The 60948-nt window shown below is 37.9% G+C and overlaps 2 protein-coding genes across 2 annotated transcripts in view; one reads left to right on the top strand and one right to left on the bottom strand.

Annotated features, from left to right (window-relative positions):
- The first annotated feature begins 6046 nt into the window (after positions 1–6046).
- Positions 6047–31234, top strand: LOC127449257 (cytochrome b-c1 complex subunit 1, mitochondrial). The gene is made up of 13 exons (XM_051712578.1): positions 6047–6205; positions 9211–9351; positions 11408–11494; positions 14014–14143; positions 17513–17711; positions 19845–19924; positions 20007–20122; positions 20203–20346; positions 22435–22595; positions 24446–24531; positions 26534–26622; positions 28249–28324; positions 30883–31234. The coding sequence occupies exons 1-13, from the start codon at positions 6155–6157 to the stop codon at positions 30945–30947; spliced, it is 1425 nt and encodes a 474-aa protein (XP_051568538.1). The 5' UTR covers positions 6047–6154; the 3' UTR covers positions 30948–31234.
- Positions 31235–57243: 26009 nt separating this feature from the next.
- Positions 57244–60948, bottom strand: part of LOC127449252 (axin-2-like) — a 28169-nt gene continuing 24464 nt past the window's right edge. The window contains exon 10 of the mRNA XM_051712574.1: positions 57244–58648. Coding sequence (XP_051568534.1) covers positions 58522–58648 — 127 coding nt within the window. The 3' untranslated portion in view covers positions 57244–58521. The remainder of the gene's footprint in view (positions 58649–60948) is intronic.

Here is a 60948-nt window from a genome sequence, read left to right as displayed (position 1 = left end):
AAACGTTATTTATAAATTCATGAAATGTAAAAAAAAAAATTACATTGCCAGGTTCAGATCACCTCTGTGGAGGATGCCACGAAGTTTCAGGATGAAAAATTATAGTTGATGTAAATCAGTGTTAAAAGTTCAAACTGAACTTTTACGTCAGTCCATTAAAGGGTTGAAGTGGTGACTCTTTGCTGACTGGTTTACCTCCCATGGTGAGGACCCAGGGCGTTGCCCTGAGCAGACAGTACTTTGATTTTTGCAAGAGCTTTTGGATGCAGGACTTACTCCACCCATGCTTAAATTGTACGTCGCTGCCATAGTGACCCGCCATGACCCTTTAGTTGGTTTGTTTGTCTGCAAACACCCTCTTGTCATTGAGTTTCTGCATGGTGCGAGACCCTCTGTGGGACCTTCAGCCCTTGTCGGTCAATGACTCTTGTTAGAGTTCGGACTGGGCTTGTCAAAAGCCATTCTCAAGCACAGGGAGGTTATGTTACCCTGCAAGCTTTCTTTACTTCTCCCTTTGAGTCGGATGAGGCTAAGTGGTTGCACATGCTATACCCTGTATTATGCATGTACATTGACCAAACGAGTCCAAAATGAGTCAATTCAGGCTGTCTTAACAGCTCTTTATCTGCTTTGGAGGCGGTTCAAAAGGTTTGTCCATCTCCATGCAGAGACTTTCTTACTGGGTTGTGGATGCCATTGTGCTCACTTATGATTCACAAGGCTTACAGTGTCTCATGGGTGTTAAGACTCATTCCACAAGGAGCGTGGCCTTCTCCTGAGCATACGTGAAGGGCATGTCCTCAGAGGACATCTGTCTGACTGCAGGCTGGGCTTCCCCTAACACCTTTTCCAAGTTCTATAACTTGGATGTTTTCTCCCTGTCTTATCAGACTTTGGCTGCGAAGGAGGGTTGATTTTATCAATTTTCACTACCCTCCATGGCTAGTGTCATTGCTTATGTTGCCAGACTGGTCTTGACCATGTCGTCATCTTTCTTCTGCACTATGTTGTGAAGAGTTATTTTCATTAGTCTACTACCCTGTTGGTTTGTGCCATTGTATTACGTTTCCAGTTGGATCGTTCTGTCTCTTCCCTTCCTACTATGTGCAAAGCAGAGCTTTTTGTACAATGTTTTACTACACATAATGGCTGCTGGGGTTATCAGTATACTATTAACAATAAATAGAACAAAAAATTTGTTCTCCAGCTTCCTTCCTATTTTTCAAGATGAAGGACAGGTTATATCAATGATTTCCACTACCCTGCTGCCTTTTTGCATGTGAATCAGTTGCACGGCATTGTTATAGGATTATAGCATCAGCTACTGATGCTGTGACCATCTTGAAAGGGAATATCCCGGTTACGACTGTAACCTTGGTTTCTTGAAAGGAGGCTTAGCTTGGCTGCACTTGGTAACTCTGCACGCTGGTGTGTTCATGTTGACTGACATTCAAGGTGCTTAAAATGATTTTAGCAGTTGTGAAACTTCCACCAACCTTCAGCCATTGAATTAACCACACCTCCACAAGACGTGCACACACACACACTTGGAGTTTTTGTAATGAGAGATGGCGCAGATGGAGGGCGGAGGGGTCCCCTTGCACGTTTAGCCTTCTGACTCTTGAGCATTTGTTTTTGCACAGTGGTTAACATGCAGAAAGTCTTTTGACTGACTAAACAAACAATATGACCCGCTGTTTACCGAGCCTACCGCTGTTACAGAGACAGGTGTGAAATTTCATGCCACCAGTTTGAGTGATGTCTGACAGGTAATGGCGAAATTTTCTGTAAATAAAAATCCCTTGTAGCACCTTTAACTGACTGAAGAATGTAACTGAAACTAGCTGTTGCCTCAGTGTAGGTAGGGCACTGGGTCACACCCACCGATGCCATGGACAAATGGCAGTATGAAAGTGTTTAGCAGCCAGTACGAAGTTGTCCTGAGAGTTTGTGCTGGTGAGCTGTTTCAAACCACCCAAAAACAAACTCAAAAACACCAGATTTTCACTCTTTGATTTCACTTGAAGTACATCAGGGCCTTAAAGCTATTGATAGTATTCCGATGACATCACGACTGCACCATTGTCATATTATCTGGAGACTCGGGCATACAGTGTGGCTGTCTTCAGCGATGTGTGAGACGTATGTTCTTATTTCTATACATTAGACTGTCTTAAGCACCTGTATGCAACCATCCAGGTGTCCGAGTCATGTTTATTTGTTTTCTAAACATTTAAAAAGATATTGGATTTTGTGGATGTTGTTATATGTGTGCTTTGTATTTCAGGAGTTCATGATTAAATCTTGTATCAGTGCGGCTTGAAATTATTTAATAAAAACATATTCAAGAGTCCATTTAAAGTGTTCCTTGACCCTAATTACCTAAATCACCAGCACTATTAGGCAAGAACAAAGGAGAACAAGAGGCATACAGATATACATTCCATACATATTTAGTAATTGTGTTGCTGTTTTTGTCACACCAACCAGTGGTGAATGTTATATAACACTTTATATACTGAATATATTAAAATATACATCAGTGGCATAGTCTGAACTTGCATTTTACTATATGATTATAATGGGTAACTTCCACTGAATCACTTTCATTGACTTCATTCGGAAAGTAGGGATGTGGACTCCTGAACATGATATGAACTCTGAGGCAACGTTCAGCTGAATGTGACCCAAATCAGATTTTTTTCACACACGTGACACAGATCTGTTAATTAGATGACCGTGTGAACAGCCAAAAGTACTTTAAATCCAATCTTGGTCACTTTCATATGTGAAAATAAATTGGATATGGATCAAATGTTTCCAGTGTGCTTTCAGTGTGATCAGCCAGGTCAGATTTAAGGTGATTTTTACATGAACTCAACATTTGTCATTTGTGCACTTGATTTCCAGCATATATAGATGTATTATTGTTTAAAACTTCTCTGGTTCTCTGGAATACTCGATTGTGATTGGTCAATGGCGCCATCTAGTGGTCTGATATCTCTCAGTAACAACCGCACATCCACGGATCAGACTGCTCATCCGGGTATTTGCAAGCCGTCTCTCCTGCTTCTCGGATCACTGTGTGATCTCTAATGGTAAGCGAATTAAATATTTTCAACGCAATACATTTTTTCATGTGCATTTATTTATTTATTTGGCAAGTAGTCTTGTAATAAGATGCACAATGAGCTGTCAGATGGTCATTAATTACAAAATAAACACCAGCTGAACCCTTGTAATGAGCAGGATAATGTACAGTCAGCTGTTTATTATTGCAATATAAACCCCTTAAGGGTGAAACAAGAGTCCTCTGCTTCAGGTCAGGGTTTATTGTGTGACGGACTGACTATTATCACTTAGTAATTGCGAGTCATATATTTTCTAGTTAATACATTCTGTTCCTTTTAAGGAAAGAAAACAAAGTTATAGGCTCAACAGCTGGGTTCAGCGATTCGTTTGGACTTTCCATACTAAAAAATGTGCATTAAAAGATGCAGTGATGGATTAATGTACTGTAAACGCTCTGCTCGAGCAGAAAACAGTTCCCATACTCTTGAGCTTTGATAATAATTTAATTGCACCATGCGAAGGCAAATAAGTTTATTTAAAAATACTTTATCAAGACCATCATTCTCCATCACATTGCATGTGCATTAGGAAAATTGTGTTTTAGCGTAATATGAGGTAAAGAAGCACGATTTATGAAACCAGTATTATCAGATTTTATTGCTGATTTGAAATATGTTCTTTGATCTTAATCTTGACCGACTGTTTTTGAGATTTTGGTCTTTCTCCATTCAAGTGCATAGGAGCTGCACTGGCATGACTGGAATAACCTCCCGAGAGCGTCCCAAAGATGACCGACAGTGGACTGACTTGCTAGAAAGACTTTGGTGCGGGTCCGTTTAGGAGCGTCGGCTCCGGGCTACATTTTAAAATATCATGTAAACAACCTTAAAAAAAAAAAAAATCCAATATGAGCAGAAAATCATTTTTGGGTCACATTCAGCTGTGGTGTGAATATAGCTTGTGATATACTTGAAGACTGCTCAGAAGCGGTATTTGGGCTAGTGTGGGTCAAGTACACTGAGCTTTAACAATTTTCAATCATGGCACAGTCTTGCAGACTTGTAGTGCAGACGCACTTCAGTGGGAAAGACTGCAAGTGTGGGTATAGACCTAATTCTTTGATTTTCAGTGACACAAACGGTATAAAGCTGTAAAAAACTCCTTGATCACATCTGATCTTCCACAACTCATGTTGTCTGGAGTTCTTTGTCTACTGAATGTTGTTGGGCAGATATTTTATCAATGTTTTGTCTGATCCAAAAACACTTCAAACTGCAGTACAGCCCACTGAAGAGACTGCACGTCTTTCCCTCACAGCCTCATTGTTATTCCCATTAAAAATCAAAGATGGCGCTAGATTGTGATTGTCTAATGGTTTCTTGCATCCTGCTGCTGCTGGTCCTTGCAGTAGGTGGCAGTAATGTGCCGGTAATAAAGAAGATGAAGAAGAAGCACATGACTAGGATATCTGGGGGTATGGCTAGACACAAAACTGACATTTGCAATTCACATACAAAAAAAAAAGTTTTAAATATCTTAAGATGTTTAGCTGGGGTGGATTGGGGTGCCAGGTGTCACTCACTGAAGAGAATATATTGTGCATTAATTAGGTCAACTATAGATTATGGATGTATAGCATATGGGTCTGCCTCTAAAACTTTGCTGCAGAAAGTAGAAATAATTAAGTCACAGGCATTACGTGTATGTTGTGGTGCTCTCAGATCTTCTCCTGTTCCTGCCTTACAGGTAGAAATGAGTGAACTGCCTCTTGATACTAGAAGACTAAAGATAATGTTGACTTACTGGATATCAGTAAAGGGACACTATGAAACTCATCCAATTAAAAAAGTATTGGTAAAATGCTGGGAATATGAGTCAGCCAAGCTAAGAAGTTTTGGATGGATTGCAGAAGAAGAAGTCCAATCATGTGGAATTATAAATGTAGAAGTGAGCCCCACAGTAGTAGTGTCACCTATTTCAGCTTGGCTATTCCCTTTACCATTAGTAGATCTTAATCTGCAAGAAATGATTAATGATAATAGCAAAGGATGCAGTGGTTAAACACTATCTAGAGCAGAATTACTCAATGCTTACAAGTTTCACTGATGGGTCTAAAGATCCTGAAACAGGTTGAGCTTCAGGCAGCTGTATATGTCCCACATTTTCAAGGTAAAGATGGTTAGAGTATCTGACCAAGTATGAGTTTATCCAGCAGAGATGGTAGCAATATTATTAGCTATCAGGTGGATGAGGACACTCGGCCAATGAATGCGGTGATATGCTCAGATTCATTCTCTGCTTTATCAAGCCTTTAGTGGGAGATCCTCAAGACAAGACATTTTATATGAAATTCTTTTAAGCATGTATAGAGTAATTAAGTTAGGAATTAAGATGTGTTTCCTGTGGGTTCCAGCACACGTGGGAGTGGATGGAAATGAGGAAGTTGATCATTTAGCAAAGCAGGTGCTGAAATGATCACATATAGAAATGAATATCCCACTAAGTAAAGAAGTTAAGGCCAAAATCAGAACAGCTATAAAAGAGAAATGACAAGAACTTTGGAATGAGGAGGGAAGAGGAAGACATCTTTATCATATTCAAAATCAAGTAGGAGGTGAAAGAGGGAATTTTGGTAGTAGAAAAGAAGACTTCATTACCAGACTTCGCCTTGGGCACACAGCTCTAAATGATTCCCTATAGAATGAACAAACATGAGTCGAGGAATTGTAGATTATGTGTATCAGTAGAAACTGTAGAGCATGTGCTAATATATTGTACTGCTTATGAAAATGAAAGAGTATTTCTGTTGGAAGAAATCAGAGAAATGGGGATAGGAAATCATCATAAAATATATAATGCATTAATGAGATACTTAAGAAAGGTAGAACTGTTTAATAGGATTTAGAAGGTAATATAATTGTATTTATTTATTTTTATTTTTGTCCCGTTCCATCAATGGGCCACACTCCAGCCCAGTAGGTGGCGGGAATGCACCTATCGTGTGTTTGCCAACCGCCATAAAACGCCGAAGAAGAAGAAGAAGCAGCAGCAGCACGTGACCAGAGATCTTTGTGCATTGAAGATGTCGGCGTCCATGTGCTGGATCGGTCGAGCTTTTGCAAAAGCTCGCAACGTAAGTAAATAAACTACCCATGACATTAAATAACCTTCGGGCTTTTTTCTTTTCTTTTTACAAATGCAGAAGTTGATATTTAAGGACACCGATCATTACTTTAGTTGTCAGTATCTGCAGTGACTGTCATTGACATTGTGAATGCTCAGATAAAGGTCACAGTTCTGTGTGTGTGAGATGTTTAATTAACAGACACATTTAATCAGTTCAGTAAGGTCATTTAATAACTCTTATTGAAGTACAGCTGTTTCGTGTGTGTTAATCCGGTATTTACACTGACAAGGTCATCCTGTCATATGTTGCTTGTGTGTTCGTTTCATGTTCTCTGTGTCTGTTTATCACTGTAGACATGAAGAACATATTTTTGTTGTTTTTATTCTGTTTTATGACTTATTTGTTTTCGTAGTATAATCAAAGTACAGATGAAGTAGGCTTAAAACAAAGTCCTGTGCCCTATCAAAGAATCTGTGGCATGTGGGCATCAATTATTTGCAAATTGCATCATGAGTTATAATCAGAACTTTTCTTGATCCTGATCAATGAATCCTGATCAGTGTTTAAGTGTTTCAAGTCTGTCTCTTTCACAGTGACCGGCCTCAGCAAAGGTCATGTAATGAAACGTGTGTTTATGGGAACATCCCCGGAATGGCTGTTCTAACATTCTTTTGTAGTTAGCCAGAAAAGTTGTTGTTATTATTTATTTTTGGTTTGGAGAACGTTCACCTTAGTTTTTGCTTCCCAGAATGTTTTGTAGGTTTGGAGAACGTTCTCGTAACGTTCCCATTAGATCCTTAGCCTAAATCAATCAGCAGTCCATTAAAAAATGTAAAACATCATCACAAATAATATGGACATATTTAATATGTTCCTCAGTGCTGGATATTAATATGCAGACAGATATTAAACATTTATAACTGATATATTACTTTGAGGAAGATGAACAACACTCTTAATTACATATTTGAATATGATTATTCAAGTGTTTTATCCACTACACATTAATGTTTGTATTGTACTACACATATCATTTTAAGAGGTGAAACTTGTGAAATGGCTGATCTGAGTTCAGTTGAAGACACTATATATATTTAGGGGGCTTTCACACTGGGCACGTTTGCTGCGGTCCGGTTCCGAGTGTGATTGTTCCCCCCGCAGCATTGGGCTGGTTTCACACTCACTTGATTCTGTCGAACCCCGGTCCATTTGTGTTCATCTTACATCATCACAAACACGCATGGAGAACACAACGTGATATAATAAATTATTCCAAATAACCAATGACTTCAAAGCTTCTCCATTTGTAGTAAATAAAAAGTGAAACCTATAAGTGAAACCTTTTCAAATCAATAACACACACATATATATATAAAGTAATGATTAAGGAAATTGATAAATGTGTGTTGAGTCGGTCCACCAGAATGACTGTTTTAAATTAGGCATGCACAAATGCGGATCAGATGTGCGTCCATATATCAGACACAGCGAATACAGTAAAATACAAGGCACATATTATACAATGTATGCTTTTGACATCTGTTAATTCTAATGCGTTAAATCCCATACACAGTGATCTTCTGCACTTTAACACTTTAATTTAACGCTGTGCTGCATTAATGTGAGTCGTTGTCTATCAACCTCTCCACAACGTTTAGATATGAACAATAATCAAATAATGAAAAATGTCAACCAAAAATAAAACCTAAAAATGACCATTATGGAACGTTCTGCTTCTATTTGACATCTTTCTAATTTAACGCAGTTCTTTTTTCATTACACATCACAGTATATTTCATAACAGTGAGACAATGAACATGAATTCCAGAGTTTCTTGATGAGTTTAATGACAGCATGCGCTCCAGCTAACATGAACAAAAACATGATCGGTAGCATGATTTCACAATGTTCCAGCTATAATCATTGCTTCTTTGGAATCAAGAAAATCTGACATTCTGTATGAAATTGACATTCCCATCTCCTGTTTTAATTGTGCTGTTCTGATTCTCCGTGGGTTCCCCCAAAATGTCCTAATGGGTTTTTATAATATACTTTTTTAATATATAATATTTAAAATGAGGTCTGTGGGAAACATTATTTGACGATACAAAACTGCCATTTTAAAAACCCAAAGGAAAATCCAGAGGGTACTGGCTCGAAAATGCTAGTTTGCTTCTGGGTTTTTGGACATGATCCTGAATGGCTCCAATGAGACTTTTGAACCCCACTATGTGTGTTGTTGTGTGTTTGCTCTTTTCCCTTAATTCTGTATTGTCAGTGTGGTTCAAGGAGCGGCTATGCTTAGATAAACATCTCAAACGTTGATAAGTGTCTTCTTATTTACATCATGTGTTGCAAAAGTGTCCGGCGGCTCCTTCACTTGCAAACTGATGATTCTTGGCACCCTCGCAGCTTGAGAAACTAATCGACGAAACAGGAACATTTATCAACCGATGCCGATAATTGAAAAATACAAAATATCAGCCGATTTGTCGGCCTTTGCGATATATCGGTCGACCACTACATAAGACTAGTTTTATTAAAAAGCCTCATTCTGGTTACTGTGTTCCTGTTTTTGTCTACATTGTTCAGTCAGTTTGAGAATGCACATTAGCTGGAACAGCCTGAAAGATTTGATTTTTAGCATGATCTGAAGTGAAGAAACTACTTTTGATACCATTGTTGTCAGATATTACTGCCAATTAAAAATATGATCTTTGATTGTAATCTTGACCAACCATTTTGGAGATTTTGGTCTTTCCCCATCCAAGTAGAGAGAGGAGCTTTAAGCCGTTAGTGTGTTCAGTATAAGGTTAGAAGACAAAAAAACCTCTTTCATATTCTGTATTGTATAGCTGCATTTTTGAGTTGATTGTGGTTTTCTGAGCCAAATGTGTGTTTGACCGTGTATTTGAAAGAACAGAATCATTGCCATTATTTCTGGCCTGCTTTCTTAAATTGACACCTAAAATGTGCAACGTATATTTATGTCTATCTCTCTCAATTTACAGCCTCTTCTGTTGTCTTTGAGGCGAGGGCATGCCTCTGTGTCTTATGCTCAGAGCCTGCTGGGTGCTCCAGAAACTCAACTCACCACCCTAAACAATGGCTTTAGGATTGCTTCTGAAGAGACCAACCAGGCCACATGCACTGTACGTACTTGGTTTACAGGATTTACAATTTTAAATCATTGTCTTTTTAATTCTGATTTTGTATGCATCTATTTGCTAATATGTGGTTTTACAAAGTTTCTGACTTTGGGATGTCCAAAACTACATTTTCAACTAGTTGGTGGGTGTCCTGCTCGACTAGATGACCAGTTGGTCTAAAGAAGTCCTGTATTTTTAGACTGGTTTTGGAAAACTACTGCATATGGTCTAAAAAAAAAAAAAAATATATATATATATATATATATTTTGTTTTTGCATGTTTCTTATGGGCTAATAGTTACAAATCAAGAAGGTGAATGGAAAATGCTCACAGCGGTCGCGCTCGGGTCTCAGGAGGTTAAAGAAATCATTCACCCTAAAATTATAATTCTCTCATTTTACACAACATTGTGCCTTCAGAAACTCTTATGACTTTCTTTGTTCTGCAGAACACACAGATATTTTAATGACTGATATTTTGATGTAATTAGGGTCCAATACTTCCACGCTCCAAGAAGCACATAAGACAGCATGAAGGTAATAATATGGTTTATTCTGTCTTTTGAAGCGATATGATCAGTTTTGGGTGAGAACAGACCAAAGCGTAACTCATTTTTACTGTAAATCTTGCCATCTGCAATCTCCTAGGTGTGATCATGATTTGAAGCTTGGAAGTGTTGGTCCCCATTGACTTGTATTGTATGTATACAGTATATTCACATCACATTTTCATCAAAACATCTTTGTGTCAAACATAAAAAAGATTGTCATAAGTTTGAGACGGCATAGGGGTGAGTATATTATGAGAGAAGTGTCATTTTTGAGTGAACTGTTCCTATAAAAAAACACTTATTGCGGAACCGTCAAAAACGGCACCAGATGTGTCGGAGTGGCCAGTAACATCTATGCTAATTTGTGTGCTTACCTGTGTCATTTTTAAGTGGGACAGTTGTGACCAGTCTGAGGCGTATCTAATACAGAGGAAACATCTCCAGTTCTTTATCAAGAGTTTCTATTTTATTCGTGTATGTGATGATGAGTGGCGATCCAGCGCAGGAATTTTATTTTGACTGTTAGGGATAATGTCTGACTGATCATTATGTATCTTATTACAAGACTACTTGCCATATAAATATATAAATAAATAAATGCACATGAAACAATGATTTGTTTATTTTATTAACTTGCTTTTAGAGATCGCACAGTGATCCGAGAAGCAGGAATGATGATTTGCAAATACCAGGATGTGTATTCTGATGCATGAATGTGCAGTTGTTACTGAGAAATATCAGACTGCTAGATGGCGCTATTGACCAATCAGAATGGAGTATTACAGAGACCGTGTTAAAAGAGCTGTTATTAATAGCGTTGAGTGACCATGGCAGTGTGAACACGCACGCATGCTTCACTCACTCTCTGGTCTGATGAAATCACAAAGCTCATACATCCACTGACATACACATGCAGTCTTGATTTATTAAGATGTATATTAAATGTGGACATTTTTGTTGGACATGTAGGGGTGAAGTTTGCACATTAAATATGTGAAGTATTTGAGTGCATTAATTGGTCAAGTGAAGCTTATGTTTGTATGGCTGTAGCAGTGCTGCTTCAAAAGGGATCAATTTAAAGACAGGTTTTCTTTTTTCTCTTTACACTTCAAACCGTATCAGCTAAAATATAAGAAAAATCTAGATTAACTAGTCAACCTCACTAATCGACTCAGCAGTTGATTGACACTTCAAAAATTGTCTACATATCACCTGGGCTTCGTTGTAACCATACCCCTCCCTTGTTGTCATTGAATTTGTAATGTTTAAAGCAAAAGTCCCTACACTTTACAGTGTGCTGATATTATACAAAGTGCAGTGATATATCAGACATGTGAAATAAGAAATAATTGAACTAACAGAAAAATGCGAGACAGACTCAGAATAACAAAACGGAAATGTTTCTTATAAGAATATCAGTCCTTTAATTTTTACAATTGCGGTCAACCACAAAGACTGAATAATGTTGACATTATGATTTTTACATTGCTTTTGTCTGTCTTTTGCAGGTCGGCCTTTGGATAAGCTGTGGGAGTCGTTATGAGTCTGAGAAGAATAACGGTGTTGGATTTTTCCTGGAGCACCTGGCTTTCAAAGTATACAATATAACTTTCCTTGTAGTCCCATTCTCTAAATTAGGTCCCCCCCAGTTGCTGAGACACATTTCCTGAAACTTATTACAAACTTCAAGCTATTGAGACCAATCAAACACAGTATTCATAACTTTAATTCAAAGTAGGGATGCACCGATCTGAAATTTGATCGATGATACAGAAAACGCTGGAACTACAAGCACCGTATAGTAGCGCTGCACAATTAGTAATAATAAAAAAGATTACAATTACGGCTGCTGCGGTTAACGTCTGTTGCTTGTGGCACACGAACATGAGTGTTAAAGAAATATCACACTCAAATGCACACGTGAACGTACTGGTTCACATTAAGAACATAGAGGATTTTATTTATTTATTTTTTTTTTTTCAAAGCTTAAATTTTTATTTATCATCAATTTCAATTAAAAAAAATGTATATAAAATTAAATAAAGTGCAAGCCATTTCACTGTGTGATTGCCAGTATAATTTTATATTATGGGTTCAGCTGAACACAGACCGTAAGCCTCACACAATAAGTGTCTGAAGTATCACCTGATGAACAGTTCTGCAAACAGTATTTTCTGAAGTCCTCAGCATCACGTACTGCATTCAGACACTGGGCTATGGAAAAAATAAAAATGAAAGAAACTCCATTATACATCTTGAATGTACTGCTCAAAAGAAATGAGTCCCTCAAAAATCTGAATCTGTTGAATGAATAATCTTTATATGAATCTAAATCTATTGCATATATACTGTACTGTATATATTTCCCTGTGAAGCGTTCTGTATTTCGGAGCAAGTGATGCATGACGGAGTGACTTTATTGCATCATAGATGTCAGTTTGCTCACAGGTAAATGGTTAGGTGTTTGTGATCAGTTATCTACCCTGGAGCAGGTTAGTCTTGTAGTGTAAGTTACCATGATGCACCGCTCAAAACTAAACAACATCAAACATTTTTTGCTTAACCCTCTTATACTGAAACAGAATCTTTACTGTTCGTGATAAAAATTGACCAACCATAGGATTTTAAAGGGGGAAGACTAAAAAACAGAGCAATTTTTTTTTTTTATGGTAAAATGTAGAATAGACCTTTTTCACACTCCGGGTTTTGGAATGCGGAAGTAAAAGTTTGCAGGGTAAACTTCAACAGTGGTGAATGGGAGATCACAACAAATATTATTCTCATTTACCCATTTGCTCCCAAACCAAAAGAAAAAATCCACTATTATATTTGAATGACTTTCCAGAAGAGTTAATAAATAGAGAGCGGTGGATTAAGACAGTCAGATGAGAGAAGATGCCAGATTTACTGTCACTCAGCAGCTGTAATAGAAACCCCCTCACAGCTGTGAAAATTCAGTTTTTAAAACTAATTACAGGTAATATAACAATAAGCATAATGTTATACATTTATATTCAATATTTAAAACATTTATAATATAGAAAGTTTGCTAGATTAACTGTGATAAGGCAGAAACGTGTGGTCACAGTCTGGTCTATTACTACAAAGCCTGCGGCTGCAGAAAACACTGCTGCCACCTACTGGCTATTATTGTCATTACATGTTCAAGTCATGTTATTTTTCTCTTTTCACCGGATGGCAGCAATCTGCCCCAATACATGATACAATCTCATTTTACTGTTTTGAAGTTACATAAATTGGTTTATTTGCATATGCAAATTATTGGTGAAATCAATACATTGATATGTAAGATCTAAAAAAAAAAAAGTGCTAAATTTATTTTTTTCTTCAGGGAAGAAGAAATGTTGTAATTGAAAAAAATAAAGTTACACCTGTACTTTTTCCGATCAAAAATGACCTCAAGCAGTAATGTAGGCGGTCCTTCTTTAACAGAAGAGTTTTAACAGGTAAATGGGGACCGACTCGTTTGTGTCATGCACGGTGTGTCATGGGGGTGGGCATTCACTTCCGGGCTTGTTTGGTGGTCTTGGCCGCGGTTCTGTGATTGGTGGATCTTTCTCTACTGCACCATGGGTTGTGTAGATGTTCACAAGGAACTCTGCTATCAAACACAATTTTTAAATGATGAAGTTGATATAATGCCAATTAATGGCTTCAACATAAGTATATACCATCGATTAGCAACCTCGGAGCTCACGATAGGTCTGTCTTTAAATGTTTAAAAGTTATCTGTAAAAATCAATTCGTCTATGGAAAAAAATAATGGGATTTTTACTTCCAGAACTACACTGTTTTGCTCTATTAGCTACACAGGAAAGATTAAGAAATTGACATTACTATTGTATAATAAATTCAGATATTCAATAATAAAAATATGTATTACAACAATATAACATTACAGTTTGTTTACATCATCAGATATAAGTGTTCATTCATGTAAAATGCCATGTGGTGACATCAGTATAAATTAATGTGTAATATGTATGTGGATTAATGTTTATTTGTATGTATTTATATGAATAGTAACAGTTGTGAAGAACTTTGACTAATTTGCATGTTTTCCTCCCCATTTCCAAACTTTCTCACATTTAAGGGTACAAAGAAGCACCCACAGTCTGCTCTGGAACAGGCAGTGGAGTCAATAGGAGCGCACTTGAGTGCATACACCTCCCGTGAACACACTGCATACTACATGAAGACCCTTGCCAAGGACTTGCCCAAAGGTAAGAGAGCAAACAGCTAAACTGTTAAAATAAATCCTTTTCTCTGTTTCTTTATACTGATGTGTAATACTGTAGGGTGTAAATTGTTTGATCCACCATTGGCATTTGTAATAATCACTCACTTGAACGCGACATGTTGAAGTCCTTCGCAGTTGCACGGCAAATCTATTAAAGTGTGACTAAACAGCACTAGTCAGTAGAAGCGTGCAGCCCAGACAAACCCTTCACACGACCACTGCTCATCACGAGCCGCTCAGTGCGCAACGCACATCAGGTTTAGCAGCGCTGCAGTGGAGGGTCGTGTGAGTAAACGCGTCTGCTTTGCGTTGGTCAGGTTGTGCGGTTGAGCAGATGACAGCCTGCTTTCAGAACATTTGCATACTTGCCTGGTGTAAATAGTTACCGCTGAGATTATCAAACTGGCATATACGGTCTTTAACCTTCCACACAAGACGGTGACTCAAATCAACATAATTCAAGGTGCACTCTGTCATTGTTTTCCTCATTACAAATTTGAACTCAATGAAATGAACAGTAATTTTGAAATATATGCATAAAATCGATCACTCCATTTTAGTAACATTATAAAAGTTGTTTTACTCTGCATGGAAAGGTTCTTTCTGTTTGTCTGTCTGTATTTCTTTTTGGAGGAGGTTTGGCACAGGGATTAACAAGGAAAATTAAAAATGTCACTATGTCAAAAATGTTGCAGACCCCTGCTGTATGTACATACAATAATATGGTAGCCTATCATGCACATTTTTATAGACATAAAACACAACACTCAGTTTTATACAATATGTAACGGGGGTCCCAACTCTCTACCCACCAAGGGGTCCTTGGCCTGAAAATGGTTGAAGACCCCTGATTTAAAATAAAAATGATAATGCAGATAATACAAATACATTACATCATACATACAGTATATAGGCAGCGGACAAGTAAAGCGACTAGACAATACAGAAAGTGTCTTTAAAAGTCAAAATAATGTTTGTTTTATTTCCATATCATTGAAAATCTGTCGTGCTATTTGTAATTTTTGGTCTGTGTGCATGCGTCAGCCAGACGTTTTCAGAGTGTCTCACATTGGTTGTGTTGCATCTCACTACTTTTCAGCATCTCTAGTCATAAGTGCTCTGTTTTTCAGACACTGCATCAAGTCAAATATAGTTTGAGAACATGTCTCGAGATGGCTGTTGTGCCCGGTCTTTGAGCGCAACAGCGCCTCGTCTGTGCTTCTCTCGTTGGTTTGAGGCGTGTTGCCTGTACAGCTGAAGCACTGAATGCATCCTACTCCACATATTCACAAAAACACCAAGGTTGTACAAGCCTGAATCACTCCAATGGAGGGAACATTCCATATAACAAAATTTACGTTTAATTGTGTTAGTTTTGTACGCGTTATTCTTAATTAATTGCATTAAATTAATGCATAAAACTGACAGCCCTTATTTATGCAATTTCATGACATTTGATAGGATTTCGAATTTAAGATTTTAAAAAGCTAATGTGATTAAAATGCTGAAATACAAAAAATAAATAAAATAAGATACACTTTCACATATGTAGCACGTGAAGACGTATATGATTATTAGGTATATACTGTAGCTGAAGACACTCCCATCCTGGTTTGCTTAAAGGGATAGTTCACTTAAAACTGAAATTCTCTCATCATTTACTCACCCTCATGTCATCCCAGATGTGTATGACTTTCTTTCTTCTGCAGAACACAAATGAAGATTTTTAGAAGAATATTTCAGCTCTGTTGGTCCATACAATGCAAGTGAATGGTGACCAGAATTTTGAAGCTCCAAAAATCACAAAGGAAACATAAAAGTGATCCAGAAGACTCCAGTGATATAAGTGTGGGTGAGAAACAGGTCAATATTTAAGTCCTTTATACTATAAAATTCCACCTTTGACCAGCCCTGACCAGTAGGTGGCGATACTCATGAAGAATGTGAATCACCAAAAAACAAAAAGTGGAGATTTATAGTAAAAACAAAACAAAAACGACTTAAATTTTGTCTTGGCAACGTTATAAAATGTTGTTTTTTTACATTTTGATCTGTTTCTCACCCACACCTATCATATCACTTCTGAAGACATGGATTAAACCACTGGAGTCTTATGGATCACTTTTATGCTGCCCTTATGTGCTTTTTGGAGCGTCAAAGTTTTGGTCACCATTCACTTGCATTGTATGGACCTACAGAGCTGAAATATTCTTCTAAAAATCTTAATTTGTGTTCTGCAGAAGAAAGAAAGTCATACACATCTGGGATGACATGAGGGTGAGTAAATGATGAGAGAATTTTCATTTTTGGGTGAACTATCCCTTTAAGATTTGTTTCGGTTGCATTACACTTACATGTGAGGTCAAATGCCAGGCACTAAACATTACTAGCCAATGGCGATTCTTTCTCCAGTGTGTCTGTGGATGTTTGATGTAGAATTTGTTTAAAGGGGTCATGAGGAATAAAATGTTCCTTGATATTTTGACATATAAGGTCATTCTACTATAAAAACATACGGTAAATTCCAGAACTCAACTTAATCCCCAATGCAATAAAAGTATTTATTGAAACCAAGCTGCCAAAACGCCCTGTTCTCTACTTCCGCGACAACCCTACGTCACTTGGGGTACTCATTAATTCAAGACAGCCTCTACAGCAACAACATCAACGCTTATTTAAAATCATCGCACCCATGGCCCCGCCCACTGGTGCTCACTCGGCTCATAAACAGAGAGAAGGACAAAAGGCCTACAGTCTGTGGCCTCACTACACCTGAACAGGAAAGGGGACCCATCTGGACTATTTTGAATTATTTTTGTATACAGTCATATACTACACAGACATGTCTGACTGTTGTCATCTCTCTGGCACGCTTTTAAAAGACACGGTGTCAAGTTTCATCTCTGAAGAGAAGATGCGTTTCATCAGCTGCTGTGGCTCCAGTTATTTTATTATTTAAACTGCTCAACAAACTGTTCTTTCACCTATCAGTACTATTTTTAACTGTTGGTGTATGTAAACACGCACTAGATTGACGTCTTTGACTGTTTTGATTCATTTTGCTGGTGTTCTGCACTTTCTGTCCAGGCAGCTTAAGTGTGGAAATCCCCAACATACTATGAGTGGAATATATGAATTAATTCTGTCTAGATTGTTCTAAACTGTGTATTGTTAACATCTTGCAGTATTTTTTTCTCGCCATATTTTTGTCAACGCTGTTTTTTTTTATTATAATCGTATGATTATCGTCATGATGCATCTTGCGTCTTTATCTTTGAAATAAAACCTTTTTCAGCAAACATTCTTGTCAGTGATTTTGCTCTCTCACATTAACTCTGTTGTATTCCTTTAGCGGTGGAGCTGTTGTCAGAGGTGGTGCAGAGTTCATCTTTGAGTGAGGCTGAGATGGAGCAGCAGAGGGGTGTGGTGCTAAGAGAGCTGGAGGAGGTGGAAGGAAGCCTGCAAGATGTTTGTCTGGATCTGCTCCATGCCACCGCCTTCCAGGGTACTCCCCTGGCCCATAGTGTTCTAGGTCCCTCTGTCAATGCCAGGTATGCACACAGACACCAGGACTGGCTGCTAGATAATACATCGTCAATATCTGGAGTTTCTTCATATTAAACCGGGTAGAAGTGTCTCCTAAAGTTTTTAAGCAGTTTTCAACCTTTCAGTACACATGCTCCCCTCTGTGTGTCTAATATACGCTTGCGCCCTACCTCAATGCATAATTCATTGACACCCATGACATACTGTTTGACATTCTATTTAAATAATGTAACGTACTCGTATAAGGTTATGTACACTATATGCATATGATACATAAAATACTTAGACATTACTGTTTTCAGTGTAATGTTTGAGCCTGTTTATGAGAGCACATCATGCCAATCTGTAGTTCAGTGCCCGACACAGCTTGTCATAAATTATCTGCTTACTTTACTTTGTTACTTTACATTGGTTGTTTGGTTTAAAACTGTCTTTAGTTTAAAAGGTTTTAAATTGTCATTTGTAAGCCCCTCAGAACAGACTACACATTTTGGACGTGATTCATTATAGGGTTGTCACGATATCATAATCATATCTTATGATACTGTACCAGCTAACGATAGTGTGTTAATTCTTAACGCAATTTGTCAGTGGTTTTTAGAAACTAGCCATTCCACTTGTCACTCTGGAAGTGGTGAAAATAACTGATGGATGAACTGAGAGAAGGCTCAAATGGACTAACATGTTACCTGAGTTTGGTAAACCCTTGCCGCATCAAAACAGCCAGTTCAAACGACAACGGCTTTAAACTTTTGTTTAAACGTTGTAACATTGAAAAGAGTGTTTTGAGCAGCTGTTTCATGATTACAACTGCTTCAGCCCCTCCCTCCTGGTAAACAGCAGCGCGAGTGCAGATTACACACACACACCGGTTTGATCGCACGGCTCAGGGACGTGATCAAACCAATCTGAGCATAAATCCGAAAAAAATAAAATGAGTGCAACATTCGATTTTTCAAAGAAAGGATAATTCTGTAAATGTCTTTTTTTATTATTATTTTTATCCCCTTTTCTCCCAATTTGGAATGCCCAATTCCCACTACTTAGTAGGTCCTCATGGTGGCGCGGTTACTCACCTCAATCCGGGTGGCGGAGGACAAGTCTCAGTTGCCTCCGCTTCTGAGACCGTCAATCCATGCATCTTATCACGTGACTTGTTGTGCATGACACCACGGAGACTCACAGCATGTGGAGGCTCATGCTACTCTCCACGATCCACACACAACTTACCACACGCTCCATTGAGAGCGAGAACCACTAATCATGACCACGAGGAGGTTACCCCATGTGACTCTACCCTCCCTAGCAACCGGGCCAATTTGGTTGCTTAGGAGACCTGGCTGGAGTCACTCAGCACGCCCTGGATTCAAACTTGCAACTCCAGGTGTGATAGTCAGCGTCAATACTCGCTGAGATACCCAGACCCCCACTCTCCAAAGGTTTAGCTCAGTGGTAAAATACGCTGGCTACCACTTCTGGAGTTCGCTAGTTCGAATCCCAGGGTGTGCTGAGTGACTCCAGCCAGGTCTCCTAAGCAACCAAATTGGCCCGGTTGCTAGGAAGGGGAGAGTCTCATGGGGTAAACTCATTATAATGTGGTTCGTTATTGTGGGGCGCGTGGTGAGTTGAGCGTGGTTGCCGCGGTGGGTGGCGTGAAGCCTCCACACGTGCTATGTCTCCGTGGCAACGTGTTCAAGCCACGTGATAAGATGCACGGGTTGATGGTCTCGGACGCAGAGGCAACTGAGGTTCTGAGCAACTGAGGCGAATCACTACGCCACCACGAGGACTTAAAAGCACATTGGGAATTGAGCATTCCAAATTGAAAAAAACCCTGTCACAGGTTGAAAACCCCTGTGTTAAATTGTATTACATCATAAGCCCTCCTGCGTGACATCAAATCCTAGTTTGTTACGTGCTCAAAGCCTCGTGTGACCGCCCTTTACCTGTCAGTTAATGCCTGTACTGTGTTCTGTTCAGATTTGACATGTTGGTGGTGTTTTTTCTTGCTATAATAAAGTAGACAAAATATTGGATGTATAGCAGAATTAAAATCCAAAACATTACCTGCATTATGTATTTTAATGAAATGTGTACCTAAAACCATTTAAATATGTTTGGCTCTCTGTAATCTGCAGAACTCTGACTCGTCAGGATTTGGTGGAATACATCAATAGTCATTATAAAGCTCCTCGCATGGTCTTGGCTGCAGCTGGAGGTATTGCAGTTATAATTTCAACAGTTATCAAACATGTCAAGCAAAAGTGTTGTAATGAATGACACTCTCTGTTCTGCTGCAGGGGTGAACCATGATGAACTCGTGACTCTGGCTGAGCAACACTTCAGTGGTGTTTCTTGTGAATATGAGAGTGACGCTGTCCCTATTCTGTCCCCATGCCGTTTCACTGGGAGTGAGGTCTGAGTTATGTCAGTGAGGGTTGTGTTTGTGGTTTTACTTGTGTTGATTGACCTGCTGTCTTTCTGATCCTGTTTCAGATTCGCATGCGTGATGATGCAATTCCCTTAGCGCACGTTGCTATTGCTGTCGAGGGAGCTGGAGCTACAAGTCCTGATATTGTGCCACTCATGGTTGCCAATTCCATCATTGGTAGCTATGACATCACATTTGGGGGTGGCAAGGTGAGCCTATAATTTTAGTGAAACTACCGTCTCCTGCGGTAGGGCTGGGTATTGATGCAGATTTCCCGATTCGATTACGATTCACAAGCTCTCGATTTGTTTGGATATTGATTCACATGGTTGTATTTCAGTTATAATGTCAATTTTGCTAACGTATAAAAGAAATTCTCTCCCATTTAATGCTGTTAATTGTACAGGGAATCTTTTCATTAGGTACATTACGAAAATGATGTAATTTTACATAATTTTACTTAAAATTATATTGTATTATGTTGGTCAAATTTGAGGGTTAATGATGTGACGCTCTTTTTTTTTTTTTTTTTTTTTTTTTTTTTTTTTTTATTACATTACAAATGCAATTCACACAAAACATTTACTTGAATACTCCTCTTCTATGATGAACATGTTATTGAGTTCAAAGTCATTTTGATTTTTTTTCTGGGGTTTAAAGTCAAAAATGTCATGAGGTGCAAGCGTCCGGAGACAGTAAATAAAAATCCACAGTCTCATTCAAATCTGAAATTCTTGAAAAAACAAATGTTGGCATGAGTTGTGCTGAATAATTATTATTATTTTAAAACGCAGTGCAACCATTTTAATTTAAAATGTTTAATATTTTACAGACTTTTGTCCACCATATCAAAGTCATGTGGTGCAACCAACATGTAGATATTTTGTTGTCATGTGAAATACAGATGATCTCTTTAGACCCACAAGGCTGTGTGTGAAGATTTAAAAACAAATCATAATTTTGTTGTATTAATATTTTGACATTTTAATGAAAAGGCACATTTGGTTCAGGTCATTTGAACTTATTGATATTCTTGACCTCAAAATAATTTGATATTTGTAAAAAATATTTTGTATCTTGAAACCGTTTTTTAAATTTAATGATGTTGTGTACTCGTGTATTCAAGGTGCAAGGACAATATTTTAATACTTGATGGTTGCACCACATGACATTAATACATTTTTTGTATAAAATGCTACACATGTTTTTCAAACAGTGTGTAAAAACAACATGAACTTAAAAGATTACATGTCTACAAACTTTACGTGTTTTAAACCAGAATTGTTTTTATATTTCTAATTTTTGTCACCTGGGACAACCTTATTTGTCAGTGACCTCAATATCTCGGCTCAGGATGGTCCTAGCTCATTGGAACAAAAACTGATCTCTAGAGCACATTACAATCTATACATGTACATATATAAACATTTTGCACATTCTTGTTCCTTAGAGCTTAAGAATTTTTGTTATTTCTTATGCTTATATTACATCTGTTCATTTCTCAAAACACATGAATAAAGTAGGTTTTTCCCCAGATTTCTACTAGCCCTAGCTCTGTAACCAGTTGAATCTCAAACTGAACATTACAGCAGAATGCTACTATAGAGGACTTATTTCTGTGAAACTTTCAGGTTCATATCTGGTCCCCCACCAGAGATATTCAACCCGAATAAAAAAATGCAATTTCTCGCCCCCATAAAAACTAAATAAGAGAAGTCTCAAACCTGAAATGTTCTGCATGCACACTATACTTACCTGGGTACTTCCTAAAAAATAGACTGAGACTTGAACCCTTCCCATTATAAACTGACCCTAAAAGTGGAACTTTGAGCAATCTTGAGCATTACATTAGGACTGAAGTTCTAAGTCTAAGGAACAAGAATGTGCAAAATGTTTATATATGTACATGTATACATTTTAATGTGCTCTAGAGATCAGTTTTTGTTCCAATGAGCTAGGACCATCCTGAGCCGAGATATTGAGGTTTCCGTAAACAGCTGTATAAACAAAATTTGGTCTCACATGAGTGATTTACTCATATAGGAGTGATTTGCACATAGAGTAAAAGATCGATTTGGGATTTAAAAATCAATATTGAGATCGTTCAAATGAAGATTGTGATGCTTTGGAAAACATTTTTACCCAGTAGTGTGTATAAAAATGACTACTATACATAAGTAATAGTCTTAAAAGTTGAATGTGCTAATTAGCTGTGCAAGATTAAGTAAAATGTTGCTTACATTTATGATGGAAGCATTGCATTTAATAATGCATGTCTTTATATGTTGTATTTGCAGCACTTGAGCAGTCGTCTGGCTCGTCTGGCTGCAGAGATCAACCTGTGTCACAGTTTCCAGGCTTTTCACTCCTCATACAGTGACACCGGACTGCTGGGCATTTATTTTGTTACAGACAAACATAAAATAGAGGACATGATGCACTGGGCTCAGAATGCCTGGTAAGTCACTGGCATGACTTTTGGTTTGCTGTTGGTTAGCTGTGATAGTTTGACTTTATATCTGCTGCATATATGATATGGTGGCCATTTAATAACATATGTAATAGTCTTATATACGGCTGCACATTTGAATTAAATAAAATCGCAATTGCAGCATGGCCTTGTGAGGTTCGTTAAACCACAAATAGTCAGCGATTAAATGAAATAAACGATTGCCTGCTTGCATTGCACACGGCTCTCTTTCCAAACACATTCACTAAGCATGTGCAGGGCTCAAGTGTTATCTGCATACACACCGCATAAACTCGTTCAGCTCACGTGTGTGCGCACTGATAATAAAGCGTTCCACTTTCACGTTCATGTAATTCCAAACATTTTGGCTGCGAATCTGATATGATGACATCAGGGTTTTGTCGGAAGAGATTTAAAACCGTTCAGCAGATTTGCAATGAGAAGCGCACAAACTTTGACATCTTCGTTTAGTTTACTGCCAAAATAAAGGCCAGAGGATACTATTGAATAATAAAATGCTAATATCCTGTGAAAAAAGAATAGTAATGTAACATTATTAAATAGTATTATTCTAGTGGACAAGTGGGCCATCACAGTTGCAATGCTGCTTGTTTTCACTCTTGTCTCTTTTGGGTCAGCTGAAGGAGAATGGTTCTGTTAAAGGGGACTCCAGTGTGGAAGTGTAAACTTTTGGAAAGTGAAAAGCCATCTCTTGCTAGTTTGTAGTTTTTCACATCTTGTAGAACCTCAGAGCTGTTTCAGTGTGATTGCCCTTTTTGTTTTGCCTTGATCTAAGCAGCAGCAGTATGACATGTTAAATGTTTATCATATAGAGCTGTTGTGGTTGTAGTCCAAATCCCATGGCGAAAACCGAATTCGGCATGGATTCCCTCAGGATTTTCCTTTGGGTTTTTATAATGGCAGGTTCAGATTTATGAGTAAAATAAGGTCTGTGGTAAACATTACTTGACAATACTACAACATAAATGACACAGTCATACCTCAAATGTGAATTTTCATACCGTATTGAAGCAACATACCCCCCAAAAAAACACAGCACCTTCAAAATTCATGTCATTAAAGAGCCCATATTTATGCTCATTTACAGGTTCATAATTTTATTTTGGGGGTCTACAAGAATGGGTGTACATGCTTTTATGTTCAAAACACATTATTTTTCTCATACTGTACATTGCTGCAGCACCTCTTTTCACCCTCTGTCTGAAACGCTCTGATTTAGCTCCTGTCTCTCTAAATCCCCCCTTTCCGAAAAGCCCAGTCTGTTGTGATTGGTCAACCGCTTAGAGCGTGTTGGAAATGTAACGGCCCTTACCATAACGAGTTTCAGCTTAAAGTAGCCCTCAGGCGGGCATTATGCCAATGTGTTTCATAGTGACATAAGTAATTGCTGGACTGCAGGCGTTTCAGGCAGTTCAGGAGCGGTGTTGTCTGTGGGAGAGAATAACTCCCTTTGGTGTGGACTTTGTGCTTTGTAACTTTGCAGACCTTTTACATGCACAAACAGCTATATTGCACACTAAAGAAAGGTAAAATCCCAAAGAGCATAACAGGGCCTCTTTAAAGTGTTTTAAGCTGTAGAACAAAGCGTCCAAGTGTCTTAAAGTGATGTTTACCACCAACCTGATTTTACTCATAAATCCAAAACTAAGGAAAATCCTCAGGGAACCCCTGGGGAACCCGTGGGGAATTGCATGTGTTCGCCTACAAATTGACGTCATGGCTGAGCAGCTCTTTTGCAGTTTTAATCGCAATATTTGACGCATCACAGTTTGAATATTTTCATGCTGAAGTATCATGATGTTCTTTCTGTACTACAGGATGAATTTGTGCACCACAGTGACTGACAGTGATGTGGCTCGAGCCAAGAATGCTTTGAAGGCTAGCTTATTGGGTCAGCTCAATGGTGAGAAATACAAACATACTTATAACCATACACAATCTCTACCTTCTCTCTTTACAGCAAAGCTTCTGAAAGGGTCATACGGCTATTAAAGGAATATTCCAGATTATTTCCAATGTCTGTGTATTGTATTTATGGTATACTGTAGAGGGCACAAAAGCAATAATTGGTCCTACATGTTATCACTTTTTGTCCTAAACATAATAAGGATCTGTAACCGGGATAGAATGGGCGAGGAAGAGGTGGGGACCGGCTGAACATTCAAAGTAATTTAATGTAAAATTAAAACAAAGACAAACACACACGGCAGCTACGTGCTCTCTCCCAAACTGCCGCATCCGGCTGCATTTATCCCTCTCCTCGGCTGATTAGCCAAATTGGGCGCATGGCCGTGCGTGACTCCCGCCCTCCTCCTCATAACAGGATCTAAATGCAATAATGGTAACACTTTAAATTAAAGTTCCCTTTAAGGAGTTATAAATAGGTTTATTGATGACTGATAATTAGTTTCTAAATGCATTAGAAGTCATTGAAAGGCAAAATAAGGCCAACTGGCTAGCAATATGCCAAATAGTTGGACATTTTTAACTCATGATAAATGGAGGAATAATTATTTTTTTAATCAAAAACATGAAATACCATTGTTCATGATGCAGCAACAACAGACTATTACGGTGAGATTAATGTGGGAGTTTGTCTTTGTTAACATGAGGTAATCCATTAGGTATCATGAACAATCATTTTAAACAGAGTTTATTAAACTTGGTTTATGAAAATACTATTATTAGTGCTTCAATGTGAATGTATATAATGTTTAATAAAAAAAAGTATTAGTATACAGTACGTTGAATTTATTAACCGAAATCAATAAATGCTGTAAAAGTGTTTTCCATTGTTAATTCATGTTAGCAACTGTAGTCAACCAATGTTAACGAATACAACCTTATTGTGAAGTGTAATCGGAGACTATTTAGCACTTCTGTTAAAATGAATGGGAGAAATTGGAACACCGAACAGTCAACAGATGGAGAAAGTCCCACCTTACAGGTAAAAGAGCCGATCACCTTTTAGATGCAGTCATCACCTGTCAATCAACTCAAGAAGGCGTGTATGTGTTAGCACAATACTAGCCATTACTGGGGGTTAATATGGGATTGATTCTGTACATATATATTATTTGTTCTGTGTTTGTATAAGAATCAAAGTGTTGATTATAAAATAAAAATGAATTAACTGTTCAAATCACACCGAAAACAAAGGAATCATTCAAAATTTCCACAAAAATCCCGGACGAGCCCCCATTTGTCGTGGCTTATGAGTCAGCCATGACCGCATAGAAACAAAAGGGTAAAGGAAAATAACCAGGTTTACTTTTTCAGCTGGTCTTGACAAAAGTTAAAATTCACTGTGAGATTTCCCGAACAGGTCACATTTCCACTTCTGTCTACAAATTTTTTTTTTTTTTTTTTTCATCATCATTGTAGGCTATGGATCATCTAGAAAGCCCAATGACAAAAAGTGATCAAAAGTATGTTAACAGGATATTCTTAGGATTCATGCCATATTACTCCAAGTTATGCCTATTTGGGACGCTACAACTAAGAAACCATCAAAACTCAACCGCAGCCACATGATCAAGGAAGTCAGAATTTAGGAATTTTGGTAAAAGTGCTTCATATTCTAACATTATTAATCAGACAATGAACAGATGTCTGTCTATTGAAATTCAGTGGCCAATGAATTCATATGTGAGTGTCTGATGGTCATGAAATGTACAGTATATACAGTACATACATGCAGAACATCCACATGACGCTGTCCACCAATATTGTGAGAGCTGTCCATGAAGTGGCGCTGTAATGAATTATTTAATGTTTATGCTTATTTGAGATGGTTTTTCCAGTCTTCCCAGTTTCCTTTTCTATCTGACAAAATCAACCACTTCTGTACACATGTACACACTCGCTTACTGTGTGTATTACATGTTTGTTCTTCCCCTAATCAGGGACTACACCTGTCTGTGATGACATTGGCAGGCATATCCTCAACTATGGTCGTCGGATCCCATTGGCTGAGTGGGATGCCAGAATTGAGGTAAATTGTGCTTTTTTTTTTTTTGCTTTTTTTTTTTAGCTGAGACTCATAACAGTCCCACAGTGACAGAATGACTGTGCTGTGCTGTTTTCATGGTCACTGTTGGAGGTGTCATTATTAGAGAACTGTCTAGTGTTTTTACTGATTTCGTTTATTAATTTTCTGCTTTGAAACTGTTCGGGCATCAGAGACCGTACATCACAGAGACACAAGTCTTCATATGAATTTAAATAAAAATGATAATTTAATAGGCAATAAAAAGTTTGGGCATGGCTCATATTTACTTATTAGCATATATCTTCTGAAAGTCCAAATGTAATTACATTTAGACATCAATATAGACATCCATACACACCATACCATTTGAGTACGCACACAAAATTTCATCTGAATTTGCCCATTGTGGCACCACAGCTAAAAAAAATGCCATAACGCTGTAACCGTATGATTGAGAAAATTACAGGTAAAATTATATATGCATTTTCACTGGTGCATGTGCTAACATGTCCTTAAAATATAAGTCAGACAAATCAACATATATGGCCACGGATCAAATCAAATTTCACCAGTAACTGATGGCTTATCATGAAGAAATGATACGTAACAGCGCTCACACTTCTATCATCTCAACTAGTAAAAGTGTTTTTTTTTTTTATTTTTTTTTTTTACATCAGATAGGCTTTTGAGAATTTCAACCACATTAAAAAAAAAAAAAAAAAAAGGTAAACCGGTCAACATAGCATACATCATAAAGAGAATCACAAGGATCAGAATTCTCATGATGTATGTTATATTGAGCTGATTGCCTTCTGTTTTCACAAATTGGGTTGAATTTTGTGAGCTCAAAGTCTTGGTGCACATGGGGTGCTGCTGTTTTTGTGCATTCTTGTTTTGTCGCTCCTCCGTCCTTGAGCTCGTGACCTGGAAACGATCAAAGTCCGGCATCATAAAGGACATACAAATTCTCTAAACGTTTCCAGAGGATAATTGAGCGGGATGCACAGATGGATCCTATGCGGAAGTCTTTTTTGTTGTAGCACCTGATGCATGCGTAAGGCATCCCCGACACAACAGTTTTAATTCCTGTTTCACCTTTTCGGTTCAAATAAACCATAGTTGTCACATTTTTAAATCGTGCATTTTGAATCATTAGGATTTATTCTGAATATATTAATCAAGTTTCAACAACATACGGCAAGCGAGCTGAGGTATTGCTTAAAGACGGCTCTCTGAAGTGTCGTGTGAGTGATCAAGGACGTTGCATTTTACAGATACATCTTGCTTCGTTTCCTCCGTCCTCGTTTCCTTGCATCCTTTCCTCGTTTCCTAAGAGGGTGGAGCTGGGACGCAAGGAAAGGAAACAAAGATGCACAAATTCAAAAATGAGAAGCACCCACTGACAAAAGGACATTTTAAGAACACATGCCAAATTTATTCCGTTTTTTATGCTAGGAGGCGCTGCAATTGCAAGAAGATCTAAATTGTGCAACTGCGATCGAAGAAAGTTTACAATAAAATTGACACTATGCGACTGTCTCCACAGCATCCACTGGATCTACCCTGCTGACTGCTGCTTGCAGCTTTATTTTCACTAGTTATCTTTTGACCCATTTTTTGTATTACTAGGCTGTGACTCCCAGGATGGTCCGTGATGTCTGCTCTAAATACATTTATGACAAATGCCCAGCTGTGTCTGCAGTTGGTGAGTCCATGTTTGTACTTGTGAAAACTCAGTTCTGTACAAAAGTCTAACTCATCCAGCAATGTTTATACTATGGGCATGAATGACAGCTCAAATCATGTGGCTTATTCAGGAGATGTTTGCTATGACTCTTAAGCCTGATTTATATTTTGGAAGAAGTCAACGTTTTTTCCCCTGGATGAACTAAAGCACCCTCGGCGAACGAAGCTGGCATTTATACTACACGCGATGTCATTTTAAAATGAGTTTGTCGTGGCCGTGCTCTCTTTGTAGAGTTTGTGTAGCAAGTCATGTAAAGTATACTTCTGCACAATCTCTGAGAGACGGTCTTCAAAGTTATCCATTTTAATGACAGTAACCAAGGTAACAACTCCTCAGCTGGCACGTGCGATTGTAAATAAAAAACGTCACGGCCAAACCTACGATTAGTTTAACCAATCATCAATGCTCTTCGACCAGCCGAGTTCTCTTGGGTGAAGAACAGTGCACGAACAGGAGAAATCTCACCAAACGAACAAAAACGTCACTGCATTTCGTCATCATTTGTAGGCGAACTAAGCGAAGTCTGTTCGTCCAGTAAGTATAAATTAGCCTTTATGCATAGCTGGATGTACAACATGTACATCTAAAAATCCCATCGACTTCCCATTGAAAAGGGATGAGGGCTCATATCTCTGGAGTAGAATGCCATAGAGACTTGGTGTTGACCCTTTGTGACTGGCCCTCTTCCATGTCTTGTCACTGGAGTGTTTACATAACTCCAACATAGCAGCCGCGAGTCTTGCTTTGGCAAGCACCACTCACATTTTCTTCAGAAATTGTATCTATCAAGTGTTTCTATTCATTTTGTTTTACTTCAAAGGACTTTGGCCAATATCATATTAGTTTTTACTTTTATCACAAGTGGTATTGAATGGTAAAATTTTACTAGTAATGGTATAGACTAGCGATGTCCCGATACCTTTTTTTTTTTTTTTTTTTTTTTTGTATACTCAATTTCAGAAGTTTATTTCAATTTTATTATCAAAACTGTGTTTAAATAAATTAAAACTTTAAATGAAAGTTTTAACAAATTAATTTTCAACATGAAATTGTATTTTTATCAAAAGTGATTTTATACAGAACCTCACAGCACAATCCTAAATCCAACATTGGAGTTATTTTTTGTCAAAGTGCTGCATAACAGAGCATTACAGATGTGAGATATTGCTTAAATATAATAAAATTACTGTTGATTTTTTATTATTATTATTATTTGTAGTGATACAGTGAATATTACATAACTATAGAGTAGTGATTTTATTTTGAAGTGTTTCTGTGTTATGACCAACGAGCTCTGACGTTATGACGGCAGATTCCCACTCTGGAAAAGTCGGTCGCTACATGACTCGGAGTGATTATTAAACCGCAAAAGTCTAATGTTTAATTAAATATGTAGTCTGTATGTGCCTCACACTAAAGAGTGAATTAGCTCTCTGCTCGCTGTGATCTGCTACAAACAGAACACGTGATGTTCATGACGGTGTTTTCCGTTTATGAGTCTTGGAGGAGCTTTAACAGCCGGCGTCTGCACAACACCGGCTCCACACACTCACAACACTCACATCTGAATTACATGTAAACTATATATTTCTCATTAAATCACAGCTTTTGCTGTTAAATAATCTCACTAGGACATGACGGGATTTTCATTTGTGTGCTGAATATTTGTAATGACAATCATACATCAGATGGCATCGGAGCATTTTTATGAGTACATGAGCACGGTATTGGACCGGATTCCGATATCAGTACATCCCTAGTATAGACCACTGAAATTTTAGCACCAAAAGTCCATATCTTCTGAAGCCATGCAATGCTGCTGTGGATGGCAATATTTTTCAAAAATAAACTGTTCCATGAGCATTTTTTCTTGTTTGCAGCTTGACAGCCACTGGTAACTGTAACTGTCCACTTTGTGTAAGGAAAAAAACATCTTGTACATTCTGCGAAATTGTGTTTCACAAAAGAAAGAAAAAAAACACGTGGCCTTGGTAGCTCAGCAAGACACTGGCTACCACCCCTGGAGTCATGAGTTCGAATCCAGGGTGTGCTGAGTGACTCCAGCCAGGTCTCCTAAGCAACCAAATTGGCCCGGTTGCTAGGGAGGGTAGAGTCACATGGGGTAACCTCCTCGTGGTCGCTATAATGTGGTTCTCGCTCTCGGTGGGGTGCGTGGTGAGTTGTGTGTGGATCGTGGAGAGTAGTGTGAAGCCTCCACATGCACTACGTCTCCACGGTAACACGCTCAACAAGTCACGTGATAAAATGCGCGGATTGACAGTCTCAGACGTGGAGGCAACTGAGATTCGTCCTCCGCCACCTGGATTGAGGCGAGTCACTACGCCACCACGAGGACTTAAGAGTGCTTTGGGAATTGGGCGTTCAAATTAGGAGAAAATAAAAAAATAAAGAAAATAATAATAAATGAATAATTCCTGTTTGTGGCACTTGTCCCGTGACTGTGTAGGCATTGTGTACCAGTAAGTGTAACCTTGCATATCTTCTTCTCTATGCAGGTCCAATAGAGCAGCTTCCTGACTACAACAGAATGAGAAGTGCCATGTACTGGCTCCGATTCTAAATGTTCCAGGACTGTCGTCTCTCTCTTTCCAACTCGTGTCCTCCTGTCATATTGATACTCTCACTGATATGGAGTTATTTGCTCCCTTGCCACCCTGTCCTCTCCATAGCCATCTCTCTCCATAACTTATATGATGAGTCAGAGAGAGGAATCCATCTGATACATTTACATCTAGAATATCATATTTGAAGCACAGCTATTTATGAATTAATGTCATTTTATTTCTGTCCTTTTCGTGTATAGCAATAGCTCTTACACCAACTTCAAATAAAATGTTGTATCAAATATTTGTTGATTTGATTCTTGTTTTTTCGGTTACTGCAGTCATTTGATGACCACTTCAGTTTCATGATAGAGAATCTCAAAGTTTCTCCATCAAAGGTATTTGCAGAACTGAAAGTAAAAGAAATGTGAGGAATGATTGTGCTGAATGCCTCAATATTTGTGTGTTTATACATGATGTGGTCCCTGTAAATACAACTTATCTTCAGAAATATATTTTCTTTCTCATTAAGAACAAAACTGCTTGAAATTTGAACTTGCACAACACATTTTGCGATTGACTGACTCCACACGATACACGCTTTAACCCAATATTGTGATATGGACAATTTCCATGTCTGGTGGTAAAATATGAAATGTCTCTTCCAACTCAAACTGATATACTAATTACAGTGGACTAAGATCAAATGTTTGTATTTAAATTATTTACAAACAACTTGTACTCTATATTGCTATATTCCTCTATGCTATATTTGATGTTCAGAGTGATGAGGCGTCCTGAGAAATGTTGCAGATTAAAACGCACGAGTATGGAGTGGTCCAGGAGCGGTTAACATTGTGCTCTGCTGTGAATTCAGCATCTAATCTCAGGTTTCTCCATGAGGACAGTCCATTAGTGTAATGCACTTTGGATAAAAAGCTGATTTAATATACTTGCCTAGTACGCATAAAAATGAACATGGTATTTAATATTTCATTACACAACAGATGGAAAATTAAATCAGTGTATTACAAGCAAGGATGGTTATGAACCGGGCCGATGGGGCCAGAGCCTCGGGCTGAGAACAAGCTGCTGAACATGATATAAATATAGACACTGCTTGAATGTATGCCAGCCATGTTATCTGTAATCAGAAGTCTTAATAAAATAAGAATAATTCTTAAAAAAAAAAAAAAAAAATCATATATGACAAACTATTTATGTATTTTAGCATATCTGAGTCTGTATTTCACAGTTGCATTGTAGGAAAATATACTCTGAGTGGTATTGAAATACAGCATTAATAATTTGCTGCAAATCCAAATACAGTACAATTGAGCGCGAAAAAAGAAAACTGACCAATGAGAGGAGGCTGAAAAGGCAGCGGGAAAAAAGAACAAGAACTTGGGGCTATTTGATTCCAGAAATTTGGGAATCGATTCCAAGAGTTGATTCCAGACTCATATTTTCGATTCCGAACCAAGTTAAATCTCATAATAAACAGCTCACTAGTGTTCTTTGCACTGTTTATAAGAGCATGAATGATATTTACTGTTAATAGGTCCATTCTAAAGTTAAATCAGGGCCTGTATGCACATATCAAAGCACGATGCTTCAATCCCATGAGGTAAATTTGAGGGAAGTTTGAGTAGATGCGCCTGTATTTCCAGAACTACCGAAATGAGTTCTTGTTTAGAAAGAGGTTTAAATTAGGATGTACAGTAACTGTCCACTACCGGTTGTACACTGAATAAAATGTCCAAACAATACACTTCAGTTTTATTAAAAAAATCCACACTGTTGTACTGGTTTATGTAAGTTAGTCTCGAGAGCAACTGAACTGAGGCTACGCATGAGTTCAGTGGGTTATGTGAACAAACGGAGCGGATTTGACTCCGAGTCAGATTGGTAATCGTTAAGATGTAGACATTTTATAATCGGTTTGTAAATTGTATTAGTGCTGTTAGGCTTCTAAAATGTGTAGTAGTTCAGTGGTCGAGGAAATAAACAGTCTGAAAATATCAACCGGTTTCCCCGAAATGAATCAACTCCAGCTTTCGAATCGATTCTCAATTCCCAACGCTCAGAATCGAGGAATCGGTTCTTTTTGGAATCGACTCCCAGCCCTACAAGAACATAAGGGGAGTTTGCTGATGTATTTCTGATATTTAATTCTCTCATAATATCAATTTGAAATATTTGTTCTCACCTTTATTTAGAATTCGTTAAATCTTTAATTAATCGGTTATTGAATGTTGAAGGAGTTCTCTCAATGCGTTAGATTTCCCAACTGCCTCAGGTCGTGTGCTCATCAGCTGTGGTAGAGAGTGGATCGATATTTTCGACGTAAACTTCATCTCTCTAAATTTCAACATTTGTAAACAGGATTTTTGTAAACCAGTATTTGTGTGAAATTAACAGCAAGGACTCATTGCTGGTTCTATGTTTGTGGCCACTTTCAGAACCGCTGGGGTGTTGTTGAGGCAATCCGCGCCTCTTTTATTGAATGGGTTTGTAGTTTAACGTGTTTTTCCCCTCATGTAAACTTCACTGTAAGATTAGTTTCAAGCAGGGCCATAACCTCAATATACATTGAGGGGAACAAATCTTTGTTGCTGTTCTGCTACAATTCATTATGTACCGATGTCTAATTGTCAAAGGACAAATACTATAAAGCACTATTAAAGGTTCAGTATAAAGACATAATAACAGTAGTCCACATGACACTATATTCCAAACTTTCTGGGGCCATACAACAGCTATATGTTGTATGGACTACTTTTATTATATTTTTATAATAAATGACAGCAGTGGTCAATATGAAGTGTTTTTGTATGGAAAAGAGCAGCATTAGGATTCTCGAAGAAAATATTGTGTTCAGATTCTACTGGGAGAAAAAACAATGAGGGACAACTTGAGGACAGTAAATACTTTTGTGTATTTTCTTTTTGCTAGCCAGCTGACACAGTCATGACATTTTACAGATACATCAGTGATGTAAAGAAATTCAAATTATATTCGTCTTTTCTTTGATACAGCACAAAAAAGAGATGAAAATGACCGAAACTGGCAAACTGCTAGCAATGTAGACACAGTGGTAGACTTGTACTATGTGAACATCTGTGTAAAAAAAAAAAAAAAAAAAAAGATGTTTTAAAACCAAAAATTATACAGTTTTGGCCTCTTATCGCATTTAAAGCCTTTATTCAGAAAATTATTGCATTCAGAGCCTTTACTATTATAAAGGACCAAAGAGGACAGTTATATTTGTGACCTCAACACCCGTGACCCCCCACCCCCAAAATGGTCAAGACATGGTTACGGCCTTGGTTTCAAGATAGTAAGCTAGTGGAGACTTTGATTTTGAATCACAGTGTAAACATGATATACATTGTATAGCCTATGTGTACAGTATTATGCTTATGCTGGGCTAAACGCTAACGAAATTATTCAAAATGCACGTCTGCGAGCAGTGTTTTCTCTTTCAAAGGGGCACAACTTGTCAAACTTCAGGTTTTCATGTACGTTCACATCGGCTGTGTCCAACTATCGTTATATGGGATCTTTCTCAGCCAAGAAGGATTTATGTGATTAATTGCGATTAATTTATATACTTGTTATGTAACTAAATTGCTTAAAAATTGTAATCAATTGACAGCCAAACAAACACAGCAGCAACAGTGGGACATCTGTAAATAAATTCAAGCAATGAAACAAAAGAAAAAACAATAATAATGTTCGTTATTTACACCAGAGTCCTTGGGAAATCATGTTATATCCCCTTTGCTGTTGATGTACACACAGGTAAAGAGTAATCCACTTACACTTTCGTGTCTTATGCAGCTTTCTTGCAATTAACAGATTTCTGGTGTCCATGTAAACAAGCACAATATGTTTTCTAAGCTGATGTCCCACCTACAATCACAACATCATATCTACACCTATCTGGATCTTTCTAACACATGTCCTTAAAACATTATCAAGTGGAATAAAAAATGAGGTGTGAGAACATGACATAGACTTTGTGTTGGCTTCTTGTGCAGTACATCATAAAAGGAATAGTTTTACTATTTACTATACTAAAGGAATAATTTACTTACCCTCACATCATTCCAAACTTGTACGTTTTTTTGTTTTGTTTTGTTTTGTTTTGTCGAACACATGGCAATAAAAAGTGAATGGTGACTGGGGCTGCTGAGCTCTCAAATATCATTCCGCTTACGTTCAAATATCCATGTCAGGCGACATCAAACGTCATTGTTACCTGTATGTCTTGTGACGATTGCCATTAATGTGAAACCTGATGCAACATATTTGATTCTATGCGAATGAGATTAGGGAAGATTTTCAGTAAACAGCCATTTAAAATGATTTTATTTTTTAATGGAAGGGTCTCAGTGACAGCACTAGACTGTGAACAGCTACAGTAACAAACGGGCCATGGTCACATTCTTTGATCAGCCAATCATTTTGCATGTTCTCATAGTGTAGTAGTTGAAACAGATCATTCAAGTTCAATGGCATATTCAGATTCATAACAATGGTCAGTTGATACTGTTGTTTTAGCACTTCTGCTCGGTGACAGTATACAACAGTGTCTTTGGAGGGCGTGGTTTTGGGAAGAGGAGGCGTGTCTAATTCAGTCTCAGAAGTTCCAGAACGGCTAAAATCACTTGCAGGACCTTTAAATAAACTCCATGCACAGTCACTTCTGCATTTAGCCCCAGGTGGTACTGTGATAGTAGCCCTGTGTTCCTATGCTGATAAATGCTGTCAATGTGATTTGGGAGCAATTATTCGTTGTTTAAAGTTTTTGCGGATGACATTGAAGGATATTTATCGTACTGTGAGAAGGGCTGTCACTTCATCCAGTCTGAAGGAGTTTTAAAACAACTATTTTGAGTTATATCATCAACAAGCGTGTTTCTGACAAACGTACGGCACTGGAGGAATATTGTCTTTTTCAAGAAATGAACTTTCCATTCTGCTTGTGGATTCCTAATCCAGCTTGTAACCTCCTGGCTTAATGGCACCTTTTATTACATCTGTTTTTAACTAAAACTTCAGTCCAATGGATCTACAACATCACTAAAATGTTTAAAGAAATATTCCAGGTTCAGTACAAGGTCTGTTGTCAGCAGCACTGCTTTGTGCTTGTTTTTTTCTCCCTTGAAATTGTCACATGGTTTTCATGTTTTAAAGGTACTGTAACACTTCTCTGTGGAAGGAGGAGGTGAGAAGCAGATTTCCTGGTTCAGGTAAGGATTTTATTTCTCTCTCTACAGCAGGTGTACACTCTTAGAGCTTTTTATGTTGTTCAGTAAGCCACTTCACAAAATAAACTCTCAGCATTTACAACAATTAAGTCTTCGTTTCACTCTCTGGTGCCCAGGCTCTTTCTCTCATCTAACTGCTGTGTGGCTCTATTTATGCTGCTCTCCCCATGCTTACTGAAATTAGAGACAGGTGTTAGACATAATTTAACTCAGGTGTAAGTGCCCTTACCGCTTTCTCTCTCTCCGGAGAGATGCTTGACCACGCCCCCGCTGCCACAGGTACATTGCCTGAAATCTTTAGATAATCGGTTTGTGGTCGTTCTAGAATATGAAAACTACCAGTTCAAAGATACAAAGGTATGTGTGATTTTAGTATCACCCCCTTACAGTTGTGCTCAAAAGTTTGCATACCCTGGCAGAAATTGTGAAATTTTGGCATTGATTTTGAAAATATGAATGATCATGCAAAAAACTTTTATTTAAGGATAGTGATCATATGAAGACATTTATTATCACATAGTTGTTTGGCTCCTTTTTAAATCATAATGATAACAGAAATCACCCAAATGGCCCTGATCAAAAGTTTACACACCCTTGAATGTTTGGCCTTGTTACAGACACACAAGGTGACGCACACAGGTTTAAATGTCAATTAAAGGTTAATTTCCCACACCTGTGGCTTTTTAAATTGCAATTAGTGTCTGTGTATAAATAGTCAATGAGTTTGTTAGCTCTCACGTGGATGCACTGAGCAGGCTAGATACTGAGCCATGGGGAGCAGAAAAGAATTGTCAAAAGACCTGCGTAACAAGGTAATGGAACTTTATAAAGATGGAAAAGGATATAAAAAGATCTCCAAAGTCTTGAAAATGCCAGTCAGTACTGTTCAATCACTTATTAAGAAGTGGAAAATTCAGGGATCTCTTGATACCAAGCCAAGGTCAGGTAGACCAAGAAAGATTTCAGCCACAACTGCCAGAAGAATTGTTCAGGATACAAAGAAAAACCCACAGGTAACCTCAGGAGAAATACAGGCTGCTCTGGAAAAAGACAGTGTGGTTGTTTCAAGGAGCACAATACGACGATACTTGAACAAAAATGAGCTGCATGGTCGAGTTGCCAGAAAGAAGCCTTTACTGCGCCAATGCCACAAAAAAGCCCGGTTACAATATGCCCGACAACACCTTGACACGCCTCACAGCTTCTGGCACACTGTAATTTGGATAGACAAGACCAAAATAGAGCTTTATGGTCACAACCATAAGCGCTATGTTTGGAGAGGGGTCAACAAGGCCTATAGTGAAAAGAATACCATCCCCACTGTGAAGCATGGTGGTGGATCACTGATGTTTTGGGGGGGTGTGAGCTCTAAAGGCACGGGGAATCTTGTGAAAATTGATGGCAAGATGTATGCAGCATGTTATCAGAAAATACTGGCAGACAATTTGCATTCTTCTGCACGAAAGCTGCACATGGGACGATCTTGGACTTTCCAGCATGACAATGACCCTAAGCACAAGGCCAAGTTGACCCTCCAGTGGTTACAGCAGAAAAAGTTGAAGGTTCTGGAGTGGCCATCACAGTCTCCTGACCTTAATATCATCGAGCCACTCTGGGGAGATCTCAAACGTGCGGTTCATGCAAGACGACCAAAGACTTTGCATGACCTGGAGGCATTTTGCCAAGACGAATGGGCAGCTATACCACCTGCAAGAATTTGGGGCCTCATAGACAACTATTACAAAAGACTGCACGCTGTCATTGATGCTAAAGGGGGCAATACACAGTATTAAGAACTAAGGGTATGCAGACTTTTGAACAGGGGTCATTTCATTTTTTTCTTTGTTGCCATGTTTTGTTTTATGATTGTGCCATTCTGTTATAACCTACAGTTGAATATGAATCCCATAAGAAATAAAAGAAATGTGTTTTGCCTGCTCACTCATGTTTTCTTTAAAAATGGTACATATATTACCAATTCTCCAAGGGTATGCAAACTTCTGAGCACACCTGTATATCATGCAGTTGATCCACTCACAGTAAGTATTTTAATGTAAATTCTTTACAAAATCCTGGGAAATAATCATCAATATAATCATCAAAATAATTGTTTTCATAATTGTGCAGCCCTGATGTTTACTTAACTTACCGTATCAGCTTGTGGTTGGTATCAATGTGCATCAGGGATTTTGGGCTGGGAACGGAGTATGTCCTCCTAACCACACATCCCAATTGTGACATCCTCAAGATGAAACTCACAGTGTCTACTCTGCGCATTGAAGAACGAACACTGTCCCATTGCACCTGATGACCTTTGCCCTAAGCAGACCCATCATCATTCGGTACCGGCATTTGGATTGCTTCTGTGGATAGTTGCCACTAGGGAGTGTAGTTTGTCATCTGTTATGCTGCTGTAAAATGCCTTCACAGACAATTCCCATTCTACTATGCTCCTGAACAGTGAACCTGGACACACCTAGCAATCTTGCAATACATAAGGCAATGATAATGCAAGAAGTTGGGACATATAATCCTCAGAAATCTGTATCTGTGGATGACCATATCTTCCTTTCTCATGGGCAACATTGATGTGTGCATGTTCTTCAAGCTGCAGGCCATCTGGTGTACTTGATGAAGTAAACTATACAGACTCTACCTCATTTGAGATGGCACTAAGAATGACAACCTCCTTCCTAAGAAGTCAAGAGGAATACGGTTCAGCTAAAGTGACAGTCGATCATGAAGCCCTTGTAATAAATGGTCCAACAGCAATTCCTGTAAGTTGATAATAAACATTGTCATAATTTTTTGGTTAATAATAGTAGGTGACATTTTATTTCTACTTCTTACAATAAAAATTTACATATTCAATATTGGTTGGTAGTATGACTAAAATATTATGTCATCATGGTTTTGTGGTCTCTTGTTATCATAGTATTTTATATTTATTTGCATTATGGTATCTTATATCAGTTTATTAAAGTAATATTATACATCACGATATATACAGTATACACACTGATGAACCAAAACATTATGACCACCTGCCTATTACGCCGTTGGTCCTCCGCATGCCGTCAAAACAGCGCCGACCCATCGAGGCATGAAGTCTACAAGACCCCTGAAGGTGTCCTGTGGTATCTGGCACCAAGACATTAGCAGCCGATCCTTCAAGTCCTGTAAGTTGCGAGGTGGAGGCGCTGTAGATCGGACTTGTTGGTCCAGCACATCCCACAGATGCTCCATCTAATTGAGATATGGGGAATTTGGAGGACAGGGCAACACCTTGAACTCTTCATCATGTTCCTCAAACCATTCCTGAACAATGTGTGCAGTGTGGCAGGGTCCATTATCCTGCTGAAAGAGGCCATTGCCATCAGGGAATACCATTGCCATGAAGGGGTGTACCTGGTCTGCAACGATGTTTAGGTAGGTGGTACGTGTCAAACTGATGTCCACATGAATGGCTGGACCCAGGGTTTCCCAGCAGAACATTGCCCAGAGCATCACACTCCCTCCACCGGCTTGTCGTCTTCCCACAGTGCATCCTGGTGTCATCACTTCCCCAGGCAAACAGCACACACGTACACGGCCGTCCACGTGATGTTAAAGAAAATGGTACTCATCGGACCAGGCAACATTCTTCCACTGCTCCATGATCCAGTTCCGACACTCGCGTGCCCATTATAGGTGCTTTCAATGGGGGACAAGGGTCATCATGGGCAATCTGACCGGTCTGCAGCTACGCAGCCCTTTACGCAGCAGGGAGTGATGCACTGTGTGTTGTGGCATATTCCTCCTGTAACCATCATTTCAATTTTCTGTGACTTGTGCCACAGTAGACCTTGTGTCAGTTCGGACCTTACGGGATAGCCTTCGATGCCCTCGTGCATCAATGAGCCTTGGGCACCCAACTCCCTGTTGACGGTTTGTGGTTTGTCCCTCCTCGGACCACTGTTGGTAGATACTCACCACTGCTGACCGAGAGCACCCCACAAGCCTTGCTCTGAACCAGTCATCTGGCCATAACAATTTGGCCTTTGACAAAGTCACTCAGGTCTTTACTGCTGCCCATTTCTCCTGCATTCAACACGTTGACTACGAGATCTGATTGTTCACTTGTCATCTACTGTAATCTACACTGACCTTGACATGTGTATTGTTAGGAGATGATCAATGTTATTTACGTCACCTATGAGTGGTCATAATGTTTTGGCTTATCAGTGTGTATGTGCTTTCATTGTGACTGACATGACTAACTTGACGAGCTCCTCCCGAACCTTCATTTCGAACTCCATTTAAAAGCAGTAAAACTTTAATTTTAGTTTCAATGGATCTTTAAGCCTTTCTTGCAGAGCAGTTTCGCTGTAAACAAACAACATACAGTGAGTTAATTTCAATATTATTAATTATTCAATTATTTGTTAATAATTATTATTAATAATTATTCAATATTATTATTTTTTTGGGATTTTCTCCCCTTTTCTCCTCAATTTGGAATGCCAATTCCCAATGCGCTCTAAGTCCTCGTGGTGGCTTAGTGACTCAACTCAATCCGGGTGGTGGAGGACAAGTCTCAGTCGCCTCCGCTTCTGAGACCGTCAATCCGTGCATCTTATCACGTGACTCATTGTGCATGACACTGTGGAGACTCACAGCATGTGGAGGCTCATGCTACTCTCCACGATCCACGCACAACTTACCACACGCCCCATTGAGAGAGAGAACCACTAATCACGACCACGAGGAGGTTACCCCATGTGACTTTACGCTCCCTAGCAACCGGGCCAATTTGGTTGCTTAGGAGACCTGTCTGGAGTCACTCAGCATGCCATGGATTCAAACTCGCGACTCCAGGGGTGATAGCCAGTGTCAATACTCGCTGAGCTATCCAGGACCCCTATTTATTACTTTTTATACTAACAATAGGCCAACGGGAGATAATGTACTAAATTTCAGTAAATAAAAGGAAAAGGAACATGTACTTGAGAATTATCCCTAAAGAGCTAATACATTTTTTGAAAAAAGTATTCTTCATTTAAAATAGCCGAACACAATGCAAAGTGATTATATCAGCTAGGTTTACATTAATGAAAAAGGATTTGCATTTCATTTTTTTTATTACTTTTTAATCAAGTAATTATATATCACGTTGAAACAAACAAAAGTTGTGCCAAAGTTGAAAGTAGAACTCTTTATATGAAACTATATACTAAATACCAAATCTATAAACAATTAAGAACCAAAACTTATAAAACATGATAGAACAAGAGTAAATGAATGCAGTTTGAAAGACAGATAAATACATATTAAAATGACAGTAAGATAAATTAACAATGAAAAAAAAAAAATGAAATCAGACTTTGATAGCTAAAATCTCTTCAAAAATAATCCTCTAGCTCCATCTAGCATTTTGAAAAATTGTAACACTGATGAGTGAGTTTTTCCAATATTATAATTTAAATTTTTTCTCCAGAAATCTGAAGTAAAATACAAAAATCCATCAATATTTCTTTAAATGTGCAAGCTTTGGACTAAAAGTTCTAATGGCCATTGTTTATTGAAGCATTGACATAATATGAAGAGCTTGCATGACTGAACAGGCATGTGCTTCTTTATTACATTCTAAAACACATGTAGCATTTCTATTTTGCATACTTTGATGTGTACTTTTTACACAAAGAAATTACTTTTGAAGTGGCATTTCTGTCATAAAACAGTGGTCTTATATCAAAACTGGAGACCTGAAATATGAACTTCCTAATAATAATGTAAAGATTAAATAAGAATTTTAAATATGATAAATTACCTTCTTCTTGCTGCTTTGTTCTGTTCCTGATGAGTAGCTTCAAAGCCCATAGCCATGTCTACTATATCTCATTACATGGTGCATGTCCGAAATGGAAATGAAGGAATTAATTTCAATAATCATAATTAGTAGTCCCCCTGACACCTCCACAATTGACATTACATTTATATTTGCATGTTGTATAACCATTTTTACCATTATGGTTATATTTGCATGCATGGAAATACCAGTACTAGTCTACTTGTTACATCTTTGACAGCATGAGGTCCCCTGGTGGATCGAGGGCGCTACACAATCAGTGTATTATGCATATAGGGAGGACCAGCACTGTATATGGACCTTCTCTAAATTACATTTTAATCTAAGTTAAATTACAGTCAAAATTACATTTTACAGTTTAATTAGGTCCTTCTTTAAAATGACATTTTAATCATTTTAATCTGCCTTTCAGTATGGAACTGTCACAGCTTCCTTTACAACTAGGAAGAGATGAGAGTTACTTGTCCCTAATGTTGAAGTCCTAAACACCCATAATGTATATTCAGACACATGATTTCCAATTAAAACAACAAAATGTAACTCCATACCATCTACATGAGAATGCCCAGCCTTTTAGGGGAAAAGACAACAGGGAAGTTTTAATGCAACACAAAAGAAGAAGACATGATGGACTGTTACAGCAGATCTTAATCTTATAATGCACATGAATAATCATGTGTGGCCCACTGAAAAGCATTAACATTATGAGAACTGTGGGAGATCCTGCAACTGAAAGAGGGACAATTAATACAATGACACCATCAGCAACTGTCTGAAATGAAAGATGATATGATGTCAAGTTTTTAGAAACACGTTATATAAAGTGGTATTAAACATCATACAGTACATGTGACATACAGTAAAAGAAAATAAGCATATACAATTTGAAATTAAAAGCACAGTAAACAGATTTAGGTTATTATTCATATTATATGATTGTTCATACCTACTGTATTATGAAGTTCAATGCAAACAAGTGATCAACCTATGAAACATGAAACATCAATGTGGGTGAGAGAGGTCTAAAATAAATGCTGAATTAGGCTTTTACAAGTACGGTAAAACATTATAATTTTATTCACAACACTCAGTCCTAAACCAATGCAGCCCCTATGTTCCCTCAAAGTCAAACGTTAGTCACATTACAGACATCTTCATTTGAATTTGTGGTTTGGCCGCTCTCCCTCACTCTCGCTTTCTGCATGTTTTCCCTGTCAGTATGTCCTTATGTGTGTTTGTTCTAATGAGTGACCACAAGCTTCGCTGCCCAGCAAGACTTTGACAGCCTCAGAAGCAGAGAGGAAACGCCTGCCGTTCCTATGGTTACAGCTTCATTTCAAAGACGACAGTCGTCTGAGCATAACAAAAGAAGAAAGGCCCCATCACGGGGGGTGACAGACCAAAGACGACCTCCAGGCCATACATAAGAACTGACCCCCGACCCCTAGCATCTCTCAACCCCCACAAGTGAGAGGCCACCGTGGCTAATACGGCTGGTCTCTGGTGAAGAATGTGTGTAGCCGGGATCAGCGCAGCATCAGTCTGCTCTCAGAGTCGAGCTTTGAAGTGACACCAAAGTCTGCTACTGCTGAAGTCTCTCATGTCTAAGCTTTTTTATTCTACCGTGTCAACATTTCAAGGCTCTTTCACTTTTTAATGTTTGGGCTTAGATTTGTGTCTTTCTTTCTTTCGAATGCTAACATCTGCAATGGAAGGGTATTTTTTGGCTTCTTTTGTCTGCTATCTTATTTTGTTTTCTGTACAAAGGCTTAAGTCCTACAGTAGATGAAAAAACTTTTTGGACAAAAAGCAGTAAAAGATGGATGAAATAAAGGGGGAAATGGGCAATATTATAGTCAGGGTTGGGCAGTATTTCAGATACATGTATTTGAAATACAAAATACTATTCTTTGAAAAAAATCTAATGTTATTTGTATCTAAATACATTTAAGTTTGGTATTTGTGTATTTTGAAAATACATCAAATACTTTGTGCCAATCAAGCTCTTTGTTATGCTGCTGATTTCCTGTATCAGGTAGTTCAGGCACTTTCATGCACGCGAGCTGCAGATGTCAGAGAGAACGGCTCCATCTAGCATTGGGTGAGTGCATTTTCTGCGTTCTTTCAAGGAAATATGGAGTAAGATAAGGTGATGATGTGATGGTCGAGTCTACTTTTTGTAAAAAAAAACATAACATACATGTTATTTAATTTGCATTAAAATATTAAGGTAGCTATGATACTTCTCGCCAGCCAGTGCAATGCGTGTCAATGGCGAGGAGATAGTTAGCTGCCAGTTAGTGAGCTAGTCTAACTATCGTTAGCAAGTTCACTAGCTATCGTTGGCTAGATCGCAAGCTAGCAAGCTAAAATGTAACATCATTCAGATTTGCCTTCAGTCAACATGATGAAATATAAGAGCACTGGCATGGGGAAAATAGTGTTAGCACTAGCACTGGACATTAGCGCTAGCTAGTCAGTCTTGCTAGCTAATCAGTTGTTGGGGATTAGCAACTGCTTGTTATTTACTAGCTAGCTAGTCAAGTGTTTAAAGCATTACTCCTTGCTAGATAGCAAAAAATGTTCCCAATATTTTACACGTGATTTATTTAATCAGGTTCGTCACAAGTAATAGCTGGCGTAACCTGGACAGAAATAAGTATATAAATGGCTGCTATCTGGCAGTTTGTATAACGTAAATTTGTAATAATGTACCTGTTTATATATAATTGTCTTTGATTGCAAGGGCGTAGATTTGGCTGGGGGGTGCTGGGGTTAGGGTTAAGGGTTAGGTTAGGGTTAACCCTATGGTTTCATTTACCATAGTTTATATCAGGTGCTATGTCCAAAAACATGGTAAAACATACCTACACATTCAAAAAATAACACATAGACACACACACACACACACACAAATTTTATTTATTTATTTATTTATTATTTCCTACAGGGCAGGGGAAGGGAAGAGGTAGGTGAAATGAAAACAAAAGTTTCTAAGCAGATGTACTCCAAAATGTTCTTTGCATTCAGAATAAGTTCAGATAGATTTCAGCCTAATAGTGATACTTCATTGAATGGCCAAATTTACATGCATTTTGAGTATTTTCAAAATACTGTATTTTATTTTGATGCATTTTTCAACACAATATTTGGTATTTCATTTTGATATATTTGAACTGAGGTATTTTGTATTTTTATTTTAAATACATTTTCATGTATTTAATTGTGTCCATCACTGATCATAGTGCTGTTCGGTGTATACACATGTGATCTGTGACATTTTTGTTTATGGTGCCCAGTGTTGAGGATCAGTAGAGATGGAGAACAGAAACATCTTCAACTATCTTTAAAAAAGTTCAGATATTTTAGCCAGACTGTCCTCAAACAAACCACATTGCTCTTATGGCATTTATATAAAGTTCTCTAAATATCCATATGTTCATGCAGTACATTTTCAATAGAAATATCTTTTTACAGCAGGTTTGCCACTTTTTTCAAATGATCTTTTTTTCAACAATCTTTTTCTTTTCCTCTTTCATTTTACCTTGGCTACCAGTTTATGTCTGAACTGAACCTTCAAACAAAAGTAAGCTTCTCATGGAATCGGTTAAAGAGTTGATTTCCAGGCAGTTCTGAAAGCCCCCTGAAAATGCTTGATTCATGTTCTCTCAAGAAGCTTGGCTTCCATTGAAGTTCAAATGCATTGCTTGCGGGCACACACTTTGTAGTGGGGGTGGGTTGTGGGAGAGAGGGGGGCACCATTTCCTCCATTCTCACCCACACAGGGACATGAGAGAGGGTAAGAAATTAAACCTACCATTTGTCCTGACCCAGAGTGCCAGTTGGATGGGCTGCAGGATCGGGCAAAAGGTTGGAGATTCTGATGGAGATTCTGCTTGCATGGCTGGATCCCAGAACACAGAAGGGGGTTGGAACGGAGGGGGGTTCTCTGTTAGACATGCTCTAATGAGGAAAAGCTCTCTGAGTTACAGTGCCAGTAGTTTTCATTTCATATTCATTAGGGACAGATCAAGAATCTTAGTGATTTCCAAGAGAAACTTATAATAGTTAGTGGCATTCTTTTAAAAACAACAATAGTTCCAGTGAATGTCTATGCTCCAAACTGGGACAACCCTACTTTCATGTCTATGCACTTCCCAAAGTTTCCAAAACTCAACAGCCATCATGTTATTTTTGGAAGGGACCTAAACTGTGTTGCCAACACAAATCTTGCTAGATCTCTAAATCAGTTATACCCTCTGCTTTGTCCAGGTCTTTACTTACATTCATGAATCAAATAGGTCGTGTTGATCCCTGGTGTTTTATATGCTATTTCTTTTCTACTATACAACAGGTTTACTCTCGTATTAATTATTATTCCTTGATAGAGCCCAAATCTCATTTCTCATTACCTCAGACTGCTCTGCTTTTGTTATTTCTGATCACGCCCCTCAACTGTTCGACATTTCTCTCTCTCTTCCAACTTTAAGAATCGGTGGAAATTTGATAAAGTGCTACTTGTCAGACCTGATTTTTGTGAATTTTTATCCCAAAACATAGATTTTTTTCATTGAAACTAACAAAACAGGATTGGTCTCTGCATCTTTTTTATGGGATATATTTAAAGCCTTCATTCGTGGTAGGATTACTTCATTAAATGCTCATTTGGTCAAGATGAGGAAATCTCAGCAGCAAGAGCTTATTCGATCAACTTTAGAGGTAGACAGTCAGTATTCTTGTGTGCCCAGTCCTGAACTTGAATTGAAATGTCTGAAATTGCAAAATCAATTTGATTTACTTTCAACAAGTAAAGCAGAATATTTGTGTAGCAGTACTAAAGCCAGCTCCAATGAACATGAAGACGTGCAGGTCGTCTTCTCGCATCCCAGCTCAAACATAAGTCTGCATCTCGCCTTATTACACACATATACGATAATTCCTTAGACAAGCTTGTACTAACCTGCGTTTCAAATTACAGTTTGCAAAAAGTGAATGTTTCCCCACAAATCAGCAGCTAAGAAAATTCCTGTAAGCACCCTACCTTTTCCTTTCCCCTGCCTCTGTCAATTGTCTTTTTAAGAATAATTTTACAAAGTTGATTGATTGAATTAAGCTCGATTTAAAATGCTGGGACAGATTTCCCCTTTCTATGGTAAGGAGGTTGGAGACTCTCAAAATGAATGTTTTTATTTATTTTCCAGTCTCTTCCTCTTTTTCTCCCTAAATCTTTTTTAAAGTGTTTTGATACCACTATTTCCTCATTTATCTGGGCAGGCAAGATCTTTCAATGACATAAACATGATGGAGGTCTGTCTCTGACAAATTTACTATTCTATTTCTGTTCAGCCAATATTTTAAAGATTTTAAAACGGTGTAATGTTCCTGATGTTAACTGGTGTACTCTAGAAGCTTTTTCTTGCATTTCTTCTTCCCTCCCAACATTAGTTTTTGCACCTGTGCCCCTGTATCCCTCCAGTTACACTAAAAATCCATTATTTTGTCAACACTGAAAACAATTTCGGCAGCATTTTAGGTTGGACTCTCTGTCCTCAGTCCTATTTGCAATAATCACCTGTTCTTACCCTCTGCTATTGATCAGATTTTTAAAAGATGGAGAGATGAGGGTATAGTTTACTTTTCAGATCTTTTTATTGATGTCTTTTGCTACATTTAATGACCTTATTTCCAAATACCAACTAGCTACTACAGGCTTAATCAGATATTTCCAGCTTCGCAATTTTGCTAGGACTCAGTTCACTGCCTTCCTCAGTTAGCAGTAAAATCTCTGCTTGAAAACAGAATGACATTCCCAATATCTGGTAGCCTCATCTGTACTATTTATAATATCCTGCTTTCATCCGCAACATCTTGTTTGAGGAAAGCCTGGGAGAAAGAGTTGGAAAGAGTTTTCAGAGGAGCAATAATGGACTGAGGCCCTCTCTAGGGTTAACTCTACCTCTGCATGTGCTCGGATAAGTGTGAACAGCACATGCAAAACATTTACCAGTAAAGGCAACCCAACAATTTCCCTGTAATTTACCTGGTTGCATGTGTGAAAAGGGCTACTGACTCCATTCACCAAAAAGATTTGTTTAGATTTGTTCATTAATTCGTTCATTGGCCAGTCTGCAAATGATGTCTTTGTGCCAGTAGATGGTGACAAATGACCGTCTTTACATTTTGAAGGAGTAAAGTGCGTGGAATCAAAAGCATACGAGTATTCACAACTGGAACAAGTCTAATTATACTTTAATATCCTTTAATAAATCAACTTATAGAAGTGTAGGTTTTTACTGTACTAAAGTTTAATACATTTTCTTATTTGAATATGCAAATTAATGGTAAAATTGAGAAATGTACATGTAAATAAAATCAAAATAGCATAAAATCCCAAAAGAAGTGCATAGTTTTATTGTTATTACTTCAGGGAAGAAATGGTCTCATTATTATCATCATCATCAAAAAAAGAAAGTTTTTCTGGTCAAAAATGACCGTGAGGACCAAAGGTAAGGCTAATTAATGAATTCCATAGGAGCGTAAGGGATAATTCATCCGGCATGTTGAAAGAGATTGCCGAAATGAATGAACGACATGCCTCCTCTTGTTCAGCCAGTCAGCAGATCTTCATACATGAATGAGATGACTGACTGGTTCAGTGAAGGGGGGGTATTCATTCAGTTGGTTCAACCAATGATATGCTCCTTTAGAGCCCGCACTCGAGTGCTACTGACTCATGCTATAGTCATTTCTCAAAGGCATGAAAAGCCACCAAAGAAGTTCAGCGCTTCAAACTAGAGCTCACTGGCTTCGAAATGGAGAGATGTCAGTGAACGAGAATTTTGAGTTAGTGTATGGAGGTGAATGAGAACGATTCATTCACTTTGGCTCTTTTTCTTTGTGGAGGTCCACAATTGTTTTTCTGAGGTCTTTGCTAATTTCTTTTGATTTTCCCATGATGTCAAGCAAAGAGACACTGAGTTTGAAGGTAGGTCTTAAAATACATCAACAGGTACACCTCCAATTCAGTACACCTCCTATCAGAAGCTAATTGGCTAATTGTCTAAAGGCTTGACATCATTTTCTGGAATTTTTCAAGCTGTTTAAAGGCACAGTTAACTTAGTGTATGTAAACTTCTGACCCACTGGAATTGTGATATAGTCAATTAAAAGTGAAACAATCGGTCTGTAAATAATTGCTGGAAAAATTACTTGTGTCATGCACAAAGTAGATGTCAAACTGTAGTTTGCTAATATTAAATCTGTGGAGTGGTTTAAAAAAATGAGTTTTAATAACTTCAACGTAAGTGTATGTAAACTTCTGACTTCAACTGTATATATATATATATTTGCACTGGTTTGCTTGGTGTTGTTTTTTGTGCCTTTTGATACTGTTTAATGTGGGAAAAGGAGTAAAAATAAAAACAAAAATTATTCAGACAATGTTTTGTACTGTTGTTTCCTTTTCCTTGTATTTCTGTTTGCTAAATAACAAATGTGAACTCTCTCTCTTTGAACCTCTGTAACATTCATTAAAGAGTAAATTGACATTTTCACATTTAAGACAACAGTAATGACTGGACCAGTGTGTTCACTCAAGCAGAATTTCATAATGCCTGACAAAGATATGGTGAATCTTATGTCAGAGAAGCCTAAAGATCGAAGGTCGAACTTCTGGTTTCTGGGTGCCTTACCTTTAGTTAGGTCTCACTGTCTTCAGTCTATTTATAAAGCATTTGCACACATTTCCCAGTCATTTCTCGAGTCCCAGTCTCTATACCCAAAGTCTTGGAGAACTTGGCTGTTAGAGTGATGCCCCAATGAAAGGTTCATTACAATTTATGTAATCATTCTACATTAAGTTATTTAAATACTAATATTATCAGTGTTATTCTTTGTCAATGTTCATTGTTATTATTAATAAGGACCGTAACTTCATGCGTGTTTTTTTCACTACACTATGTGGATGGTGGTTATGCCAGACAGATAGAGGACGCTGTGTGAGCGAAGTGTGTTGCGATGAGTCTTCTGCGTTGCTCTTTATAACCCAGCGAGACCTGAGCTGACCACACGTGCACTTTATCTTTTCATCTTTATTTCCACCATTTCATAGGTCAGTAGAACATTAATACATGGATGTCAAGAATATACATATTAGTTTTCATTATGTGATAAGTATTGATGAGTTTTGATTGTTTAAAAGATGTTTGAGGACCTAAACGTTTGCTTTAGAATTAATCTTATTTGAAGGATTTTTTGGTACACATATTGCATGTGATTCAAGAGATAATTAAAGATAGAAGCCATATGTTTTCACAAGGGCTGCAGGTCCCAGATTAGTCGGAAACCCAGCATGATCACACGAGTACTCGACATGTTGCTACCAAATGTTCCAGTTCCCGGACATCAAGCACATTCTGTCGAGTTAGGCTATACACTGTGTGACTTTTGTCTTTACTGTCAGGAGAAATCGTATGGAGATCAGTGGTGCTTGTGAGAGGTATTATGAGTGGAACTGAGTGACTGACATCATTTACATTTACACTCTGTAGACATTTCACCTGAAAACTGAAGTTCACACCTGCTTCAGCTTCAGCTGGTTGGAATTTCAGTCAGCACAGACTGATTTCAGCTGAAGAACGTTCAAACTACTGTTGGAAAACAGCTGTAAGTTAATACACAAAACATTAGTGTTTTAAATGTTGTCTAATGGTTGTCTTTGAGACCCCCTAGCAAAGGTAGCTAGTTAGCTGTGTTAAAGTATTTGCTGAGATTTCGTACATGATAATAAGAGGGGCTTTTTTCCCATTCTCTATCATTCTCTCTTCACAATCTCTTGCCTTCAGAAACTGTTAATGCCTGTTCAACATCAAGGAAGCTCTTTGATATGTATTCTGGCAACTGAACCTCTCTTTCTCTTTCCTCAACTCCATTTTTTTTATCCCTTCTTCACACTTTTCCTCTCTCTTTCTCCTCAGTGTGGCTCCTCATGCTTTCTGTACAAATAATTAAACAGATTGTAAACATTATTTTACCTGGCAATTAAATATGCGAATAGAACACAGGGATAAAAGGGTGATTAAATCCTTTGCTGCAAACCTCCAAAGACTCTCAGCACAAAAGAGCTCAGCATGTGTCCATAACGCCAGAAGGAAAAACAAAACCTCTTCTAACACTTTTAACCCTCCAGGCCTGTTTACTAGGGGTGTAAATATTTGCTCTGGCAACAATTTGATTCGATTACGATTTCTTTACCTAACGATGAATTTTACCTAATCTAAAATTTGATCAAGATTAGATTCCATTCTATTAGATTACTTTAGAACGACTCAAAATGTGTTTGGTTAAATGGACACAAACCGTTATGAATAATGAAAGCCTCCATCCATACATTTTCCCACTTATACTATATGGGGTCGAACGGTGAACTCGGTAGCAAGAACTTCCTTATTTTATAGTTTAACTTTTAAGCTTTTTTCCCTTCAATCTTGCATGCTCTGTGTCTGTTGCAAGACAGCTTGTGTAATCTGATTGGGTATTAATAAAGTATTGATAAATTGATAAAAATGATTCTTAAATTATGCAATCAATGCATCGAAATGTCTTTGTCAGATCAATGAATTGATGCATTTTGACACACCTCCTATTTAAGATGACCAATGCCATGCTAAATGCCATTTACCGTTACTCAAAGCCAAATCAAGGAAGAGACAAAAATGATAATCAACACACAGACAAGACTTGCTGTGTCTACTTTTCAGTCTTGTGAGAGAAGGATGAGGGGAGCGAGTGTATAGGGGAAGAGAGAGAAACGGACTGTAGCCCTTAAAAGGGACGTCCTGCAGGCAGATGCAGAAAAAAGCCAGAATTAAGTCGGGCTGGGACAGATAAATCACGGGCCCTATTTAAAGGGTGCTAAGCGCAGCGCTATGCAATAAGTCATATGCACAAAATCAATGGGCATGGCCATGAAGTATTGGTATTTTCATGCAAGTATGCGGTAAGTCTAGCTGCAAGTGGGTTTGGCGAAATTGCGCTCTCAAAGCCATAATGGGCTGGATCATGTGCAATTAGGGCTGTTACGATTATGACATTTGGTTGACGATTAATTGTCAAACAAATAATTGTGATTATGATGATTAAGTGTCATATTTTTTAAGGTGTGTTTTTCTTGCATGTGTGCTTCATACACCGTAAGAAGTCATGTTTACATATTTAACTTCAAATATATAAATCAAACAATAAAATAGGGATATATGATCTCCTTTTAAGGCTTTAAAAACTTATGAATGACATGAAAAATAATGTTTTAAATATCAAAATATTTCTAAATATTTAAAATATGTCTAACTATTTGGTCAATGTTACATTTACACTGTTGTTTTTTGAATATTTTATTAAAAAAATTATATACATTTTATATTATATTATATTATGCAATAGTAAAATATTTCTGTCTTAATTTCTTCACTTTCACACATTATTTTAATGCTCTGATTAAACCCATGAGCCCTTATTTATCATGAAGCAAAATCTTTGAGATTTCGTTTCATCATTTTATCGCTCCACAGAAACAGAGTAAGCGTGTGTCTCCTCCTCTGTGTCACTGTGTGTCATTAACACAGTGTGTGTGAACCAGAAACATTTGTCATTATACAGTCCTTAAATTAAAGTGAAACCGGTGCGCTTTGTGTTCACTATCAAAGTTTATATTTGTTCGTTTATATTTCCGCAGCAGTTTGGCACGAGCGCATCAGAGCACTTCACGCGGTCTTCAGGACAGGAGCTTGTTGACGTCCACGGTGCAGCTCAGTGATGCTCAGACACAAACACACCATTCATGGCATTAATACAGTATATTCTAGTGCTGTCAGTCGATTAAAAGGTTTAATCGTGATTAATCGCATATTTTGAAAGTGCTGAAATTTGACACTATATATACTTATTTTCTTGTCAAAATTCAATTATTTAAACAAAACAATATGTAGCAATATAATGCTTTATTAACATTTTCCAAACAAAGCCTTCCACAAGAAATGCAATTAAATATCACCAATTCAAGTAACATCAAAGCGTTTCCCAAAGTCTAAGTGTGAGTTTGACTAATTGAAAGAACTAGTTTCCGCTTTGGTTGTATATTCATTGCAGTGGGCATTAAATCTCTTAAACTCTCATCCTCCACAATATTAATCTGCCGGTAGACTGTGACTGTCCACTTTAATACAGCAATCGAGAAGCTGCTTTCATGACTCATGTTAGAGCGTCAACGGCAGCGTCAAGCTTTGAACTCACCATGAAAAGCGCTTCCAAACAAAAACGTCTCATTTCTGCGTTTTGGTGATAGTTACGATTTGACTTGCTTCTGTGGTAATTAAAATGCGCCTTACATGTCCCATCTGAGCTTGTTTTGTAAATCAAAGATTGATCATTTTATCACTGACAGGGAAGCGCTGTCACAGATTCTTTTATTTAATAAGATAACCACCTCCGCGGCTCTATCATAGGAGAGTATTATGACGGTACCGCGCATGGAATGTCAATGGGACTGTCGTGTTATGCTATTTATGCTAAACATGTACGTTCTTCTTGGTAGAAGGGCTCTGGCTCTGTGTCTGTTTGTGAAGTGTCCGTCAGTGTAATAACTCGGTCGGACACATTAGAAAGGTTCCACCCTTCACACCAGTGTTAATGCTGTATTAACGGTAAATGCGTTAATCACAATTAAGAAAAATTAACGCGTTACATTTTTTTATTAATCGCATGATCAGACGGTTATTTAATAATCGCGACAGGCCTATGTGCAATTTAATTCTGAGGTTTAGGGCTGAAACAACTAATCGATAAAATCGATTATTATCGACAATGGAAATCATCGAAAACGAATTTCATTATCAGTTAGCTGGATATATGCTGCGAGCTTGGAGAAGCTCCGTCAGTGACGTCACTTTAAAGCCTGGTGAAAAATGTGTTGTATGATGAAACTCGTTTGAAAAATGACGACCCAAGAGCACTTTATAAACACTTCATAAAAGATCATTATAAGCATACAGTTTAATGTGGAGCGGTTGTTGCATCAGGTGTGTTGAAAGAGTGCTTGTGCTGTTTGATGCGCTTAAGAGTTGTTTTGCTCCAGCACATCACTTACATTTTACTGCTATTTTCTGTTTTATAATGTATACATGTTATGAATTCAAAATCAGGCGTGTATTTCCAGGTATTTTGCAAAATGATTGTTTTTACCACATGCAAGTCTCCGTTAAACTTCACTGAGCAAGTGATCGCGCGCGCATCCACATCAATCAAACCGATCACAATGGAGAAAGGGAGTGTAATCATTTTAACTTGAGGTCTAAGAGGTCAAAGTCTGCCAGTTTAAAGTGTTTTAGATAGTTTCTCATCATGTGAGCGTATGTAATACAATGAGCACTGGGATGACTTTTCAGCACATTTACATTTATTCATTTAGCAGATGCTTTTATCCAAAGCGACTTACAAAAGAGGAATATCGCAACATAAGCAAATCATCTCAAGGAGACAGTGGTACGAAAAGTGCTGTATTACAAAGTAAGTGCAACAAAAAATTTTTTATTTTTAGTGACTGGTTAAGTGCTCATGGAAAAGATGTGTTTTTAGTCGTTTTTTGAAGACAGAGAGTGAGTCAGCTTCACGGATGGAGTTGGGAAGGTCGTTCCACCAACGTGGTATGATGAAGCTGAAAGTCCGGGAAAGTGTTTTGGTGCCTCTTTGTGTTGGTACAACAAGGCGACGTTCCTTAACCGACCGCAGACTTCTAGTGGGCGCGTAGCTCTGCAGAAATGATTTTAGGTATGCTGGAGCAGACCCAGTGACTGTTCTGTATGCAGCATCAGAGCCTTGAACTTGATACGTGCATCAACCGGCAGCCAGCGGAGAGAGACGAGGAGTGGTGTAACATGTGCTCTCTTTGGTTCATTAAAGACCAGACGTGCTGCTGCATTCTGGATCATTTGGAGGGGTCTAATCGCACATGCAGGGAGTTCTGCAATGAGAGCGTTACAGTAGTCCAGTCTAGTTATGACAAGTGACTGAACAAGCAGTTGTGTGGCATGTTCAGAGAGGAAGGGTCTTATCTTCCTGATATTGTAGAGTGTAAATCTACATGATCTTGCGGTCTTTGAGATGTGGTCTGTGAAAGTTAGTGGTCGATGGTTACCCCTAGATTTCTGACTGATTTGGAAGGCGTTACTGTAGTTGCACACAGCTGCATGGTGATGTTGTGTTCAACAGCAGGATTGGCTGGAAAGACGAGGAGTTCAGTCTTGGCTGGGTTGAGTTGCAGGTGGTGCTTCTTCATCCAGGCCAAGATGTCTGCCAGGCAGGCAGAGATTCGAGCAGTCACTGTGGTGTCATTGGGCTGGAAAGACAAGTAGAGTTGCATGTCTTCAGCGTAGCAGTGGTAAGTGCCTGAATGATGGGTCCCAGTGATGTTGTGTATATAGAGAAGAGAAGTGGCCCAAGCACTGATCCCTGAGAGTGAATCTGCTCTGTGTTTACAGATTATTGTACTATATTAAACTGTATATAATACTGAATATAATGTATAATAATGCTAAGGGTCCTGATATTTGATCGTCCTGATAATGCCAAATATAATGTCTGATTCCACCAGTGAATTTATACCATAGCAAACATTATTTTACAGGATAAACATACACATATTTTTGAAAAGAATAGTTTGCTATTTTAAAGCATACAATATTAATTTAAATTCTTAAAATGTATGTAATCAGTGACAATGTTCAAGCATATGTGTCTAGCATAATTATGAATTTTTCAGCTGGGCAGAATTTCTAATATTTCTGTTCATTGCCCTCTGCTGGGCTGATTTTTTGTCCCACTCCATCCTGATGAATCATTTTACTCTTTAATGAACAGTACTTTTTGTTCTACAAAGTTTTTCAAATAATAAAGGAACTGTTTTGCATATGTCCCAAAAGTAATAATAATAAATTCAAACTTAACTTTTCATGATTCAGTCTTTGTTCAAATCATGAATTCAGTACTGTCAGTCGAACCAAATCCTTACATCCTTTATCATTTATACGTTTCGTTTTTATCCGATTAATCGATTAATCCAAGAAATAATCGAGGATTAATTGATTATCAAATTAATTGTTCATTGAAGCCCTACTGAGGTTCTGTGATGCTCTTTTAATACGCATGGAAAATATGGTTCTTGTAAGGACTTGAATGAAGGCTCTGTTAAATTATAGAGAATGTAAGTAATTAATCAAATTGATTTACTGATGCAGAAATCATGGCTAGTATTAATAGGTATTGTATTAGTATTGTATTCAGGATTTTTTCGTTTTTTTATTTTTTATTTTTTTGCTTGCACTTCACTTTAACCAGTCGATTTTGTCGGTCAAAAGTGGTCAAAAATATTGTATATAAATAACCACCTCCCCAAATTCAAACATTTTACCTCCTCCACCTTCTTCTACTGGCCCCTACTGCAGTGACTCCACTACATTCTCTGAGTTTAAACATTTATTAGCACCTGCTGGGGGAATCTCCAAACTGCAAATACAGGAACTGAATTTAGACTTTGCTTTTAGAATAGAGGCGCCACTTCATTAACATACAGAACAATACAACTTTCCCTTTTCCACATGCCCACTTGTGCTTTGTGCTGGCATGAAATTATATAAGGCGTCGTTGCACGTTGCGCTGCACCTAGTACGGTCATGAAAACAGAGCCCCTTAAGTTAAAGACAGAGGGAAGCCCAAACGATCAAAGTCTGAAATAAAAGAAAGGTTCCACTTCACAGGGTTCACTGGAGAAGTTCCTCCACACAATAAAACACTTTTATCAGTCTCAATAACACTGCTCAATCAATAAATTATACAAATGTAACAGACCACAAATTATGGTCAAATTGTTTGTTGTATCCAATTCAGTATGACATTACAGAGAAATCAAAAACCACAGCAAGTTTCATTTACATTGAAAAATAGAAAACTTTATTAAAGTGTAAATATTATAATAATTAAAGGTGAAAGTAAAATCTTAAAGTGACTCTCTTTGTATGATGTATAACTTACAGTTTTGATTAAATAAGATAAATAATTCTTAAAATAAATGCAATAGAACAAAATAAAAGAAGAATTATGTAATATACTGTGTGTATATATATATATATATATGTATGTATGTATGCCCTTCTGATTCAAGGGAATGTTACACCCTGAAACAGGGCAGCACATGGTATGGTCCATGTAGGCACAAGTGCTGTACTATTAAACTTTCATTTCCCTTTACAGTTCATTATCGATTCCAATGAGTACAGAAATATAGTTCTCTACATCTATGCCATTTCTATTGTAAAGGAATATTCTGGGTTCAATACAAGTTAAGAACAATCGGCAGCATTTGTGTCATAATGTTGATTACCACAAAAATTCATTTTGATTCGACTTTTCTTTAAAAAAGCACAAATGTGTGTTCCAGTGAGACACTTACAATGGAAGTCAATGGGGTCAACAATCTGTAAACATTAAAATACTCACTGTTTCAAAAGTATAGACACAAGACATAAACAATATGTGTGTTAACCCTCCAATAATTGACCCCATTGATTTCCATTGTGAGTGTCTCACTGGAACACAGATCCTTACCAAAAAAATCTGTTCTGACAAATTTGCCATAAACTTGCTGCAGTCTTGCCACAAATTTCCCACTCATGATTTTCACATGCAAATGAGCTTGTGATTCGCCACAGATGTTTACAGCTCTACACCAGTAGTGATGAACCTGCAGCAATCCTTTGGCGACAATGAAGAGTTTGTCATATAGCTCATTTGCATGTGAAAATAATGGAGTGGCGAATTTGCGGCAAGTTTACCAGAACTCTCGATTTTTGTTAGGGAATACAAAGAAAGCAATGTAAACAAGTTTTGTAACATTGCTTTTGTCCCTAAATGATACTCTTGTAGAAAAAACACTGTCCATCTAAAATCTTTATGTCCATTCTCTGGACTTAAGCGGTGTGGAAATGAGGATGGTACGGTTTAATAAATACTAATATTTATCATTAAAATGCATCTCTAATGAAAACCTGTATATACACATCTAGACACTTCAATATGGCAAGTGATGTTCAGAAGCTGAATTCGGCCTTGCTGTGCTCTTATCTGCATTTTAGTGAGTTAGTTCCTAGAAGCTTCTTAAAAACTACAAATCCCAGAAGGCCGTATCTCTTGTGGTCCTTTCGCTGATTGGTCTTCTGCTCCTGAGTCGCTGGGTACAAGTGTTCCTTCCAACTGATTAACTCTAGTGAGCTTAAAAAGGGGAAGGGGGTCCAAAGAGTCTCTGCCAAGAGTCCATCAGCATCATGTCCACAGACGGTCTCTTTGTAGATAGTATGTTTTAGTAATGAGTCTAAGTCATCTGTCAGCACAGCGAGTTGGTTGGGTGATTATTGTTCATCTTTAATCCATTTGTTCCACCTTGCCGAGAACTTTACCCTTGTACATGGGTAAAACAGTACAATCTTCCCAAACTTCTTCAAACACAGCTCCACATTCAAACTCATCACTCGCCTTTTTAAAGTAGTACCTGTAACAGAACAAGTGACAGAAATGTTCTTTATTTAACAGCTGAACACACAGAAATGAGCAAACAAACAAGGATATTTTAATTTTCAACCCAATTTAATCATTTTTCTAGTTAAGTCAGATAGGGCCCTATGATTTCTGCGATCTGGAAAACAGTCATAAAACCGGAGTAACCATAAAATGCGAAATTTTACAGAATTTAACATATTTAAGAATTCAACATATTTGGGATAATATGAATGTATGCATGCATGATAAATTAAATTAAAATCGTGAGATGTCCTACTGTGATGATTTAAACCACAGAATGCTGTGTTTTAATTAAAGCAGCTGCACATGCAGACTATATATATAACTGTATAGAATTAAATCATAGCCTTTGTGGTTTAATAAGCATGTTCAGCATTATATTCATTTGGCTTTCTGCTCAAATAAAAGCCCAATTTAACTAGACTCATGATGTTGAAGAAATTATGACAGAAATATATAACTACTGTATGGTAAAATGTAATATGCAATATAGTAATAATAATAATAACAAATGATATATGTATATATTATAATATAATAATATATAATTACATTATATATAAGCAATATCTCACTAGCAAGAGTGCTGTTGGAAAGATGCTTTCATTGATACTGTGAGGCTCTCTCTCCTGAGCAGTTCTGTATTTGACAAAAACATTAGTCCAATGTCGTGTTTTGGATTGTGCTGTGAGGACCTGTATACTGTAGAAGCGCTTAATTTAATACAAATAATGCGTTGCTATGTTGTACATTAACTGTTCTGTTTTTTTTTTTCTTTCTTCTTGTTATTAAAGTTCTATGAATTAATTTCACAAGACAGTTTTTCTTTTGGGGATAATAAAATGTTATTAAACTTAAAAACACTGAATTTTGGGTAATAAAAGGAATTTCATAGGGCCCTAGTCAAAGATAACCTTTGAAGTGATAATGAGTATGTGGCTGAATGTCTGCTATTAAGTCTAATTAAGATTTGTCTTATGTCTACATGCGAAACGGGGTCTTACGGACCCACTGCTTGCTGATATCCAAAGCTGAACGAGTCTGTAGAAGCTGTCTACTCAAAAACTAACACGCTAGTTTCCAAGGTTTCTTGACTAGAACTTAACAAAAGATAAAACTAAGAAAGAACACAGAAAGTCAATGAGACTCCAAAAAACAAAAAACTTTAATTTCATCTCCTAGTGCTGACAACACACTTGGCTTTGATGGACTTCATAGCTCTGTAACCAAGAGAGTGTTCACAGGGTCAAAGGTTATATTACTACCCTTCTACCCCCAAAAGGTGAATGTGAGTGTGGGTTTTGGTCCTTTTGGAGTTTCTAATGATCCCAGTTCCTCTCTTTAAAGGCAGGCTGATCCGCAGGGTAGCTTTAATGTTTGGCTTTGTAATGGAAAAATTCTCCTCGTGTCGTGCTGATCTGGATTTCCAGCAGCCGTTGGCTTTATGAGGAGAGATACTCATACAAATAACCACTGCAGAAGTGTGTGTGTGTGTGTGTGTGTGTGTGTGTGTGCACATGTGTGTTTATTTTTTTGCTGTTCCCTATTGATGACAATCAGAAAGAGATGGTGGACACACACAAAATAATGATGAATTGAAACTGAATTAAACATTTTGAAAGAAATTCTAATTTTTTGAGGGGGAAATGAAAGTCATGAAAGAAGCCCATGAAACAGTAGAATAATGTGTGCTCATACAATTTATTACTTCAAGACTTTTTCAAAAGTGTATCCACACAAGCTCCTTCATTCTGAAGCTAAAAAAAAAAAAAAACGACTGCACCGCCAGCACCCCTTTGTCAAGCTCCTGAAGTCTGCAGACGACACTACTGTCATCGGCCTCATCTGAGATGACGATGAATCTGTCTGGTGCAGTCAAAACAACCTTGAGCTGAACACGCTCAAAACGGTGGAGATGATAGTGGACTTTAGGAGGAACACCCCAACACTGACCCCCCTCACCATTCTAAACAGCACTGTGGCAGCAGTGGAGTCATTCAGGTTCCTGGGCACTACCATCTCACAGGACCTGAAGCCCTCCCTTCAAGAACTGTACTCTTCCAGAGTGAGGAAAAAGGCTGGAAAAATCACTCTGGACCCCACTCACCCTGCCCACTACCTTTTTTAACTGTTGCCTTCTGGCCGACGCTTCAGAGCTCTGAGCACCAGAACTGTTTTTCCCTCAGACTATCCATCTCATGAACAGTTAAACTGCCCCCAATACTCTCCATTGTGGCAATACAATCATGTGCATATTCAACTATTCATATT

Source organism: Myxocyprinus asiaticus, chromosome 12, assembly GCF_019703515.2.
Source record: "Myxocyprinus asiaticus isolate MX2 ecotype Aquarium Trade chromosome 12, UBuf_Myxa_2, whole genome shotgun sequence".
Taxonomy (NCBI): Eukaryota; Metazoa; Chordata; class Actinopteri; order Cypriniformes; family Catostomidae; genus Myxocyprinus; species Myxocyprinus asiaticus.
This window is presented reverse-complemented; position numbering and strand designations above follow the sequence as displayed.

Coding starts and splice junctions, on each gene's coding strand:
- LOC127449257 (XM_051712578.1), top strand. CDS start 6,155: ATGTCGGCGTCCATGTGCTGGATCGGTCGAGCTTTTGCAAAAGCTCGC. Junction 14,144..17,512: donor TGCCAAGGACTTGCCCAAAG/GTAAGAGAGCAA, acceptor GTATTCCTTTAG/CGGTGGAGCTGTTGTCAGAG. Junction 19,925..20,006: donor GGTCTTGGCTGCAGCTGGAG/GTATTGCAGTTA, acceptor GTTCTGCTGCAG/GGGTGAACCATGATGAACTC.